This window comes from Micromys minutus (genome assembly GCF_963924665.1).
Source record: "Micromys minutus genome assembly, chromosome: 18".
Lineage (NCBI taxonomy): Eukaryota > Metazoa > Chordata > Mammalia > Rodentia > Muridae > Micromys > Micromys minutus.
The window spans coordinates 2207370-2277591 of NC_137953.1; the positions used below are offsets into that span (position 1 = coordinate 2207370).

A 70222-nucleotide genomic window follows, 5' to 3' on the forward strand; every position below is an offset into this window, starting at 1 on the left:
ATTACCACTAGAGATCACAGGGATGTCCCTGATCTGGGCAGACAAGGGCTCACATGGATGTCCAGGGACTGAACAGAATTGGCCCTACCCATCACTGCCATGTTGCTCTGGAGAACTGGCCCCATCTCTCACCAGCAGCAGCACTTGGCAGAATGAGCCCTTAGCCCCTGGACAGCCAAGCAGGCCTGAGGGTGATGCTGGCCCTGCCACACTTTGACTTATCAAGCATTATTGTCAGAATCCTCAGCTTACAATTATTGTAAATATCATGAAAAGTGAATATAAGCTACTTCTAGAAATTTCAAACTAAAAAATTAAACTTATTCTAAAATTTGCTATCATAAATTTCCATAGACTAATCTGGGACTTAGTCCACGATTCTGCAGACGCCTGTACTTGGTCTTCCACTTGGACAGTTCAGACTGTGTGGAAAATTTGGACTTGAGCTCCTCTTTTATCTCTGGGCTATTTTTGGTGCTAAAATATAAAGTCATGATGTCCACAGCGATTGTGACACCTGGCACATAACACCAGTAACACTGGCTGTGGATGGAAAGGTGAGCTGACACCATTTTTGGCAAATAGAGTATATTGTCCTTAGAAAGCCTTAGCATGTGCTTTGTTCTAGTAATCCTTGCCTAGGAATTCAGATGCAGTGTACACATACAGGGATGTTCACACCACGGTGTTTTCTGAAAGAGAAGATCAGAGAAACACAACCAAAACAAACAAAAACTCTAATCAGGTTAAGGTGGCCCATACCCTTAATTCAAGAGCTAAAAAAAGTAGATGCAGGCCGATCTCTGTGATCTCAAAGTTAGATTATTCTACAAAGCAAGTTCCAGATCACAGAGCATTGCATAATGAGACCTTATCTTAAAACAAGCAAACAAAAAAATCTCCAAACAGGTGGTAGTATTTCAATATTGGAATAGTTGGGGGAAAAATTGGTATTTTTAATCATGTTGATTATAATAAATGTTCTGTGTCATCCAAAATTAGAAAGAATATATATATATTCCCTGGCCTGTGTCACCACACAAACACACACATATGGATGGAGAAATATGTTGTATAAAACTTTTGGTATATTTCTTTTTGGAGGAAAAAAAAGATGCACGTGTGTGAACGCAAATTATCATGAATATAAAAAATGTAAACAATTGACTACGTTCGGGAAGAAGGCAGGGATGGGAGGGGTGGGGCTGGATTGTCTGTTCCTTGTCCTGAGCTGTTTTGCAGGCGCAAGTAATTATTCACACAGCAGCAACGCTGGCCTCCAGCTAAGACCAGCAGTGTTGGAGCCAATGGCAGGTTAACCAACCTTACTCTCAGCGCGGTGTGTGACGTCAGCGCGGCGGGACACGGCGCATGCGCACGAGCGAGGCCTCGACGCGGCGCCTTCCTTTGCCGGCGCTCTGGTTCCGGCGGCGTTTTCTGGCTACCCCTAGGTCGCCACTTTGGCCGCTCTGGCACGCCTGGCGTTGGGTGGGCGGCATCTCTGCGCCCCCATGAACCAGTGGCATTATGGTCGGGGTCGGGGTCGGGACTTTGCTGCCCGTCCCCCACCCAAGAAGAAGGGCAGAAACCACATCCCGGAAAGGTAAGGCACTTTGGTTCCGGCTGCCTTGGTGGCCTAGGGTCTTGGTGTCCTCTGGCCTCGCGCCCTTCCGCCCAAAGGCATCCGCGCCGAGCCCCACCACTCCTCCCACGCCGCATTCTGGGGTCTCGGGTCTGCCCGGATGGGACTCCGCGGAGCTCGGGCCAGGGCGGAAGGGCGCGGCGGGGTGCGGCTGCCAACGTCGAGGCGTTCCTGCATGACGAAGCCGGTCTTCAGCTTGTTTGGACTCAGTGGGAAGGATCCGGTCTGAGCTGTGTACAACCTGTGCTCGGGACCAGCTGGAGAGGTTCTTCTGCTTCCAGGACTGAAGGCGGAGGTGTCATTTGATGGCGTTAACCCTGCCTGTGCATGGCTAGTTTTACGATTTTGCTCACAGGTGCTTCCCTTGTCCGATTTCAAAAGTCGGTCGTTTTATCTCCACAAATAAAGCCAGACGTGACCAGATCGGCCTCTTCCTTTTCCCAGAATTTATCAAGTCCTTTGTTTTATCTCCACAAATAAGCAATACCTAAAACGCTGGTCTCCCTTAACAGACTTGGGCAAACACTTGGTTTTATCTCTTGGATATTTTTAGAGTCTGTCAGCGATCCGCCTCCATCATCCCAGTGCAGAACTTGCCTGACTTATTGCAGAAGACAGCTGTCTATCTCCTCGCCAGTCCATTTTTAACATACCATATATAGTTAATTACTTAACTATTAATTATTAACTAAAGTATAAGTAAGTTATAAATTTGTTTATTGATGTTTTTAATTTTTATCATCTTATTAATTATCCTTATAAGATATAAAATTGTTAACTAAAAATTAAAATTTTAGCTATTGCTCATTTATGCAGATAAAATAAATATCAAGTAGTAATTGTGAGACAGCTCACATATGTAAGGTAAAGCATTACTTTAAAAATGAAAAGCCAACTTCTTGCCATGGCCTGTTACAGTAGGTTCCACTGGTTCTCAGGCCCACTATGTCTCCAGTGTCTGCCACTCAGCCCTCTCTCTCTCTGTAATCCACTACGTATGTGCTTGTAATTCATGAGCATAGACCAACTCAGTCTGACTCCACACCGACACGCAGGCTGGGAGATGTCTAACTCTGAGTTAATGTCACCGGTGTGGAAACTGAAAACAATATGTAGTGAAATTATTGGATTTGAACTCTTTCTGACAGTGTGGAGGTGTTTGTTACTCCCTGCTGTTTTTAATATTCTTAGTTACCATACAAAATATGAGTTCCAGTATGACATTTTCTACATGTATGTCATATTTTGCTCATATTCACCCACACACATCCCCTTTCTCCTGCCCACATTTTGCTAACTTCTTTCCTCCCCCTAAATAATTCACCACTGTTTTCATGTCTCAAATATGTATCATATGTATATGCATGGTATATTTAAAACTAGATTCCACATAGGAGAGGAAATACACAGTTTGTCTTTCCCTCTTCTGCCTCTTGTTGCCCTCTCCCCTCCCTTAGCCCTCTCCCCCTCTGACACAGTCTCCCTTCTGTTTTCACGTCTGATAAACCTGAGAATCTGACTCCAGACTGGGTTTGTTAGGCAATTCTGTTCTGGCACTTGTAGGTTTCAGATATTGTTTGTGGAGACCTGTGTGCTGTTTTGTTGTCTTGTATCTGCTTTCTAGATGGGGAAACAGAGTACAGAATGAATAGGTTGAGGAACAAAGAGCAGGGCAGAGCAAAGGGACATTTGTGTGTGTTGGGTGCCCATTGTCTTGAAGACAAGGCTGACATTCAGTTTGACTAATGAGTGCCCTGTGTCACAGGTGGAAAGACTACCTCCCAGTTGGGCAGCGGATGCCTGGGACTCGTTTCATTGCTTTCAAAGTTCCTTTGCAAAAAGTAAGTGAAAATTAATTCAGGATCTTTTCAGAACTATAAACGCCTCACGGAGAATGCTGGCTCTCAATCAAGAATAATCATAATGTGTTATATTTTGTGTCAGCCTGACTAAACTAGATAACTCACTGTGTTGATATGGGAGTTGCCGTGCTGGAAATTCAGTAGAATGGGGGGAGGTGTTCATTTGTGAAATGCATTGAGATTTTAGGCTCAGACAAGTAGGAGCAAGTTTTTGTTTTTGTTTTTCCTTACATATTTAATGATGACTGGGACATTCTGAAGTCTTTAAGGCAGGAAGACACAAACACAAATGTGTATATGTCAAAGTGAGCTTTTGTTCTTCCGACCACTGGAGAGGGATCGGTGCAAGCTCCCAGAAGAGCAGAGGCAGGCTGTGGTCTCACTGTCCTCATCTCACGGGGCTGGGCTGAATGCATCCTGTGGTACAGGACTTAAAGTAGGTTTGCTCTCTCTTACTCCACTCTCTGACAGAAATTTGAAGCGAAGCTTATGCCAGAAGAATGCTTTTCTCCTTTGGATCTTTTTAATAAAATTCAAGAACAAAATGAAGAACTTGGATTGATAATTGATTTGACATATACTCAGCGCTATTATAAAGTAGAGGTAAGTGGGCCTCTGGAAGAAAATAATTTATAGTAATTTAATAGTTTTCATCCTGTGCTGTTGCAAAAACTACACTTCATTCATAGGTAGTAGTCATTTTTAAAGAAAAGCAAACGGTTCCCCTTTCGTGTTGAGCTGAGATTGGAGGCCAGGCATGGATGGTAGTTAATGGCTATAATCCCAGAGCTAAGGAGTCGAAGGCAGAAGGATCACACATTCAAGGCCACCTTGGACTACATAAGTCTTCAACAACACAAAACACACACACACTAGATTGGAGAGATGAATTAAACCATAATATGTAGTAATTATTATCAGTCTCTTTAATCAGCAAAAGTTCTGTGACCATTGAACATTCGTTCTCCCTTCTCCTATACCCGGACCCTGGTAACCTCTCACCTGCTTTATTACTATGAATTTCCCAGTTCTAGGTATCTCACACAAGGAGCATAATGTAACGTGCATTTAAACTTTAGATTAGCTGAAGTATAATTCCATCATCCCTTGAGCTCTCCTAACCCCACCTTCACAGTCATAGCCTTAGTCTTTATCACTGCTGCATGTGCACGCGTGCAGCCTGCTCAGTCCGCTTCCTTCTGCTTGTGTGTGTGGCTTCTCAGGCTGACCACCTTACGGTACTTATGTCTGAAGACCAATTCTCCCTTCTCAGACGTTTTTAATTGCCTGTAGTTCTTCATCCAGGAGTTGGGCCTCTGCAGTTCCTCCTGTCCATGTTGGCATGTCAACTGATGCTACTGTTCAGATCTTATTTAAGCACCCATATTGTTGCAGTTCCATGGATGTAGACTTCTCTGTCAGACATATGAGATGTAGTCTTGCAGCTGACCTCTGACCTCCTGGTCCTGAGCTCTTACAGTATGTCTACCTCCCTCTTCTGATTCTCAGAGCCTTAGAGGGAAGGGTCGCATCTAGATGTATCAGTTGGGGCTGAGTAGCTCTCAGTCAGCTGTTTTCTGCATTTTGACTAGTTGTGGCTTTTTGTAATAATCTGTTGCAGGAGAAAAAAGAATCTTTGAGGTAGGAGATTGTAGATTATCTGTAGAGTGATCTTAAGTTTATTTTTATTTATTAGTATGAGTGTTTGCCTGCTTGTATATATGTGCACCACAGACAGGCAAGGTGTCTGTGAGGACAGAAGTGGGCATTACATCCCATGTGACTGGGATTGTAGATGGCTGTGAACCTGTGTCTTCTGTAAGAGTAGCCAATGCTCTTAACACTGAGCCATCTCTCCAGCCCCAGTATCATGATATACTTGCCTTTCTGTGACTGGTTTTAGTAATTATGTCTCTGACATTTATTAAAGCACATATCAGAATCTTTCTGACTCAATATTCAGTTATGTATATATGCTGTATCTCATTATTAGTCCTGTCTGTTTCATCCCTTGCAGCCTTCTCCATCCCCTCCTTGTGTATGTTTGGGTTGCAGGAAAGCTTGGGGCTGGGGACCATTATTGTTTTGTTTCTTCATGAGAAAGAGTCTCATAGTGTAGCTGGCCTGAAATGTGTTCTGTACAGCAGCTGGTCTCCAGGCCACAAAGGCAGCCCACTCCTGCCTCCACGTGCGGAGGTTCATTGTGTGCACCACCACATCAGCATGTTTTGTCTTCTAATGAAACTCAGATACTTCAGAATCCCTCTGTCCATCTTTGGTGTGTGTGTAAGATGCGATACTGATTCTTGACACCAGTCCTTTATGTCTGCCATGCAGTGTGATAGCTCCTGACTGTCATAAGAGTTGTCAGTTTGCACTTGGCTGTCTGGCTGTCTGATTAAGTCTACACGTTGCTGTCCATGTCTCTTCCTTGAATTCTTGCTTTGAGAGATCCAGCCAGGCTGTGCCATCTCATGTTAGCAGTGTGCCTCCACGTGCAAGTACCGCCCGTTGGTTCTCCGCCAGTGGGGAGCACAGCCAGATGCAAGATTCTGTTTTCCTCTCTCCCTCCTCCCTTCTGATCCCCTAGCCCCTGGTTTCCCTTTCCTTTCCCTTTCCCACCCTCCTTCCCTCTCTTCCTCACTGTTTTGTTTAGTATATAAAACGGTCCTAGTATGTAGCCCTGGTTGACCTGACACTCATGAGCTTCCTCCTCTCTAATGCTGGAATTGTAATTATATAGCACTCCACCTACCTTTGTTTAAATTTGAGATCATATCTCATAGCCCAGGCTGTCCTCAGTCACCACCTTAAACTCCTGATCCTCCTGCCTCTACCTCCCAAGCGCTGTGATTACAGGCATGGACCACTACACCCAGCTTGGTTTCCTTTTCTAAAAAGTGTTTGTTTTAATGTGTGTGTGTGTGCTAGCATGAGTTTATGTGCAGCGCATTTATGCTGGAGCCTACAGAATTCAGTAAAGGGCGTCAGACCCACTGGAACTAGGTTAGAGACAGTGTGACTGGCTCTTGGGTTCTTAGCAACTAAACCCTCATTCTCTTCAAGAACAGTAAAGGCGCTTAACTGTGAGCCATTTTTTTGACTGCCTTGATTTTCCTTTTTTGCATGGCAATTTTGAGTATGTCTGTATATTTTGAGGTGGGTTCTTGTCATGCTGGCCTGACTGAACTGCTGTGCTCAGCCTACTGAGACACAGAGATTAAGGGTGTACAGCGTGCCTGACATGAGATGTTTTCATAAGTGGTCATATGTCCTTAGTTAGGGGGGCATATAATGAGTGGTTGTCTCTTATGGTGTTACTAGTTAATTAATGACTGATCTGTTAATTTCTTTGAGGCTTCAAAAAGTTGATCTTCTTTTTCTCTTTTCTTTTTTGAGACAGGCTCTTGCTGTGTAGCCCAGGCTGACTTCAAACCCAAGATTATCCTGCCTCAGCCTCCCAGGGTCTAGGATTACAGGTGTACGCCACTATACCAGGCTATACAAGGTGAATTTTATCATTCATGTTTTATTTAATATGTTTCTGCTTGTTTGTTTACTCAGTAATGTACATAGGATTCTTTTTTTTTAAGGTTTACTTATTTATTAAATATAAGTACACTGTCGCTGTCACCAGAAAGGAGCATCAGATCTCATTACAGATGGTTGTGAGCCACCATGTGGTTGCTGGGATTTGAACTCATGACCTCTAGAAGAGCAGTCAGTGCCCTTAACCACTGAGCCATCTCTCCATCCCTACAGGATTCTTTGCTTCATGTAACAGCTTTCAAATAATATCTTGGCTCCCTGATACCTGCCAATAAAGACTAGTCAGATCTTATTTAATTAGCTAAATTTTTCTGTCATTACAAATGCCCCTGTAGTTGCCTTTTTAAATTGGAGCACAGGTGGAGGTCCTCTATTTGGATAGTTGGGGCTTCTCAGTTTGGCTCCTAAAACCTTTTCTGGACAATATTAAGAACTTCATACATGTATAATACACTTTTCTGATCACAGTCACCCCAATACCACAGCTAATGCCTCCTGATTTATACTCCAGTGCCATGCCCTCTTCTTTTTTATGTGTTTGTTATAATAAGTAAGTTCACCACATGCTTGGTGGCGCTGTGGAGGGCAGGAGGAGGCAGGCCTTTAGATCTGGAGTTACAGGCAGTTGTGAGCTGCCCGGTGCAGGTGCTAAGACTCAGCCCAGGTCTTAAGCTCTGACGCTCTGAGACATTTCTCTCCCCCCACCCCCATTCTGCCTTTTAAAAATAATCCTCTGAGTCCAGACTTCGTGCTGCTCAAGTGCACGTGCGTGTAACACCGTCTACTGGAGCACAGCCAACCAACCACCCAGGGCCACACTCCTGAGGAAAACTGACCTGCCCCTCTTCAGATAGCTGTCAGCTGCCAATATCTCCAGCCAGATGAAACCATTTCTCAGTGCTAACCTCTTGAAATGTCCTGATCATTTGTGATCACTTTGTCTATGTGAAAGAAGTTCCCAGGCTCACCTTAGCTTTTCCTGTCCCAAAGCTGACTCGGCCATTGCAGAAAGCTTTGTTTCCTTTCGATGCTGATATTTCAGATATATGAGTGTTAGGTATATTTATTGCCAATAGACTGATGTTGTCATGAAGCTTTTTTTTGTAGACAGAGCCAGGAACTCTGTAAAATTCTTGATAGTGCTTTCCAATTAAACCCATAGTTACAGATTTTCATCTAACCTCTCTTTTTTCCCTGAGATTTATTGTGTGCGCGTGTGCGTGCATGTGTGTGTTTGTATCTGTGTCTGTCTGTGTTAGTGTCTGCAGCATGTGTGTAGGTGCCGGCTGAGGTCAGAAGAGGGCGCCGGATCCTCTGGAGCAGGAGTTACAGGCTGTTGTGAGCCATCAGACATGGGTGTTGAGAACTGAGCTGCGTCCGCTGGAAGAACAGCAAGCACTAAGCTCTGGGCCCGCCTCCGCCCTCCCCCGCTCTGTCTGTTACTCAGAGCTCTGCCCAGCTCAGCACTGCTTTGTGCAAGCACAAAAGAGTGAGATAATTACTAGGTAAAACTTCATATAATGTGAAGTCACACCATATATACACCGCGATTCACATTGGATTTGGTGTGTTCTGTATACCTAATGACTGTCCTATAGTCTTAATGAGAGCCAAGTTCTATTTCCTGGCTCTTTAGTCAGAAGTGCTGTCATAGTGAGTTTATCGTTATCAGTTTATATTCAGGCTCCTCGCACCTTTCATTGTCTATTTACAAATGAAATAATGTTTTTTTTTTTTTTTTTTTTTTTTTTTTTTGCTTTCTAGGATTTGCCAGAAACTATTTCTTATATAAAAATTCTTACAGTTGGTCATCAGGTACCTGATAACGACACTATCTTTCAGTTCAAGTGTGCTGTTAAAGAGTTTTTAAAGAAAAATAGAAACAATGGTGAGTTCTCAGTTTGTTTTCTTTTCTTTGTCTGAACTCTATTGTCCATTTGAGTAGGCTTTGGAGACTTTTTAATCTCTTGTTTTTAATTATGTGTGTGTGCTTATAGCTGTGTGCACATGCGTGCATGTATTCAGAGTCCTGAGGCACAGGCTCCCTCATGCTGGAGTTGCAGGCAGTTGGGAGCCATCCAACATGGGTGCTGGGAACTGAATTTGGACCCTTGTCAAAAGCAGACATGCTCTCACTACTGAGCTGTCTCTCCAGGGCAATTTGATACTGTTAATATCTTAATGAGGTCTGTTGTCTTTGAAAGTGTCAGCTGGTAGTAATAAAGTGTTTCTCCTCTTGGCCACACAGAAACAAAACTTGAGTGAGAACTGCATTTCCCTTTCCCTGTGGCTAAGGCGTGAGAGGTAGATTGAAAACGTAGGGTCTGAAAGTTCCATGAAGAGACAGCAGAAGGCAAAGGCTAGGAAACTGTCCATACCGACGGCAGCTCTGCCATCTTTCCATTTGGAGCATAGTTTCGATTGTTATTTACTGTCACGAGTGGAGGCTGGACTGAGCTCTGCAGCCTAAATGCAGAGCACCTGCCTGGCTCACAGGAGTTCCAGTTTCACGCCTCAGCATTGCCTGCACGTGCATGCGCGATGCATCATCTTAGCTAACCAGTACTTGGAAAATTCCCACAGCAGTGAGCCTTTGGTGGTTATTCTTGAGGACATGCGTTTAAAGCCACTGTACTTTTCAACACAGCAGCGATATTTCACTAACTTGTGAGTCTTACTCTTCGGAAAATTGTATAACTTATTTTTGGTGTATCTTGTTTCTTACCTCTGCATTTCCTATTTTATAGACAAACTTATTGGCGTCCACTGTACCCATGGCTTAAACAGGACTGGCTACCTCATTTGCAGGTGAGTTGCCAACCCACAAGTCAAATAGTGTTTAGTCTGTGTGGTTACAAAGATAATACAGACTTACATAGAAGTGGGTTAAGTATAGAGCGGTGTTGCCTCTGCCCAGTACCACTGTAGACTTCACAGATGCAGGTATAAGCACATCTGTGTGGCTTAAAGTACAGTAGACATTCAGTCTTGCAATTTAATATGTAGTAGGAATCTTCTTGGAAGTATTTGCAGGCCTTGTTTTTTAAAGGCTACCCTGTTTTTTTGTTTTGGTGTTTGTTTGTTGCTGATGAACATACAGGGCAGAAGTCTGGGGTTTGATAGAACATTAAAATGGTATGAACATCTTTGGATCCATTGATAACACTAAATTCAGAGCATTCCAGTGCTTCCTACGGAATTACTATGCTCTGTGACTTTATGTTCACCCACACAAAACATCTTCACTGAGATATAGTTTGAGTGAGCAGTGTCAATGCTGGCAAAGATATTTATTTAAGAAGCCTAGAATAATAAAGATAATAATAATATAGAACTATCACTGTCAAGTGATGAGGAGTACCAGGAACATGGTACCTTGAGAGCAAAGAGAGGGAGACTTTGACCTGTCTCATCAAGAAGACGGTACATTCCCACGGGGGCTTGAGTGAGTATCCGAAGGTTGAACTGGTACTGGCTAGCAAGGGCACAGCCAAGACCCTAGAGTAGGATCCCACATCCTGTGCCAGAGGAGGTGTGCAGTCCGTGAGTACAGCAATGAAAGGAGCTGCCGGTGATGCCATGCAAAGTGCTGTGTCAGTCTGTTTGGGTCTTTTGTTGTTGTTGCACCTTTTGGGGGTGTTTAACCCTGTCTATTCCTGCTGAGAAAAGAATATTCAAGAGTGGTTGAGGCAAGGAGTAATCAGGCTTTTGTACAAATTGAAGTGTTGGTGGTCACTTGGACTAGGATGTCAGCGTCATTTTGTTAGAAGGATGTGGTCATCACTGTCAAGACCCTGGTGGTGGATTGAAGGTGAAAATCAGGAAAAGTAGGTGATAGTGACGTGAGCTCCTGGTTTGGGCCCATATCTTTGGTCACGTTCCTATTTTTCCCACTTGCTTTGTTGGTTACTGATGACTGCACAGTGATATTAAGGAATCTCCGTTTTAGTTCACAAAGCAGTTTCCTGGAAGTGAATGCTTGCTGAATCTGCCTTTCAAACATTTGCCTGTTGGGTCATGCATTTCCTTTATTAATTGTTATATTCATATAAGTAGCTTTATTAATACATTTCTAAATTAGTCAATCTTGAGATAATCTTTTTATGGTCATGGCATGTTATTCTGTAACTGCTGGATTAAATGTACAGTATTTTTTTAGGCTTTGTATGTCTCCACTTGTAAGTGAAATTGGACCTGTTTTGATTTTTTTTCTTTTCTTATATTTAAGTGACCCAAATTATGTTGTTTTGTTAGATATTTGATTGATGTAGAAGGCATGAGTCCAGATGATGCAATTGAATGTAAGTATGAGGGGCGCCGCTGTTTTCCTTTCCTGGAAAAGCAAACGGTGGAAATGGTAGAGCCACTTTGCAATTTTTGGAAAAAATAATGTATATGATGCAATATAAGGTGGCAGAAAGAAAGTGAAGAGCGAGAAGGAAGGAATGTTGCTCGTGGGGCTGGGGGTGTGGCTCAGCAGCAGAGGGAAGGAAGAGCAAGGACAGGGGTCTAAGGCAGCCTTTGCCAAAGAGCTAATGAAGGACTGTGCCTGCAGTAGTGAGGCATCAGCCTTTCCTAGTCAGTGAGTATGAACCTGGTCTGTGTTGTTCTCTGGGCTAGATGCCTTCTGCACGTTTCTAACAGTTCATCTTCATCCGCTCCTCAGTATTCAACAGGTGCCGGGGACATTGCATAGAAAGGCAGAACTACATTGAAAACCTGCAGAGACGTCGTGTCAGAAAGTAAGTCTTCCATTTTCTTAGGTGAATTAGGGAAGCCTCTTTGATACAGTTCAAGCAGACATTTCCCTGCCCAGGGTGGCAGCTCACTTGCTGAGCAAAACCTAAACAACTGGGGGTGGGGGATGAGATCAGGTGTTGACGAATCAACACAACAGTCACTAAACACAGGCACTGAACTGGCCACTGGAGCTGGGGTCTGCTGACACTGTGGCACACTTCTCTTTAGGAACTGGAATGTTAGTGCATCTAGGTCAGGTGGTCTTGAAGACTCAGCACATCTTACAGAACAGATCCACACCACCACTAGCAAACCTGTGAACAAAGGGCCTGGGAAGAGCCGGCGTGGTGGTCATCAGGCTTCTTCCCAGCGTGTGCAGACCCAGAGCTCACCGAACTCCTTCAGGTACCTGTGCTTCTTCCATTGTGATAATGATCAGCAATTAATATTTCCTTTGTGATCAGGGTCATTTGTGCTACTTAGCAAACCAAACACTGGATGGGAAATGTGTAGCTCTTCAGACACAGCTGAGAAAAAGGAAATGTTATTTTATTCTTTTTGGTTTTTGTGTTAATTAGCTTAATCTAAGAGGAGTTGGATGGGCCTACTAGAAAATAAAATATTGCATTCTTGGGACGAAACCCAAGATTCTACCTCTGAGGTATATTCCTAGGCTTTAAGACTCTAGTTTTTGGAATAAGGAAGTCTGTCATTTAAAGAACAAATACAAAGCCAAGCAGGGTAGTATGCCCATAGTTCCAGCACTGGGAGGTAGAGACAGGAAGATCAGGAGTTCATCATTGGCTATGTAGTGAGTCCCATGTCAGCATAGACTACATGAGACTGTGTCTCAGAGAGAGAGGGAGAGAGAATTTTGAAAGAGTAAAGTCATAATAAAGATATTTATACATGATTTGAACAAATTAAATCATAAAAGAATTTCAATTGGGAAATGGGGAAATTCTCTGTTCAGTCAAAATTGTCTTTTAGAGTTCTCCAGAGCAGAAAGGAAAATAGAGAAGGGAGAGAGGGCAGGTAGATAAGATGGGCCTTTATTAGGGTGATTGACTTGTGTGACTCTGTAGGCTAACAAGCCCTCTGTGAGTTGGAGACCCAGGGTTGTCAGTAGTGTGGCTCAGACTAAAGGAGAATGGTGAATCTTTCTAGGAGGGAAGCCTTGCACTGGGGGAAGGGCAGGAGAGGGAATGTTGCCTTTGCTCTGCTCTGCTGGTGTTGCTCTCAGTCCTTGACCTGCCCACGCACAGGCAAGGCCTTCCTGCCTCAGTCTTTCGGGAACACTTGACAGGTGCAAGAACAGTGCCTCACAGGCTCTGTAGCTATTCCTTACTCTAGTCAAGATGCTACATAAAATTAATAACCATAGCTTGCAGAATGTTTGGGCTATTAATTTAGCTTACGTTTTTAAGAGCATTTGAGGCTTTTAACAGTCAGGCTGGGTTTGGATTTGTCTCCTTACTCTGCCAGTCACACTATGTGCAATCTTGGGTGAGACCACATCTCTCATTTACATTCTCTGAGGTGGAGATTTTCAAATGCATAACCGATAACAATGGTTGTTACCTTGCTACATCTGGTAAAGCAAGTTGGTACATTGTAACTCCAAAAAGATGCTGCTGGGAACACCAAGAGTGGGCCTAATAGCCCTTTTGAGTCATTTTTAATAGCCATAAATATGTTCACGCCTGACCAATTCCATTTTAAGACTATACTTTTCAAATTCTACTGTCTTAAGACAGAACTAGGTGCTCTGTGTACAGTAGTATATATTCCCAGATGCTAATCCCCAAAATATTGATGGTAGGAAAACTGGTGGTAGCCTGTGATTCTAAGAGTGGGAACACAGCTAAGTGATCATAACCATACTTTGACATTTTTATAAAGCCACTGAAACTGAAACTTACTTATAACAGTAAAAATAGTAGCAGGAGCTGGAGAGATGGCTCAGCCATCAAGAGCACTGACTGCTCTTGCAGAGGACTCAGGTTCAGTTCCCAGACCCACACAGCTGCTCACACCAACAGGAACAATAGTCGGAGTGAGGGAAAGTGATAGAGACCAAAGAAGTGACTCATAGTGTGACTAAGTGAGATTGGGGCGGGATCTACATGAGCTCAGCCATGTTGCTCTTCACACTTTGACCTTGTCTGAGGTGGAGCCTCTTGTGGTTCCACCGCCCTGGAGTTCCCAGGGATCCTCCTGTCCCTGCCTCCTGTATTATCGTAGGGATTACAGGTACATGCTACTCTTTCTCAGTGTTCTGTGGGTTCTGGGAATCCAGCCCAAGTCCACACACATAGGGCATGTGCTGTCCTCACTGCGCCGTCTCCCCAGTCCTAGCTTCACTCGTGAAAATGAAGAGAAAGTAAGTGAGATCTGCTTCAGCCCTCCAGGTAGGAAAGAGTGAGGTCAGAGTCTCTGCACTGCTTTATGAAGCTTGTTACTCTATTCATCTTGATAATGATTATTGCTTCTTGTTTAAGAAAATCGTCACAGAATCAGAGTGTTTACAGGAGAGGCCTTGTCCCTCCTCCTGGTCCAGCTGGAGAGGACTATTCACAAAGAAGATTCTTCTGGAATGTGAGGCCAGGTGGCAGTCAACCAACCCACAATAAGAAATGGACCGCTAGTGGGTACCAGAGACCTTTCTACTACCCAGCGTACTGGGACTGGAACCTGTGAGACACCCTGTGGCTGGACTGTAGCGGCCACCTGAGACCAGAACCAGGCAGAAGGAAGCTGGGTGACTTCTAATAAAATCAGGTCTAAAGAACTTGAAAATTTTTAACTTTTTAAACTGTTTTACTGTTTCTGTATGTTGAGTTGAAGGCGAATTTCCTTGCTTTTCCTCCCTGCTGGTGAACACAGTGGTCTGGCAGTCACTCCATTCCAAGCTCAGCCTTTCTCAATGAATTCTGAACAGATAAGCTATTATAGACTTGCAAATTTTTAATTTCCTTTTGTTTCCCTGTATATTTCCTTTGCTCATGCTTTGTAATGTGTAGGTATGGAGATTCACAGTGTTTCACCGTGTTTTCTACTGACAGTCTTTAAGGGTCTTTTCCATGACCGTTTAGATTTTCTACTAAAACTCTAGCCAGGAGACCGTTTCTGTCTTTGTACCTGTTCCCTGTCCTTTTGGGACTCCAATCAGCACTTTTTCCTTGGTAGCCAGTGTTAGGATTTCTTACTGACCTGCCAGTGAAGCATCTAACAGAGAAATATAAAATTTTTGGGACTGAGTGATTGCCAAGTTGGGCAAGAAGAAACTAATTGATAAACCAGAGTGCTGGTTAAATTGTAATTTACTTCGATTCAGGATCTCTGTCCATTGGCCTCCCACACTGGAAAGGTGCTCTTTCTCCAGAACACACTTCAGGCTACATGGAGGTGCTAATTACTTCACTTTATAACTCAGGAAGTTGCTCCTCATAACACATCATATCCACAGCAAGTGTTTGGTGAAGGACTAGGCAGTTTGGCTTCTGTCTTTTAAGCCTCTGATCTTAAGAATTGTAAAAATGACCAACTGATGCTGCACATAGTTATTTTCTCTCTCGTGTATGAACACGTTGAGGGAGCCTCTCCCTAATGAGATTCCAGTGGTCCATCTATTCTGGCCTGCAGCTAACTTTGCTAAGTCAGGTGCTCTGCACTTCACTGATGGTTCTTTAAGTTTTCTCTGCTCATCACATTAAGACATTCAAAGTGCTTCTTGCTGTGAGACTCCCACTGCAGAATTCTTCCCCAGAATATACTGGGGCAGTGTATTTTCCAGTGTAAGAAACTGGAGCAGACAGTTAGAAACCAAAAGAGGACAAAGCTGGAGCAGGCTCAGAACTGTGCCCAGTCTGGAAGAATGCATTGGCAAACCGCCTCCAGAGAACCCCTCAGGGGAGGCCATTTCATGAGCTCTACCACCTTCAGGAATTGTTCTACTTGCCCTGTTCCTCTGCCTTTGGATTGCCAGCACCTCATTAAAACCTTTGTCATCAGATAACTCATAACTAACGTTCATCCTTACACACACGTCTAGCTTCTGTCCCTGTCACACAGTCCAAAGGCTTAGTGGAAGAACGCTTCTTTTCTACAGTTTCTAGTGGTCTATTTAGTATTTTTAAACTATATTTTTACTTTAGAAACATGAATAATTATTTCTCAGGTAGCTTTCCTGAAATTGCCATGGAAAGGCATCCTCCATGTCACCTGATTGTCAGGTCTCAGAGGTAACCAGCCTGAGGATTTCAGCCTTTGTTCTGTGTATTGTCCTCTATTTTTTAAATACTCTTACAGATCACCATTGCTTGATTTTTCCAGTTCATGGTACTATGCGTTGATGGATGTAGCTCTCAGCCTCCCGCTCCCTCCATAGCTGTTCGCTGATTCTCTTTGAGGAAGTGACTAGATAAGTGTGAGTCATGAGCCGTCCTGTCATGGCTGTGGGTTCTTCACGCCTCCCCTTCCTTAGTTCCTGCCTCATTCGTGTGGCGTGTCCATCTATTATGTCACCCATCCATCCTCCATATCTGAGAGCATTATAAATGGTCTCAGAGAGTGATGTGCCCTTTTGATTTGCCTCCTTTTCTGGAGTCCCAGTGAGGTGCCAAGTCCCATTGGTAGGGCTACCATGCTGGAGTATCAGATTGAGGGATGTAATCTGTAGAAATTGTTTCTCATAGTTCAAGAACCTGGAAAGGATGGAGTAATGGAGTTTGTTTTTGCAGATGGCCGGTACTTCACTGTCTTGTGCTCTTCTGTGTCTACATCTCCCCTACTCAACCCTCCCTCTCCTTTTTCATGATGTGCTGAGATGCATCGTCAGCTTCCCAAAGATGCCAAGTCATTAGATTCAGACTTACTGTGGAGACCTCATGTTGACATACTTGACTCTTGAAAGACTGTCCCCAGTGCATGCTATTTTAGATATGGGGGCTTAGAACTTCAGCAGGAATTTAAGGAAACACAAATGTTCGTAGGAGCACACTGGCTCTTCCTTACACATGGGGCACAGCTCCCGACCTGAGCTCTCGTCTCTCTTATCATTTCTTAGAACCACTATGTGTTCTGGGTCCCAGGGTTCTACTTTCATGACTATAATTTCCCATTTGATCATTATGTCTGTCAGCAGCTTCTCGGGGCTGAGTGGGGTGTAATAGCTGAGCCACAGAAATAGATGTTTGGGGCTGGAGAGATGGCTCAGTGGTTAAGAGCACTGACTGCTCTTCCAGAGGACCTGAGTTCAATTCCCAGAAACCACATGGTGGCTCACGACCATCTGTAATGGGAGCTGATGTCCTCTTCTGGTGTGTCTGAAGACAGCTACAGTGTCCTCATATAAAATAAAATAAATAACTCTTAAAAAAAAAAAAAGAAATAGATGTTTGATTCTCTGCTCCTGTCCTTTGGTGAGGACAGTTTTGGGTAGACACTTTGGTGCCTTGGTTCCTGGTGCTCCGGCCATCGCTGCTGGCTGCGTCCCAACATCTCAGATCTTTTGTAAGTCTTAGGGTCTTTATCTCACATGTCACAGAGTGTTTTCTATCCATGATGACGTAGACCAGCTGAATCCTTTCAGTATGGTAAATTGCAAGACGTTTTTATTTAATGCTATTGTGTTAGCATTAATCCCTAACCCTGTCGCAGCTTCTAGTAAGATGTTAGACTTTACTGAAATTTACCTCTGATTTAATTACGTTTTTTTTATTTAACCTTTTCATGTTAATTTCTAGCATTTTTCTTCAGATACATTGGGTTGTAGATGCTGGGATTGACCGGGACCTTGAGCATGCTAGACACATACTCTTGTTACTGAACTGTACCTTCCGCCTTCTTCTGACCTGTGTATATGGTTTATATAAACATAATAAAATATAAAAGATAAAGCATTTTCTAATGTCTATATTACATACATTTTTTAAGAAGACACAGGGGTTTAGTATATTTCGCAGGCTAACCTTGAACTCCAGGCTCCAACAATCCATCTGCCCATGTCTCCTGAACAAGCGGGACTTCAGTTATGTGTCTCTAAATTTTAATTTCTGAGAGTTAACTCATTTTCTCCTCTAGAAAAAAGCCACTAACCACAGTATAAATCTCGACATGTTTGCTACACTCACACTATGGAGTCCCATGTAGGATCCGAATTAAACATCTTTCCAGTAAAACTTAGAGCAAGTCGACTTTTCAGGTTCTTCGCTGTCTATCCCCGTGTGAATGCTAGCCATTTTGTGGTCATACATGCTGTCTGTCTTGAAAGTTGTCTTTGGCTGTAATCTGTGCTGTGGTCTCTGAGCCAGGCATTCAGGGCATTCATGTATGAACCATTCCAGAAAGTCCCTCCCTCTACATTGGACTCTGCGTACACTGCACTAAAATACTACTTGAGGTTCTGTGCTCCATGTCAGAGTAGCACAGTATGGTAGTACCTTTTTGCAGGGAAGGATACACCCTGTCTGTCTTGTCTTTGCAAATGAGTCTAAGATTCCCAGGACAGCCAGGGCTACAGAGGGAGTTCCAGGACAGCCAGGGCTACACAGAGAAGCCCTGTCTTCAGGACACGTTGACTCTGGTCGCATGAGCTACTCTGTCACCACACCACATCCTTTCTTTTTTTATGACATAACCCCACTTTCAACTAAAGGGGATGGGGCACAGTAGGCCCTGGCGTCCAGCTCCCTGAACTGCTGCCCAAGGGTGGGGTGATGATGCAGAAGCATGGATAACCCACTCTCTCTGGAGAGGACAGGAAGCGCCCAGTAAGCAAACGCCCTTGTCTGCCTTCCAGAGAAAGTCCCAACTGAATATCGTGCCAGGGAGCCTAGTGTTTTGGCTTACTAAAGCCGGGCAGCACATCGTGTGACATGGCTTTGCTTAAGGCCTTTCTCTATGTCCATCAAAGAAAAGCCAGTGACTTAATTCTCACCTCCAGACTGCTTTCTAGAGGACCTCACCTGTATGGATCTGGCAGCCATGTGCTCCTAACCTTACACGTGACTGATAACTGGTCTCTCACTGACCTGACATACTACAAAACTTAGATCTTGAGAATACCAATATCAGTTACATGGAGGTAACAGTTTATCGATACTTAAGGTTTCATTTGGGGTTATATTTGCATGACATGGGGATAAACTTTAGAATATGGTTTAAGATTATGTTCAGTTTAACAATGAGGACAGTTGTGACTGTTCATGCGAGTCCTGTCTCTAACGCTCTGAGACAACATTTTATAAAGAAAACTAGAATTTTCTACCATAGGCTTCTGTGCAACCTGACCAAAAGTATACAGCAGCCCAAACTCTACCCTTTCAACCCCTCTCTGCTTCACAGCTCCTCACACCAACCCAGCCCCTGGCAGCTGCTGGTCCAGTTTTTTTTTAATTTTTCTAAAATGCTGTGCAGGGGAGATTAGGATGCAGACTTCTGAGTGGGGCTTCTCTTTGGTCACTGGCGTTAATGAATCAGTGGGTCTCGTCCCTCTGTTGCCAAGTTGCTCTAGTGTGTGGTAGTCTTTGCTTGGTCACTGGCCAGGTAAAGGACACTTTGGTTGTCTGTAGGGTTTTTTTAATTTAAATTTTTTATATAGGATTTTATGTAAATATCTTCCCTTCCTCCATTGGAGCTGCCATATGTGTTTAATAAATTTGTCAAACTTTACAAACAGTTGTACTATTTTGTATTTCACCAACAAGAAATGATTGTTCCAGTTACATCTCACTAGCAATTGTGTGTGTGTTGGAGGGGGAAGGGATAGCCTCAGAAAGCACTGTCCACCTTGGGACTTTTTTATTTGTTTGGTTGGTTGGTTGAGACAGGGTTTCTCTGTGTAGGTCTGCCTGCTGCCTGCCAGTCTCTGGAGTGCTGGGATTAAAGGCACGTACCACCATACCTAGCTTCACGTGGTTTTGTGTGGTGTGGGGGTTGTTTGTGTTGTGACAGGGTATTTCACTCGCATAAACTTACCTGAGTAAAGTACTGCTCTTCAAGATACAAGCAAGACTTACTTTTTCTTCCAGTCACTGATCCAAAATGGCCCTTTATGGTGCTCTTTCTTCACTATTCTAACAGGAGAATGACGCCGGCAGCCTAGCATTTCCACTTCTGTCTTTATTGTACACGTCACCAGACGCCTTTCATGTAAACTAAACAAAGTATTGATTAAAAAAACAAACGCCAACCAAAGAAAATAGAAAACAGGTTATGTCACGTTTAGTCCGGCTGGGAAGCTCAAGGACCTACCCTAGTCTAGATACAGACTTAATGTTAGATAAGTACCAGAAGCAAATCGCGGTAAGAACGTGATTACATCTCTCGAATAAACCTTCAGTAGACTTTACAACCTGCCCCCAACTTCCAGCTTCCATCCACAGGAAAAATCTGACAAGACTGTTTCCTAAACCTCACACAGGGAGGAGTCAGCTGAAGCACTCGGGGTGTTGACCTCCACTGGGGCGGAGACGCACCTCCGGAAGTGAAGGGATTTGCTTCCGGGGGACGATCATCAAAGCCGCGTGGCAAAACGGGAGTGGGTTGCGCCTAGCGGGCCGGAGGGCCGCTCGGCTTTGTTCGCCGTGGCGTCCCCTGCAGGCGATGGCTGAGGCGGGAGGAGCGGCGAGCACAACCACATCCTGGCCCATCGCTGGGACAGAGGCGGGTCAGAAAGTCGCCCCAGGAAGGAAAGAGGACAGGGACGCCCTGTTGGAAAGCCTGACCAACCTAAACTGAGGGCGGGCCATGCCATCCGGGCTGGAGAGGAGTCTGGCAGGGTCCAGACTGTGTGATGTCCCAGTCACATAACGTTAGCGCTGTAGCTTCAGCTCTGTCTTCCTCCTGAAAGACTCCGTGACCATCGGGATAGACTAGAATTGCATACTGGTGGCCTGATATTGTGTATCAGCAAACTATTCACGAATAACTCCTGCCCCTTTTGTATTAAGAAACTTAGACAATTCCATCAAATCATAAACGAACATTTAACTTTGGTATTTGTTCTTTTCAATATTGCTTTTCTTCGTGTATGGGTTTTTTAAAACACTATAGTTAGTGCTCTATGAATATAGTCCTTAGCACTTGGGAGGGAGAAGCAAGAGTCTTGTGAGTTCCAGTTCCATGTATTATGGAGTACATAATAAATACCCAAAGAATTGCTACAAGGATCCCCAGGTGTGCCCAGCTATAAAATAGTTGACACTTTGGGATCACATTTCAGTGACCAAAAGCTTTCTTTTTTGCTTAATAAATGCTCTCTATTTTGCTCAAAGAACAGAAATTTTCCACGGTTTAGCTGTACGTCTGCATTTCTTGCTTTGGCATCCATGTGCTTTAATGTGATGTCATTGCTGTTTCCATTGCTATCAGCACTGCAGGTCTGGTCTGGGAAGGCAGTGCCGGAGACTGAAGTACACATCGGCTGGGCCAACAGTGAGCCTCTATCAGTGGTTCTCAACCTGTGGGCTGTGACTCCTCTGGGGTGGAAAGATCCTTTTACAGGGGCCGCCTAAGACTATGAGAAAACATATCTCTTTACATTTTTATTCATAACAATAGGAGAATTGCAGGCATGGATAGTAACAAAAATAATTTTATGGCTGGGGGGGGGGGTCACCACAACATGAGGAACTGTATTAAAGGGTCACAGCATCAGGAAAGTTGAGAAACTGGATTAGATGCTCGGTTGCAGGCTGGTCCCTACCCATGAAGCTGTTCTGCTTATCCCTAGCTGAATAGTGCTGGCTCCTTGTCATTTCTGCCCTAAGTGCACCTCAAGGTGATGTAGATTTCACTGTCTGGCTGTGTCATAATGGATGTCACATGAATCTTAGGCACACTGCTAGGGCTCATGGTTGATACTGATGAGGGTTCCACTGGCAAACAACCAACTGGGCCCATAGTACTTTGGATGGAGTAGCCCTTGAGTAATTAAGAAACATGTTTGTCTAACTGAACTCTATGACAGGGTTCCTCTTGGGAGCCAGCACAGACTGAATGTTAATTTCCAGGACACCTCGTTGGCTATGGACTTTTCCAGCATGCAGCCTGCATACCTGGAGACCTTTAGTTTGCCACGGCCATCCACGTGCCTCCTCTAACACACCTGCCACTCAGCTTCCCAGCTAAATGCACTCATAGCCTCGAAAGTGTATCTGGAACGGGATATCTGCACTACTTGACTGTCTGCGGGTCCTGTATCCCCAAGTCCCTGCTGGTGTTAGTCACTCCTTTAAAAGACCCTTTCCCCAGTATGGTTCAGCCTCAGAAGCATCCCTGCTTCTCTCCTGACACTGCTCAGTAGACCAAACTTTTCTGAGGTGTTGCCTCTGGGTGTCCTTTCTGAGAAACCTCACTACTTCCATCCTGACATCTCAGCATCTTCTCTGATCCATGTCACAGCTGCAAGGGTTTCCCATTCTCGCCTGACTACAGGACTCCCTCAAAAAAAAAAAAAAAAAAAAAATCCCCTGTAGCTCCTCTACCTCTTGCAGAGAACCAGCTTGCCAGGCTACAGTAGGCCTGGGTAAAATGGGGATAGCACAGTTCTCATTAGCCTTCAGGTTGGGGTAGGGACTGTTGGTAGAGAAAGATGTCTTTCTATTTTGTCTTAGGGAAGCAACAGCTCAGCTAAGCCCCATGAGAAGCAGGATGTGCAAGCTCTGAGCAGCCCTTAGAGCACACGGAGCTGTCCCTGTCCAGGGCCGACCTTCTGGATAGCAGCATATGGGGGAGGGGAGGATGAAAAAGGACACTATGGCTGAGTGAGGGCTGATGGTGAGGGGGGGGCGGGGGGGGGAACAACATGGGAAATTTTAGGACCCATTTTATTAGGGACAGCATAGACAGGAAACCCCTGCAGTAGGAAAGGGACAGCTGACTTCAGGCACTCTGAGCAGTTATGTGCAGGGACCAAATATAAAAGGGCAGAGATGCTGCAGCCTGAGGGGAGGAGTAATGAGAATGGCAGGCCTCCCCTACGGTGAAGCTGTGGGGCAACCACACTCTACTTTTCACTACAATTATTAGCCTAGGGCTCAGAGGTGAATGGACATGACCCAACTGCCGTCACTGGTCAGCTGTATGACCCTGGCTTTCTGATTAATAAGTATCCAGGAACCAGCTAACAGAGTGCCAAGTCAGGTCTGCTCACACTTGTGAGGCAGTCCTAGACTATCTCTACTGAATGCCACAAGAAGCTGAAGCCATTCCGGACACTGCTGGTTGTATAGAAGCAGGTAAGAAGACACAAATACATTACTGTGGGAAGGGTCCCAGTGTAGGCCTGGACTCCTAGAACCTACCTGGGGCTTCAGGATGAGGGGTGGAGTGACTATAGAAAATGGTTTATTTTTAACAATCTGTAATCTAAACTTAAAAAACTTTATTAATTTTTATTTATATGAATACACTGTAACTGTCTTCAGACACACCAGAAGACGGCATCAGATCTCATTACAGATGGTTGTGAGCCACCATGTGGTGGCAGGGAATTGAATTCAGGACCTCTGGAAGAGCAGCCAGCGAGCCACCAAGCCACCTCTCCAGCCCCAATCTAAACTTTTATAATCCTTGGGAAGGAGATTTTGCAGAATTACACACTTGGAAACACAGAATGCCTGAAATGTATAGTCCACAGACAGTAAACAAACTGCTTGGCCCACAGACTGTCTGCAGCATGGTGCTGTGTTTGTGTGTCAAGAGTGCACACAGCTACTAGTAGGGTGAAGAGGGACAGAGTCAGGTGTCCTGCATCCCCTATGGTGACAGCAGAATGACACTACCTTGAGCAAGGCCTCCAGAGGCAGCGAGACTCATGGCTTCTCTCTTCTGTAGGACTCAGGGAAGAAGTACAGGCAAGTAAAGGCCAAGATTTGAGACTAAGAAGTCTCCCATGGCTCCTTATCACATTCGTCAGTACCAGGACAATGACCATAAAAGTGTGGTGGATGTGTTCACCAAGGGTGCAGAAGAGTATATCCCCTCCACCTTCCGCCGCATGCTGCTGCTGCCCCGCACCCTCCTACTCTTACTTGGGGTGCCCCTTGCCCTGGTCCTGGTGTCTGGCTCCTGGCCTCTAGCTGTTACATGCATCTTCTTTTTGCTCCTACTCCTGCGGCTCCTTGCTGGATGGCCCTGGAAGGAATATGTGGCCCACTGTTTGCAGACAGACATGGCTGACATCACCAAGTCCTACGTGAATGCTCATGGTTCCTGCTTCTGGGTGGCTGAGTCTGGGGGGCAGGTGGTGGGCACAGTGGGTGCTCTGCCAGTCAAAGATCCTCCATCAGGGAGGAAGCAGCTGCAGCTCTTTCACCTGTCTGTGTCCTCACAGCATCGAGGACAGGGGATAGCGAAAGCACTGGTCAGAACTGTCCTCCAGTTTGCGAGGGACCAGGGCTACACTGATGTTGTCCTTGAGACCAGCACCCTGCAGCAAGCTGCTGTAACTCTCTACCTAGGCATGGGCTTCCAGAAGACAGACCAATACTTCACCAGTATGTCCTGGAGGTTAGTGGATATTTGTTTTATTAAATTAAAATACTCCTTCCCTTCTGCCTAGGAAGGGGGCTGTAACTTTAGTCTCCCATGCAGCAAGAACACTTCTCAGCATCTGCTATGTGAACCAGTGAACCCTGTCATGTCAGTGTGATTAACAATAAAAGCTCCCAGCTGGAACACATTAAAGTATAATGCATGTGATGGCTGCCTGGGGGTTTCTGGTCCCAGCCACTCTCTGGGTTTCAGAGAGGCCTGTGTTTTGATGAGTCCTAACATACTGTTACATTAGGAAATAAATGTAAACTACCACAGCATGTTTTTCACTTATGGGTGTGTGAACCAGAAGTTTCTGCTAGGTACAGGAAACAGCTCACCTAGCTCACCTGTGCAAGCGTCTTAACTAGGCTGAAGTGCCAGATATCTAGACCCTTGCCAGACTCCTCTCCAGCCCGGATGGCATGGCCCACCCTCAGTTTAGGTTGGTCAGGCTTTCCAAAAGGGCGTCCCTGTCCTCCTTCCTGCCTCTCGCCGAACCCGGTGGCCCCAGTAAAGCCTTGGTGTGGGGGCGACTCTAAGACGCCCTCCCTCCCAGCTCTGGGCCTGGCTGTGGCTGTGCTCGCCGCACCTCCCGTCTCAGCCATCGCCTGCAGGGGGCGCCCCAGCGCGCAGCCGAGCAGCCTTCAGGCCCAGGACGCGCTCCTGAGACTTTTTGTCCCTGTCCCCGAGCGGTCTGGAGGGGCCCACGACAAATACTGGCGAAGACACGCACACGTCGCCCACAAAATCCGCGTTGGAAAGAGCTGCAGGGCGGAACTCACTCTCAGTCTCCGGTCCGTCTCAGAAGATCGTCCCTTTGGAAACGAAGCTACTTCCGGAAGTGCTTAATGTTTGATCAGGTGGACCAGCTCCAAGGCACCCTGTTTCCGGTGGGCGTGTTACAATCCAGGCTAGATGGGCGTGTTCCAGGTTAAGTTTATAAGAACTTCAGTGAACTATTAGCTCTAGGAACTGCTGGCAGAGGCTGAGAGCTACTTCTGCTTTGTTTCGACTCCTGAGGTGGAAAGGACCCCACAGGTCTGGCCAAGAACGTGAGGTATGGTATTGAGTATTATTCTTAGGCTGTGTTGAATGCCCTTTTCCTGTGAAAAGAAAAGTATTCAACAGGACTCGATTTATCAGAGGTTTAAATTTATTTATTTGATGTATATGTAAATTACACAATATATCAGAGACTTTTTTTTCATAAAAAGGTTTCTTTATTTAACGAATGTGAGCTTTCTTCAGATACACCTGAAGAAGGCATCATATCCCATTACAGATGTTTGTGAGCCACTATGGGATGCGGGAATTAAACTTCGGACCACTGGAAGAGAAATGACGCTTCTAACCGCTGAGCCATCTCTCCAGCCCATTGTCAGAGCCTTTGAGACTCAGTTTACCCGAGTATGCTCTCTGGTGGAACCAGAAATGTGGAGTGCTTGGGTCTTGCATTGAAGGAGCTCTTTTGGTGATCTAAAGACTCTCACAGCTGTGACAGGAAAGAGGCAAATTTCTTGAGCAGATGGAAGACATGAAGCTGAGATCAAGTCTCCAGAAGCCATCAGCCTCAGGGAAATGTACAAGAATAGGTAGGGTACTGCTTATGGGGAAGGATGGCAGCCCAGACAGTGAAACCCGGATCTGGGTTCTTGCTGCCTTTCAGAGAAACCCAATGAATTAAAGGGCTCAAATCTTAAAATCACAGTTTATCCAGAGAGAGCCACCAGTCTGAGAAAGTAGATCAATTACCCTAACGACATGTGTTTCATACAGGCTCCATCCAGCAAGTTATTTAAGGAGATAGCTCCACAGACAAAGACAACCAGTACTATAGGAACTTTGCTTTGCCTCTCTGGGCAGGTGATCAACATTACTTCTCTTCTGATATGATAATGTTTGTTCTGTTAACTGTCTGCCCTCTTTCTAATCATCAGGTGTTTGGACATAGGTATGGAGGAACTCAGAGACTATTTCATTTCTTTTGATTTCAATCGTATACTCCTCCTGAGACACCTGGGAAGTTAACTCAAAACAAATGAGAGGGTGTCGTTGCTAAGCTAATAACATGCCCATTTTTGGTTCCTCTACTCGGTGTGGTGAAGTATGTGTCTCCTCATAATACAGATTGTGAAAGTGTCCCTGCCTTTCCCCAATCATTCTTCACTGTCAGTAGCAACTCTGAGATCTATATCATATGAAGGACACATCCAGACACCATGCACCTGGTTGACTGTCAGCATGACTTCTTACTTGTAAGAGAATTCTGTGGTGAGAAAAGATGTATGCCAGGACATACCATGTGTAGCAGGAGCACCTATGATTGGAGTGAGAATCCCTGAAATATGCCTTTTTCTGAAACAAATATAATCAATAAAAGTCTGAGCCAAAAGTTGGGGAAAGTGTCAGGTAACCACGTATAAAAACCATAGTAACTGCAGCAGGAACCCGAAGGCTCTGAGGAGCAAAGTACTAATCTGGCTCTTCACAGAGCTTTACTGACCCTTGACCAAACACATCCTAATGAATAAATCAAAATACAGGATAAAGTAAGGGGGGAAAAGGAAACATCAAACATGGTTTTATACTACTAACATGACCTGGGCTAGTCAGTTAATACTGCTATACTCTTTTACTTGCCTGTGGTATAAAGTGTGCACAAAGACATGTCCACCTAATAAGTGGCTAAGAGTTAAGTGAACTGCTATCTATTATTGAGATTGGACTTGACGTAGTGCTTTAAGCTGATCTGGAATTTGTGGCACATCCTGAACTGACTTCAAACTTGTGGCTTTCTCCTGCCTCAGCCTCCTGAGTAGGGGACTGTAATGAGCCAACACACTTGGATTAGAGTGAAGGAAATTCTTATGTGTAAACTGTCAGGATACAGAGCTTAGAAGTACATGGTGAGTGACAGGATGACTAGGCCTGCACTTTTTATTCCACTTGTGTAAAACGACATGTCTTCAGATACAAGCAGAGGACTAGATGACAATGACAAAACCAGTGACGGAGGTCATCTTTATGTAGTAGAAAAGGGCTGGAGAGGTGGCTCACTAGCTAAGAGCACCACTGCCTTTCAGAGGTTCTGAGTTCAAATCCCAGAAACCACATGGTGGCTCACAACCATCTGTAATGGGATCTGATGTCCTCTTCTGGTGTGTCTGAAGACAGCTACAGTGTACTTACATATATAAATAAAATCTAAAAAAATACAAAAACTCAAAAATAATAATAAAAAAAAAGTTGGGCTGGTACTGGTACCTTCTTCCCTTTTTCTGTGATAAATATGTTAATTTTATAACCAGGAAAGAAAAGCTAGTGATTAACCCTGCAATTTTATAAAACATCCTTTGTTGACATTCTACAAATTATACCATCCAATAATGTCCCAATCCTCTCTTCTTGTGGTGACAGCTTATATATCTGTAAAAGAGAATGACAGTCTGTAAATGCTATGTCCGGGTTATGTTATTTCATGAACATTTATGTGTGCTTTTATCATTTTATTATGGAATTGAAGATTTGAAATCACAAATCTGTTTAAAGTATTCAAAGCTGTTGGCATTTTGTCACTAATGTCAAACATTCTTTTGAAGTGTAGTTATTAATATAAAAAACCAAGTTGCCTGAATATATGAACCACATTTGTATCAATTTTAAGAGTCTCCATGTAGTTATTAACTTCATAAAGTCATTTAATATTGAAAGGGATCCTTTTCTCACAGCTTTCATTCCACATCCAAGTTCTTTCATTTTTAAATACTGTCTCAGAATTTGTAAACTTATGTTACTCTTTCTAAAGCTTTGTAAATTTTACTTGTACGGGTATATGTGTCCTCCATGTGTGCGGTTCCCATGGAAGCCAGAAGAAGGCATCAGATTCCCCAGAAAATGGAGGTAGAGATGGCCAGGAGGAAGGCAGGAATTGGACCCGGGGACTGGGGAGAGCTGCAAGTGCTTAACTGCTGAGTCGCCACACCCAAACATGGTGCCGGCTTCCCACCGAGAACTCGGCAAACAGAGCTGTTGCATAGCCAAGAGACTTAGAGCGCATGCGCCATATATGTCACAGCCCGCTCTCGGGGCATGCTATTAAGTTACTAGAGGGCACACCAATCAGGTAGCAACACGAGTCTCCTGGGCATATATAAGCAATGCATTTCTCTCCCAAGTAGAGAAGTCCCCTGCTCAGGGAGATCCCCTGCTCAGAGTATTGTACAATAAAGGTTGTTCGCAGAAGAATCCTGTTGTTGCACGCCTATTCCTGCCGGCGGGACGTGGGGCGCTCGACAGCTTTCCAGTCCTGCACTGTTCTTAAAAGATCAGAAGGGATTGGGAAGAAGAGAGGAGGAGATACGAGAGAGAGCACCAGCAGGATATGTATAAATGTAATGAAACCCATTACCTTGTATGCTAAGACATTAATGGTTCAAAATTCATGAAACTGAGCTGAGCCTGCAGTGTCTGCATAATTCATCTGCTGAACTCTTCAGAACATAGACTACAAACCTTCCTGACTTCTGAGAGCCTTGTTATTTCTGGAAGACGTTCCAAGGGCACCTGCTGGCCTTCCACCTGAGATATTAGGTGTTCCTGATGTACTCCTTTGCTTCCATCTTCGATGTAAACGATTAGAACCGAGGTGTTACTTTCTGAAATGCCAAATTTCTTCAGAGCCTCTGAAATCTATGAGAAAGAAACGAAAGGCAATGAGCCAGTGTCTTGTCTGGACTACGTCCTGGCCTGCTCAGTCAGCTTCCCTGTTTTTCACTCACCTTCCCCTCCAATGACCCCTTTCCAGCACCCGCTGCTGCTGTCCCAGCTTACACATGCACTTTGCTCCTCTGGATCAAGTCCAGACATTGTGCCTTTGCACACAAAAGCCCCTGCCTCTGTCTCCAAGTGACTCTTCAACCACAGTTTGTATTCCTCCTGTCATTTATCTTACGGTACTAAGTTTTGTCTTGTTTGTTATTGAAACTGTATTTGATTTTTCTGTCCCCAGACCAGTGTCTCAAACAAGGATGATGTTTTCAATTTTTTCTAATGATTCTATTTATGAGAAGTTCTGAAGCCATGCTGACTGATTTTATAAACTTTGTAATCAAGTATGGTTTAATTCATGCCAAAGACTTCTTAGTTTTCCCTCTGATATCACTGGCTGGTTATTAGCAGCAATAACTTCAAGAAACAAAGAGACCTTATCTGGAACAAGGTAAGAGGCCCAATACTTGAAGTCATGCTTCACAAGCACATTATGGTATGTGTACCCCATGACCACGAATACACACACTGTATACATGTATGTGTGAGTGAATAGGTGTCAATGGCTCTAATAGGTCACAGAAATTTCCTAGGACTATGGAAAAAGAAATACAGATTCCACCTCAAGTAATCTATATGGAGAATGACTCAAAACATATCCTATACCTCACGTTTTATCACGTCAGGCAGTCTCTTAAACAAAAAAGCTCCAGGGGTCTGCATAAGACAACACTGAAAGGATACATGATACCATCCCCATATGGTTTAAACTTTGACTAATCAAGAAACCAACTCCACAGCTGCCTGCTTCTGACCACCTCTGCCAGACCTCTCTGCATAACTACCTGGGCTTAGTCCTAACAGATGACTTGGAGAAACCTGGCCCTCAGGATCACACTGAAGCAGGGGCCAGGGAGTTGGGGGCGGGGGACAGCTGACAAGGCGAACAGAAATAGAGCCAGTCACCACATTACATTATTATTTGGGGAGAGGTTGAAGATAATTTCAGTAGACAGAGTCCTTGTCTTCATTCTTCCCAGTTTGTGCAGATGAACGGCTTTGTTGGCTGCCACAAGTATCTGAAATGGATCGATAATCTACCAGAGAGAATACAAATATTAGCACAGAAAATATGGAATGTTCCCAACCTTGTGCCTGCCTGAGGAAACTTTAGTCCAGCTATTTATTTGATCATGATAATTAAAAACTATGACCTCAAGGGCTGTTTCAACACACACACACACACACACACACACACACACACATTAGCTAACTTTAAAGCTCCACGATTCTTGTAGGCTAATTCAGAATAGGCCACAACCTAAACTTCAACAGCATTGTTTTCTTTAATCCCCACACACTCAATGACATCGGTGTTGCTCACAGAACAGCAGAGGTAACAGATAATGTCGGGTTCAATCCCAGCCCTGTTGCTTACCTTGTGGGACAGGCAAGCTGCTGTCTTACCTATAGGAGGGAGACAGCGCACAGGGCTCCCGTTGCGGGACTATTGGGACAGACACAAGGCAAAGAACAACAGGGTGCTTCTTCCTGAACCAAGGTAAGTGGGAACCCGGTGCCTTAATGCATGGGCTTCACCTCTCTGCCATTTGTGTTGGCCTGAATGAGAATGGCTCCCATAGGTTCATAGACTTGAATGTTTGGTTCTCAGTTGGTGGATTGCTTAGAAAGGACTGGAAGGCCTGCTGGCTTGTTTTTATGTCAACTTGATACAAGCTAGAGTCACTGGAGAGGAAGAAGCCTTAATTGAGAAAATGCCTCAATAAGGTCAAGCGACATATAGGCAGGGGCATAGAGTGTTTTCTTATTTAGTGATTGATGTGGGAGGGGCCAGGCCAGTATGGGTGGGACTGGCCCTCGGCTGGTGCTCCTGGGTTGTATTGAAAGCAGGCTAAGCAGGCCATGGAAGCAATCGAGTAAGCAGCTCTCCTCCATGGCCTCTGCATCAGCTCCTACTGCAGGTTCCTGCCCTGATTCCTTTGACTGTCTGAGGACCGGTGACATGGAGATGGAAGCCAGATGAACAGTCTCCCTTCCCGGCTGCTCTGGTCATGCTGTGGCACAGTGACTGTAACTAAGAGAGAACGGCAGTGGGTAGTGCAAACCGCTGTGAAGGACCTTGCCATGCCATCTGGGGAGGAGTGTGGGATGTTGAGGGTTCGGTGAGCTGTTCCCTAAGAACTTGGAAATAAGGTTGTTGAGGGCAGGGCAGACAATTTCACAGGGTAGCCTGGTTGGGAAGTTTCAGAGCGGAGCAAAGACTCCGCTGGGCCTTTTCTATGAAGAATCTGTGGTAGCTGCTCAGCTGGGACTGAACAGAGACCAGCACCATTCAGAAGAAATCTTCCAGTTACTGGGAAAACCGCTGCTGGTTAGCTGGAACTGGGAAATTAGCAGTGTTTAAGAAGACACCAGTATCACTGAGGTGTAAACTTCTCAGAAGCAATTCCTGAAAGCATACAGAAGCTGTGTTCTAGAGGTAATCAAGGTTGTACTTTGTGCTGGCAGTTGAACTTAGCTAGTTAAAGAGTCACCCAGATGGTACTGGTTTTGGGGACATGGAGGAGTCATGGATAGCAGCTGAGGCTTGGCACTGAGACAGGTCAGGGAAGGCCATTGAAGAAGGTGTGGCCTAGTTTCAGGAGATTCCAGCACTTTGGAGAGGCCAGTATGATCCCCAAGAACAGCAGGAGCAGTGGAATAGAGGCTGCCTGAGCTGAGATGACAAGCTGTGTGCTACAGAACGCAGGGCTGGAATAGTGACCCAAGCCCTTTGAAGGAGCCCAGAAGATCATTTTGGGTCCCAGATACTGAACACTGTTGTTTACACATTTTGCTTTGATTATGACTGTGTCTTGCTTCTTCTTTCTTGAAGTAAGAAAGTAGGTTTTTTTCTTTTTTCTTTTTTTTTTTTAATAGGAGAGAGCTTCCCTTTCCCATGTCCTTTATACTGTTTCAGAAGGTGTGGCCCAGATCAGAAGTGGGTCTCATCATTTGCAACGATCTAAATTAAAGGTGTGTTGTCCCACCTTTAAGATCTGGATTAGAAGTGGATCTTCCCACACCTATTAATTCAGTCAAGCAAAGATCTGCTCACAGGTGTGCCCAGCCATTAGGGGAGTTTAGTTCATTCCAGATGTCGTCCAGTTGAGAACTAAGAAGAGCTGTTATAGGAGATGTGACCTTGTTTGAGGAAGGATGTCTCTGGAGATAGGCTTTGAGAATTCACCGATGCCACTCGGGTGTGAGGTGTCACTGAGGAAGGGCTTTGGAAACCTCAAAGAGCACAATAGGCCCAGTTGCTTTCTCTACCTCCATCTTGTGGACCAGATGTAAGCTCTTAGCTAGACCTGCCCTAGTGGACATGCTGCCTGCTTCCTGCCACACTCCCCACTATGATGGTCATGGTCTAGCCTCAGAAACTGTAATAAGCCCCCAATGACATGTTATTTTTTTTTTTAATAAACTGCCTTGGGTATGGCGTCTCTTTACAGCAACAGAACAATGACTAGACACCAAGCTTCTTCTGCAGACTCACACTTCACATTGGAGAAGCTAAACTCAGGCTTGTGCCAGAACACACTTGTGCTCACAGCTAGGCCATAGCCCTTCCTAAGACAGGATACAGCATTTTAGACTCTGTGTGATATTGTAAATGTAAAACACCCAAATGTGACTTGAGCAAACACGTTTTACCTGAATATAAAAGAACTATAGGGTAAAATGAGCATATTCTCAAATGTCTGCCTATATTAATTCATTCCCATATTTTGTACTTACCACATTGGGGTTTATCAATGAACCATCAATAGATCCTTCCATGGCCTTTCTTCTCAAGTCTCCAGCATTTTTTACATCTTTAAATAACAGAAGGGTCACCCTGCATTCGGGAAACAAGTCCAGCTGCTGTGAAAACTGCATTTCACAGACAACGAGGACTCTCCTGAACAAAAACAGAACATCAACGGGTTTTCTTTTGTCTTGTTAAATGTAAAAGATGGTGTCCATCTTTCCCACCCAGTTTCTCCTCCCTGTCTTTCTCATTGGACAGGCTTACTGCCCTATAACTTGCTCTGTCCTTCCACTCTCCTGCCTCTACCCCCCAAGCCCTAGAACTGCATTGGAAACACACTCAGATGTCACCATCTTAGCAGACTCCTTGCATTCTACTTTCCTGTGTCTGCTCTAGCTTTACATTGTGTGTGGAATCATTCTGACAGACCAACTGAGTGAGCAAGCAAAGAGTGTTCCTTTGTGGTTTTGAGGTCCTGTAATTAAGCCGAACAAGCCCTTTCCTCCCCTAAGTTGCTGGCTTCTGCCTAACTAATAATTTTCATACAGTTTAGGATCACTTGCCCAGGGAATGGTGCTGCCCATAGTGGGCTAGGCCCTACTCTATCACAACAAGGTCACTGGGTCCAGAGGATCTGCACAATCCTTCAATTGAGTCTTTTCTCAGGTGACTCTGAAGGCTTTATCAGGCTAACAGCTGGCAGTAACAAACTAATTTCATAAACTACAAAATCCCGAAAGTCCATTTCTGAAGCATCTTTAGCATCTTTATAAGGCATGTTTCTAAATGCACTGAGCTGTTTCTAGTTCTCCCATTTCCGGGGAAAGGCCAAACGGATTTGGTGCCTGCTTGGAAAGATGGGCAGCTTCTGTGCATAAAAGACTGAAGGATCACAGATGACCTAGAGCAACACTGAGACCTTAATTTATCATACTTTTCTTAGATTTCTCACCTGTTTTATTTATACTTTAACAAAGCCTGGACACAAATACAAAGAAAGATGATTGATAATACTCAAATATCATACATTACTCAGACATGTTTTGATATTGAATTGACGTATCTGGAATTGGGGTTACAATTACATTCACACCTACTTTTATCTTTGTGCAAATTAGTAAGCTTTTCAAAGACCTACTTCTAAGGCTCAGATGCCATCAAAGTGTAAAACTGCTGAATTCTGTATACATGAAACTCCTCTAGAGCCGGGGAACATAGCAGAAGGAAGCCTTTTCATCTTACACTATGGCTGGAGTCTTGTCATGGTATGTAACTGGCTATCTTATTCAGAATCCTAGATGTAGCCTGTTCCTGGTTTACATATGTAAAGCTATTGAAAGATTTTCTGACTTTTCTAAACAGTGTCCCTCCTGGAAACCTGATGCTTCTGTAAGATGCTGACCAGATGACTGACAGGCTATTTTTACTTCAAGTGAAATATATTGCTCTTTGTATTACTTTAGCATCCATTTTTAATATGTAATAGTAGACATTACCATAGTCTACTTAGGGTAGACTGCCTCTGATAGCTGTTTTCTTGGTTGGTGTGTGTAAAATGCCAATTAATCAATACTGGTTCATTTTGTATAGGCATTATTTCAAGAATTCCCATGATTATCATTAAAATTCAACTACTGTCACCTAATGTGTGTTAACTGTTGTCTTAACTATGGTGACCATCAGCTGGGCCCAGTGGCACATGCCTTTAATTCCAGCACTCAGAAGACAGAATTAGGTGGATCTCCTGGGTTCGAGGCTAGCCTGACCTACACTGTGAGCTTCAGAACTGCCAGAGCTATACAGTAAGACCCTGTCTCAAAAATAAACAAAAACAAAAAACCATAGTAACATATACAGTAAAAACCAAAGTGTAATAACATCTGCCATTTATGAACCCAAAATGTTGGCTGGAGAGGTGGCTTACAACCAAAACAACAAGACCTAAAACGCTGGCTCTGCGATGGTTCACTTGTCTCAATCAGCACAGCTGGTTATTTTTACTCGAGATTTTCTAGTACTTAGGTAATTGAAACCACTTCTAAAGGTTAACCGATCACTTTCTGAAAAACAATCTGTTACACATAATAAAAAACTTCTTATGCTAAGCAGAACTTTGGACTCTTTATCACACGTGTACAGTAAGTGGAAATGCTTAACTCTGAGGCCTAAATCCTGACTCTATGTTCCTTGGCTCCTTTGGACACAGCCTCAGAATGGTTTTCTTCAACAGCCCAGTTTGTTCCTGTTTCTTACGCCTTCCTCCCAACCGGCACAATGGCACTGACTCTTTATCCTGAGTTTCTTCTTTGTTTATGCCTATCCTAATTTATCCTATTCATTCTGAGAGAGATCCTGGTCAGCCTCAACTACACAACTCAAGTCCCAGGCTGGCCTGGGCTATATGAGATCCTGCCTCATGAAACAAAACAAAAAACACATGACTAGAGAGTTGGCTCAGCCATTAAGCATTTGCTGCTCTTGAAGATGACCAGGACCCAGCATCCACAAGCTGGCTCACAACCATCTGTAACTACAGTACCAGAGGATCCAATGCCCTCTTCTGGCGAAGGCACAACACACACACACATATACATATACAGGCAAACAGCCATACAAATAAAATAATAAATATTAATAATTTTAAAAATTCACAAAACTTAAATAAAACAGAATGTTACCTCTGATTTTCTAGAATTATGTCTGAGGAGTTCTGTTACAGAAAAAGAAGAGTTTTACAAAGAATGTCCTGACAGTCTTTTTCAGGATAGCTTCTAACGGACCAAGCATATGGTAGGCATGATCAGTAAGTTCTGTCAGGTAGAAACATGCATAGAAAAAAAACAGAAAACAGAACAAAATGCAGAAATCTTTGGTACTGAGATTATTAGGTGACTTTTACTCTTAAAAATAATCTACTGTGCATGTTCTGAACTTCTACAAACATCAAACAAAAGTCAAGTACTTAAATCAGGAAAGAAAATTACCTTCCTGAGTGTGTGTCCATCTGAGAGTGCACTAAGCATCTTTTGAAAAAGTATTTCTGCCTGTCTGCCCACATGTATGTCTGTGTACTACATTCCTGCCTGGTTCCTTTGGCGGCCAGAAGAGAGTGTGGATTCCATGGAGCTGGAGTTACAGACTTGATTGTGAAATGCACCGTTGGGTGCTGGGAATCAAAACTCTGGTCTGATTTTTAAAACTAAGGGGAGAGGGCTTTAGAAAGCCTCAGCACAGTTTGTTCTGGTTTAGTGAAACAGTGGCTTAGACCAGAAACTTTGGAATCCACAGTTGTGTTGACTTGTTTTAAGACCTGATAAGGACCATGATGAGACTTAGTTCCCAATATTAAATATTAAAAGGTGAGGCCAAGTAGGGAATTCAGAACATGATTAGGACTTTGTACTCAAAAAACCCACAGAGTTTCATACTTTCTCCAACAAGGCCACACCTTCTAATAGTGCCACACACTTTGCCAAGAGTATGCAAACCATCACGGGCCTTGAAATAAAACTTTTGTTGATCCAGTCTTATGATTATCAAAATAATGGCTTACATCTCTAGAGAGATTCTATTATGAAAGCAAGTTTGCCTAGCCTCCCGACCTGCTCCCTGGCTTGAGGCAGAGGCTGGCAGATCTCGGAGTTGGAGCCCAGCCTGGTCTACAGACTGAGTTCAGGACACCAGGGCTACAAAAATCCCTGTTCTAGGGAAACACAACCGAATACCTCACCACCAATCAAGTATTGTGGTATTAGCAACAGGAGGTAGTCTAAGGCAGATGCTTCTCACCTTCTGCCTCTACATTCACATCTAATTCTGACTCAGCCTTGTCACACACACTGACATCACCCCTTATCAATAACACCCTAACAGCGGCCTCATCCGGGGCCTGGCCACCAATATGCAATTCTAGTCTATCCCGATAGTCACGGAGTCTTTCAGGAGGAAGACAGAGCTGAAGCTACAGCGCTAACGTTATGTGACTGGGACATCACATACAGTCTGGACCCTGCCAGACTCCTCTCCAGCCCGGATGGCATGGCCCGCCCTCAGTTTAGGTTGGTCAGGCTTTCCAACAGGGCGTCCCTGTCCTTTTTCCTTCCTGCTCTCGCGGAGCCCGGTGGCCCCAGTGAAGTCGGTGTGGGGGGGCGACTTTCTGACCCGCCTCTGTCCCAGCGATGGGTCAGGCTGTGGCTGTGCTCGCCGCTCCTCCCGCCTCAGCCTCAGCCATCGCCTGCAGGGGGCGTTCCGGCGCGGGCAGCCGAGCGGCCTTCCGGCCCAGGCCGCGCTCCTGAGACTTTGTCCCTGTCCCCGAGCGGTCTGGAAGGGCCCACGACAAATACTGGCGAAGACACCCACACGTCGCCCACAAAATCCGCATTGGAACAAGATACAGGGCGGAACTCACTCTCAGTCTCCGGTCCGTCTCAGAAGATCGTCCCTTTGGAAACGAAGCTACTTCCGGAAGTGCTTAATGTTTGATCAGGTGGACCGGCTCCAAGGCACCCTGTTTCCGGTGGGCGTGTTCCAATCCAGGCTAGATGGGCGTGTTCCAGGCTAAGTTTATAAGAACTTCAGTGAACTCCTATTAGCTCTAGGAACTGCTGGCAGAGGCTGAGGAGAGCTACTTCTGCTTTGTTTCGACTCCTGAGGTGGAAAGGACCCCACAGGTCTGGCCAAGAACGTGAGGTATGGTATTGAGTATTATTGTTAGGCTGTGTTGAACACCCTTTTCCTGTGAAAAGAAAAGTATTCACCAGGACTCGATTTATCAGAGGTTTTTTATAAATTTATTTATTTGATGTAATGTATATTAGACAATATATCAGAGCCTTTTTTCATAAAAAGGTTTCTTTATTTAACGAATGTGAGCTTTCTTCAGATACACCTGAAGAAGGCATCATATCCCATTACAGATGTTTGTGAACCACATTGGGGAGGTGGGAATTGAACTCAGGACCTCTGAAAGAGAAATGACTTTCCTAAACGCTGAGCCATCTCTCCAACCCATTGTCAGAGCCTTTGAGACTCAGTTTACCCGAGTATGCTCTGTGGTGGAACCAGAAATGTGGAGTGCTTGGGTCTTACTTTGAAGGAGCTCTTTTGGTGATCTAAAGACTCTCACAGCTGTGACAGGAAAGAGGCAGGTTTCTAGAGCAGATGGAAGACATGAAGCTGAGATCAAGTCTCCAGAAGCCATCAGCCTCAGGGAATTGTACAAGACTAGGGTACTGCTTATGGGGAAGGATGGCAGCCCAGAACAGTGAAACCCGGATCTGGGTTCTTGCTGCCTGTCAGAGAAAGAAATGAATTAAAGGGCTTGAATCTTAAAATCACAGTTTATCCAGAGAGAGCCACCAGTCTGAGAAAGTAGATCAATTCCCCTCACAACATGTATTTCATACAGTCTCCATCCAGCAAGTTATTTAAGGTGATAGCGCCACAGACAAAGACAGCCACTACTCCAGGAGCTTTGCTTTGCCTCTCTGGGAAGGTGATCAACCTAACAAATATTCCTATATAATAATGATTGACCTGTTAACTTTTTGCGCTCTTTTTTATCTTCAGCTGTTTGAACTTAGGCACATAGGAACTCAGAGTTCATTTCCTTTGTTCTGATTTCAACCTTATACTCCTCCAGAGATACTGGGAGGTTAACTCAAAACAAATGAGAGGGTGTCCGTGGGTGTCCGTGCTAAGCTAATAACATGCTCATTTTGGTTCCTTTCCTCGGTGTAGTGGATTATTTGTGTCCTCATAATACAGAATGTGAAAGTGTCCCTGACTTTCCCCAATCATTCTTCACTGTCAGTAGCAACTCTGAGATCTATATCATATGAAGGACACATCCAGACACCATGCACCTGGTTGACTGTCAGCATGACTTCTTACTTGTAAGAGAATTCTGTGGTGAGAAAAGATATATGCCAGGACATACCATGTGTAGCTGGAGCACCTATGGTTGGAGTGAGAATCCCTGAAATATGCCTTGTTCTGAAACAAATATAATCAATAAAAGTCTGAGCCAAAGTGTACACTATTAGAACATGTTGAATTATCCTTGTTCAGAGTGTGCACTATTAGTTCCTGTTGAATTATCCTTGTTTAGAGTGTGCACTATTAGAGAGTGTTCAATTATCCTTGTTCAGAGTGTGCAGTATTAGAGCGTGTTGAATTATCCTTGCTCAGAGTGTGCACTATTAGAGCGTGTTGAATTATCCTTGCTTAAAAAGAACAGTAGAGAACACATGATCACATGCCTAGAAAAAGTTAGCAGCATTAACCATTCTGATTTGGAGATTAGCAGCCTTCCAAGTGCTTCCAGCTGCTTGCTTTAGAAAGTTTATACAATACAAGAGGCACACACACACACACACACATGGACACACACACACACAGCACCACCACTACCACCTCCACCATCAGAAACAACAACAGCAATTCGTGTCAAAACATGGAAGAATTATACAAAACCAAAGAACCTCCGCCCCCACCGATACTTACCAATCTGCCTAATTTTGGTTTTGAAGCAAAATTTTGGTTCTTTGGTTGGGTAGGGTAAAAAGTCTACAACATTAACTATTTAAAAATAAACCTTAGACCCAACATGGGGAACAGTTAGTGATCAATCACAGATGTAATAAGTCAGTTATGAATACAGCAACATAGTTTGTCTTTTGTCAAGGTGAAGACATGGACAGAATTTTAACTGACAGAACTGTGGTGATTTGGTTTTGTTTTTAATTCTGGATGATACTGGTTAAAATAGCAGAAATATCAAAATTATGATAAAGCCATAATGACTTCTGTGTAAAGAAAGCACATGTCCATCATTCTTTATGAAGTAATGTCTTGAACAACAAACACATTCAGACACAGATTGCTACACACAGATACATAGGGGATTGAATTTACCTGGGGAAAAAATACTATAGAAGAGGTTATTTAAAGACGTTAACATAAACAAATTAGACTTAATGAACATCTTTGAAAGACTGGGTTGTCTATGTAGTTAAAATTCTGACAAACTTAACGAAAAGCATAAGCAATTCATTAGATTTTTTTGTATTTTTGCAAATGCTGAGAGCAGATTAATATCTTACAGTCTTACAAGAACTCACTGCTTTAAACTACAGGCCTTTAGGTTGTGTGGGTGGGCATAAGTTTGACCTAAGGAACCCCAGTAACGGCACAGGGCTGTACCACCATAGGTTGTCCCTGAAGACATTGGGCACCCACATTTGCCACTCACTTCAGCTTGATGGCTATACCTGCATTATTTTGTTTTTTTTTTGTTTTTTTTTTTTTTTTTTTTTCATTTGAGGAAAAAATCTAGTCATTTTATCCAAGGCTAAATCCTATTTACCATACAGAAATCCTTCAGTATCTAAAATCTCCCCCTTGACAGGCATGGTGGCCATGCTTAAATGCAGTACCGGGAAAGCAGAGGCAGGGGACCAGAGTGTGAGGCCACAACACTCCTCCTGTGTATGTGGAAGAGAGAGTCAGGTACACCTCTTGCCCATGGCAGTAAAGTGACACTGGTGTCAGCTGATGTTCGAGGATCCCTGAATGTGAGCTGGCTCAGAGCTCCAGCAGCTCTCCTGCCTGGGGACTGTTCCTTGGAAAGCAGACCCACTGGGGCAGAAAGGGGCTCATGAGACACCACAGTTGTATCCTTCACACCGTGGCTAAGGGGTGGCGATATCAGTGTGGGCTGCAGATCCATTTCAGTAGGAGCAGCTACAACCAGGCAGGGGTGAACTCTGCTACAAAGGCCTGAAGCAGGACAGTGTGAGCACAGAACCAGTGACAGGGTCCTAACACAGTGCTTCTCAGACCCTAATACACTTCTTCCTGTCCCACTGACCCCAAACCTAACTAATTTGGCTACTTTTATTACTCATGATGTAAATACCTGATATGTCTGTGGGTCTTCGGTGGCCCCTGTAAAAGGGTTGTTTCTCACACACACACACACACACACACACACACACACACACACACACACACACCCCGGGTTAAGAAACACTCCCCTAGCAGGTACATTCAGATAACCAGGCTGGGAGCTGGAGAAAACCACTAAAGAAACATGAAGGAATGGTGGGCTTCATTGGGTGAAGTCCAACGTCCCATCCCAAGCTTGTTTGTCCAGGTCTATTCCGTGGAGTCACAAAGCAATTGGATATGTGCCACCTTCTACTCCAGATATTGGTCTTTGGTTTATAATTATACCGGGGCCATCTAAGGAATTTCCTTCCCAGGTCTACTGCCCAGAGGAAAGGCAGGTGCCAGTAGTTTCTACTTAATGCTACTTCTAAGTGGGAGCCATTCCAGACACTCCTGGCTCTGCAGTACCAGGTGAGAGGAAGAAAGAAAGTTGGGGTCTGTGTTACACAGTATTCAAGGAAGGGCGCTTGGGGTTAACCCCAAGCCTTACACTACCTCAAGTCTTCTTTCTAGTAATGAGAAAGGGGCTTTGCTGGAACTTGAGCTTAGAAACACAGCTCTGTGATGCAGAAAGTGACTAGGAAACACAGTTCATGGGACATCACATCTTCCTTCACAAAGATGCCATCTCAGTACCAAAGGCCAAAGAGCAAGTAACTGAGTGAGGAGAAAAGGAACATGCATGTTGCATACAAGTCAGAGCATTAAAACCAAATGTTCCTTTTTCCTGATCTACAGACAAAGACACACCTGCTCAGAGAGGATAAGGGGAGGATGCAGGGGAGTTATGTCCTGCTGACACATACTTCCTCTCAGTGTTAGTGTCCTGCTTCCTTTCTGGTGACAGCAGAGAATTACACCTTTGAAAAGGGTCTACATGAGTCCTGGGAGGTGGGAAAAGGGAAGTTCAGGAGACTCACATGGCTTCTCTCTTCTGCAGAGTTCAGGGAAGGTGTGCAGGAAGGTATAGCTGTTTCTTCTGGATGCCAGGATTTGAGACCCAGAAGTCTCCCATGTCTTATCACATCCGCCAATACCAAGACAGCGACCACAAAAGTGTTGTGGATGTGTTCACCAAGGGCATGGAAGAGCACATCCCTTATACCTTTCGCCACATGCTTAAGCTGCCCCGCACCCTCCTACTCTTACTTGGGGTGCCCCTTGCCCTGGTCCTGGTGTCTGGCTCCTGGCTGCTGGCTGTTATGTGCATCTTCTTTCTGCTCCTACTCCTGCGGCTCCTTGCTGGATGGCCCTGGAAGGAATATGTGGCCCACTGTTTGCAGACAGACATGGCTGACATCACCAAGTCCTACATGAATGCTCATGGTTCCTGCTTCTGGGTGGCTGAGTCTGGGGGGCAGGTGGTGGGCACAGTGGGTGCTCTGCCAGTCAAAGATCCTCCATCAGGGAGGAAGCAGCTGCAGCTCTTCCGCATGTCTGTGTCCTCACAGCATCGAGGACAGGGGATAGCGAAAGCACTGGTCAGAACTGTCCTCCAGTTTGCGCGGGACCAGGGCTACACTGATGTTGTCCTTGAGACCAGCACCTTGCAGCAAGCTGCCATGACTCTCTACCTAGGGATGGGCTTCCAGAAGACAGGTGATTCCTTGATGAGTGTGTTGTTGAGGTTAGTGTGTATTTATACAATTCAATTAACGTACTCCTTCCCTTCTGCCTAGGAAGGGGCTGTAACTTTATTCTCCCATGCAACCAACACACGAACCAGTGAACCCTGTCATGTCAGTGTGATTGAAAATAAAACCTTGCATCTGGGACAGGAACTGGTGAACCCTGTCATGTCAGTGTGATTGGAAATAAAAGCTTGTTGGTGTGCACCAGTTAATGCATGTGGTGGCTGAGTGGGGGCTTGGGGACTCTGCTTCATTCCTGGTGTGTGTTTTATATACCTATGGCCACATTACTGTTATATTAGAAACCATGCCAAATACTACAGAGTTGTTTTAGCTCGTGTTCACAACCTCAGAGTAGAGACTTTCATTAAAAAGACATGGAGAAGTTATATAAAATACTAAGATAGCTCATTTACCCCCAGGCTTCAGTTAAATTACATTTCTAACTACTGCCTGTGTTTGGGACCCAAGAGCCCTGTTATGCACATATAGAAGTGCTCTGACTCCTCAGAAGTAGAATATGGGTGTGCACCCATGTGGACACATAGTCACTATAGTCTCCTTATTTGGAAATTAGAAAAAAAAATGTGGGCTGGAGAGATGGCTCAGTGGCTATGAGCACTGACTGCTCTTCCAAAGGTCCTGATTTCAAATACCAGCAACCACGTGGTGACTCACAACCATCTGTAATGGGATCTGATGCCCTCTTCTGGTGTGTCTGAAGAGCAGCAACAGTGTACTCAAATAATATATGTGTATATATATATATAATAAATAAATATTTGAAAAATGTGCCTGTATTACTTTCTCTTCCTCTGCAGAAATCTTGCTATAGCTATTTTATAGGAAATGAAACACTTCTCCTGTCCTAGGAAATAGCTACTTGCTGAAAGCCCATGAGACTTGTATAGTAAGTGAAACAGGGCCAAGACGTGAGACAACAAGATCAGCCCTTGCTATGACCCAAGTTGGACCTAGTCTTGGGGCTCTGTTGAAAGAAATCCAAAGGCCAACTACCCAGGTCTCATCTCTTCCCAGCCATCGAAGCCCAAGGTCTTAGGCACAATCTCCTGGCCAGTGTCTGAGCTGTGAAGCCTTCAGGGGTCCCTCCTCAGGACAACTGGTCTACCCTGGGCTCAACCCTTCAAACTTCTGAGCCACAACAGCCCTTTTCACTTTGCTAGTGGATTACCTCAGGGACTGAGTGACGGTGAAATGGAGTTTTGAGCACCACAGGGTATTAGGGGAAGGATGAAGAGAGTGGGCGGGGCATATGGCCCATGGAGGTGTGGCAAGGCCTGGGGGCAAGGGAGATGCCTCTGGGGGGCCTATGTTGGGAACCCCTTCTCCCTGAGGGACCAGACACACAACGGTATAGTACAGAATAGAGTTTATTCAGGTCATGGGAGAGTTAAGAGAGTGGTAGAGGCAGACAGTGGGAGAGAGAGAGAGAGAAATAGAGGAGTAGAGGCTGGCCATGAGCACTTGGAGGGAGAGGGGGGAAGGGAAGGAGAAGAGGAGGGTAGGGGTGGGAGGGCAAGAGAGCCAGGAGGCAAGAGAGGCCAAGAGAGAGAGAGGAGGGGACAAGCAGCCCCTTTTATAGTGTCTGGTCACTGGGATGGAGCATACCTGACTACTGCCAGGTAATTGAGGGGTGGGGTTTACAGAATCCCAACACAGGGAAAGGCAGGACTCACACACAGGATGCTCCAAGGCCAGCACATTGTGAGGCTGCCTTCTGGACAGGAAGGGAGGAAAGGTTTGGGGAACCTGCACTGCTGGGAATAGACCCTGTCCTCATCCACGTCCCAGACAAAGCACCAGCTCCCTCTCTCTGCCTTTCAATCTCTTCCAAGCCTCACACACCTTCCCCAATGCCAAATACAAGTGAAGGCTGAAAAGTGGCCTCTTCTGCTCTGGCTGTGGTTGTACAGAGGGCCAGCCTCTAGGGCTGAGGGTGGGAGGGAGGGCAGTGCTGACCGGGGCAGGAAGGGCCGTGAAGGCATCTGGGACAGAGAGCTGTGATGCATCTAAATTCTGAAGGCCATGTCACTCTCTGTGGTGACTGAACAGAGTTGCAGCAAAGCCAGGAAAAAGAGCACAACAAAGGCAGAGTGGCCATGAGCCAGCACAGCTCCAGGCAGCTGAGCAGACAGCTTGGGGGTGGGGTAAGAAGGAGGTTGGCAGCAGGAGGCTATACCCAAAGCCTGTGAGCCACTGGGTTCTCCTAAAATGCAGCTGCAGGCTTAGGGCAGGCTGGGTTCTCAATGGTGGGTGGGGTGTGCCGAAGACACCTCCTGTATGAAGACACAAAGCCTTCCTTATCTTTCTGGATTCTGGGGAGCAGCAGGGACCACTGGCTTACACAGCTCCTCCTCCACCTTATCCCCTCGCTTCTTATCCATGGAGGCAGATACATATGTGACATATGAAAACATACCTGCCGTTGCTTTTCTCCATCCACAACCCTCTGTAGGCTGGTGCCCAGTAGAGGTTGGAGGAGACCACCTCCTTCTTCTTTAAACAGTCTCACACTGGAACCTGGGACTCATCTATTAGGGTACCCTGGCTGCAAAGAATCCTGGGGATTTTCTATTCGCTGCCTCTTCAAAGCCAGAATTACAAGGGGTGGCCAGCAAGCCTCGGGTTTTCAACATGGATGTTAGGGATCCAACTCAGGTCCTAATGTTTCTGTGGCAAGCGCTTTTCTGACTGAACCATATCCCTACCTCCTACATCGCAGCAAGACACTCTAGCTAGAAATGAGCAGCTTTCCCAAAGCATAGGAGGCCCTGGTCTTCACTGGTTACTGTAGAGAACATTGTTCTTGCTATCCTTTGAGAGACATGGGCATCGTTAACTCCTTCCTTGGGAAACAGCAATACTCTATACATTTTCTCGGTCAGAGGCTTACAGAGATCAAACACATCCCAAGGAGAGAAATGGAGTTTCCCAGAATAATCTTCATGACATACACATTAATAAAGTGTGCCAACAGTGGCAGTCCAAGGTGGGGACTGTGTTCAGTAACTGGCACTGCTTGCAGTTATCTGAATTAAAGTGACTTTGGTAGCTTATCCCTGAGCTGGCATTTGGAGTGTGGTGGGGCAGCCTCCGAGTACAGGCATTAGAGGTGCTATAGTGCAGACAGCAGACTCACACCAAAACCAACTCAGCTGTTCCTGCCGTCTCTCTTTCCCACTCTTTGCATTGTAGGGGAGCTAAATTCAATGCCCCACAGTGGAAGGAAAGAACCGGTTCTTAAAAACTCTTCTCTGATTTGAACAGGCTGATTATGGCTCCCTTGCCGCCCCTCCCCCAATTTTTACAAGTCGACTCCTCCTGGGTGTGGAGGTCCTCACCTTCACTGTGCTTCTGCTTGTTTTGATTTCTTAGATACTTGCTATTTCAGAAAGAATTTTCAGATGGCTCTGAAGACCTTCCATTTGAGATGTTAGGTAATGTTGCTGTCACCCTCTTAGGTTTTATCTGAATTAAAGTGACTTTGATAAGACATCTTTCAAAACCCCTGATATCAAAACAAGGACCCAGTGTTTTCTGTTTGAAACATCTCCTGGCCTGCCGCCTTCCTCAGTCATGTGCTTCCTTTCAGATACAAGTTTTCCTTTCAAGTTGTTGAACATGCTTTCGGGGGACTTTTTATCGTCAATTTCCAGTTTGTAGTGGGAGATTTGATGGTAGCCACCCGATCAGACGTGGGTCAATTATCAAAAGAACTACTCGGAGCCTGAAGTGTTTCCACACATCAATACGTGCTCTGTGCGCGAGTCTCTGCCCGTGGGTCACACTGGTCTAGTTATTTTACTTTTCTTTGATTCTTAATGGACTATAGTTTCATGACCTCGAGGGACGTTGTATACACAGAATTATAAACCCTTAAATTGTGAAGTGCTTGTTTGTCATCGTTGATGTTTTTTTTTTTAATTGGAAATAACGTGATTGGGGGAAAAGGCTGAGTTCCTACTGAGCATGAAACCCTACAGAGGCAGCAGACACACACTGTCTCTTGCACGCTCTTGCACGCACAAGCTCTTCAGCGGCCTCCGCTCTCCTTCATCCTCGGGTAGTGCTTCCAGAGGACGCCGCGGAGCGAGGAACGAGCCGAGCGGCGCGGAGGCGAGCGTCCCTTTCACCTCCACCTTGGAGGGCACACAGCCGACCTTGGCGCGCACTCTCACAAGAAAGGTGTCCGCCAGGCAGGAGAAGCGCTCACTGCCTCAGTCCCCGCGAACGCCGCTCCGTTTCAGGTGCCCAGGAAGATCTTCCCCACGGAAACAAGTCCGCCACTTCCGGAAGAGCCCATTCGAGCCCAGGTAGAGAGCTGCGGAGCTGCTGAGGGGTCTTTCGGATCCGGGTGGGCGCCCTCACTGTCCTTCCGATGAGTCTTCCTCACCGCAGAGTCTGGGTTGCAGAAGAAAGCAGGTGCTCTTAGGCGGCGGTGGGAATTGGAATGGTGTTTTGAGTCGTGCCTTAGTTCTTTGCCAGCATCTTAACTCTCGGTGGAGCCTCTCAGGTTCTCCTTGGGGTGGGGAGGGATAATCACCAAGGGAAGATTCACAGTTCAAGAACATTCTGGACTCTTATCAAGTGGGATCTCAGGAGGGATTAGGGAGGTATCCACGTGGGGAGGTGAGTGAGTGCTTTACCTTGAAGGAGATCCAGGAGTCCTTGGAAGCCAGATTAACACCCTCAAACATTTCTGAGGATAGTGAGTTTTCCAGGATGGGCTATTGGCCCGAGACCTCTTGTGTATTTGACACTGTGGAGGCAGTGAGTGGCAAAAGATCAAGGCACTGCCCTTGAGAAAGCCACCAAGGAAGAGAGTGGGCTGCAAGGGTCTGCCCCTGCAAGTTCTGCATCCTTATTAGGCAGCACGAACTCAATTCCAGGAGCACAAGAGACCACAAGTAGGTTTTTTATCTGGGGATTGACTTGGCCTGGTTGGGGGAAGCAGTGGGTAGATAGCAGGAGTAGCTTCTGGCTATGGATTGAATGCGCCCTTACACCCGAGTGCAGAGGGCACAGAACTCAGGGTCCAGCCTGAGTAGGCAGTAACCCTGTAGCCTGCCCCATGGTCCCACTTTAAGACCTCAGAGTCTACAACCTACCAGGACAATGACAGCACCTGGAAACCAAATGTTAAAACACACGGACCTATGAGGAACACTCAGCACAGTAACAGCAGCATCCACCAGGACCTGGGTTCCAGCTTCTGGTTTGCCATATGATAGAAAGCTGAAGGCAGCACTGACAGACAAGCCATGAGTTTTCCAACCATGGTCTCGCCCTGGCAGATTCTGAGTTGCTCTACCATGTGCATCCCCACCTGAGTCGTGTTATATCTACTGTCATTTTTGGCTCCAAAATGTTTGTCCACATACATGGTGGAGGCTCAGAGGTCTTGATGTCTTTACTCTGGTCTCAACTATCCTTGTGTCTCTTGGTTCTTTGCCAACCCAAATGTTTCCTTTGTCACCTCAAACAAGGCTGTTCTTCAGTCCGTACAAACCATGAGATGGTGATGGACCATGGAATGCAAGGTTGTGACAAACCACACCTCTGAGTGAATTTGCCATAGTAATGCCTCTTGTTCCAGCCAGACTCACCTCAGAGCCGGGATCAAGTGCTGTTTACAGGCAGGTAGCTCGATTTCTCTGAAGCAGCGTTGTCCCCTTACCCAGCTGCACTGTGAGCAGAGTACACCTGCACCTGGGGCCTTCTCTAGCTCAGGTTCTACATCTGCCTTTGAGGAAGTCTGTTGTTATCTTCGTCTTCTAATTGATTCTCACGTATAGATCAAGTCAAATAAACGTGCACACAGTACATGCATCCCACTAATTAAGAGGATATCTATTGTAAGGGTCCATGATACATACACTTAAAGTTGTTCTCTTGCTCTCCTCCCTCCTACATTTCTCCCTCGTCCTGTTACCCCTCGATGTAGGGTGTCTTTCCCCCAAAACTATGACCATATTATCTTCAGGCTGCTCCTCAGTTCTGCTGTTTCTCTCCCTTTGCCCTGAGCAGTCCCCTCACTGATGGTAAAAGGCTAACTAAGCTCTCCTACAGCCTTGATCCCAAATCCTCCCTGGAAAACCTTACCACCTCTCATCCTCTCCCCCACATCTTCTGGTCTTTATTATTAATTTTTTTTCAAGTGCTTCTCCCTGTCTCTCAAGCCCCAAAGCTCCCAAGAATCTCCTTCAATACAAGACCCCACCAGGGTTGCCTTCCCTCTTTCTCCTTAGAACTCACTTGCCCCCAGGTGACCATAGGCCCAGGCTAAATGCTACAAAACCTACCTGCATCTTGATATTGTGCTGCACCTGTCACCCCTGCCTTGTGGCCTTGCTTCTGCTACCGACACCGTGTCCAAAGACTCCCCAGCGTTGCCACATGATGACTCCTGAGGAGCTTCTGGGGTGTAAGGTTCTGACATTCAACCTGATTGTCTCCCAAGATCCCACTGGGCCTGCCTACGAGGCCCAAGCGAACACCAGCTGGCTTATACACATCATGACCCTGTGCAGGTCGCCATGAGCAGAGACACAAAGGCCCTCTCTGATCTGTAGGTCAGTCCTGGAGGCAAAGAGCATCCATCTAACAGGGGATCTTACAAGAACAGGTGCTCCTCTGTGTCACCATTGCCTGGTTTGTTGAAGTACTTCCTCGGATAATCTGTGTGAAACCTATGACGTCCTGGTTCTGTATGGCTGCCAAGCTCACTCTGCTGCTGACTGTAGGGCCTGTTACCTAGACCAGGAGGTATGTGCCAGTGCCAATGACTAGGCTGGAAACCAGAGGTGGCGAAGTACACTGGGTGTGAGAGGATATGATATGAAAGGGAGAGAAAGGAGGGAGAGACTTCCTGAAATGATGAACTCAGGGCCCTCCAGAGCCAGCTCCCCCTCCAGGTGAATCCTGTGGTGATCAAGAGATCAATAGATATGTCTCCCATCCCATGTCACATCTCAGCTCTTGACCTTTGACTTATGATTGTCCAGGAGTCAGCTAATGGAGTGCCAGGCCTGATCTGTGTCCCAGAAGTTCAGCAGTCCCTGGTAGGGTATCCTGGATGTCACTGGAGGCGGAGGCCATCTTGGAAGCGTGGATCTGTGGTACTAGGTGAGAGGACAGAGAGGTGAGACTTGGTTCTCTGTGATTCTGGAGCCCCACAGCCTTCTTGAAGACCCATGGGTGGAAAGTTTTTGCATCGATCTTTTCCTTTTCTGTAGACTGAATCCTTCCATGTGCTGGAAAGAGGATTTGTTGAAACTTGCACCTGGAGTGTCTGGACCCTGAAGAGGAAACAGAAAACCTCAGAACAGCACATCTTTCTACAGTGTGACACTTCAGGTCTCAGAGACCAGAGAACTTGTAAGCAGAGAAGGAAGGTCACAGGGAGGACTCTGCACACAGCTTCCTGTATTAAATCTTCAAAGCAATCCAGAATCCAGGTATTGTTTTACCACGATCTACAGGGGAAGACATACAGGCTCAGTGAGGTCATGGGACATGTCCCAGAGACACGGTGAGGAAAGGGAAGAGATGGGGTGCTTAGGTGACGATGACCCAACACTGGTCTCAGTAGTAGTGTCTTGTCCCAGACATTTGTACCAGTAGTAGCATCTTGCTTCTTCTTGATTGTCACCAGAAGTACATCTGTTAGTGGAGTCTCCCTGGCTTCTGGGAGTTTGGGAGGGAATTGGGGGCCTGACCTGGCTTCCTCTATTTCCTGCAGGGCTCAGGGAAGCTGTGAAAGAAAGTCTGGATGTCCCTTGTGATCACTGATATTTGAGAGCCAGAAGTCTCCCCATGGCTCCTTACCACATCCGCCAGTACCAGGAGAGGGACCACAAAAGGGTCCTAGAATTGTTCTCCAGAGGCATGAAGGAACATGTCCCTGCTGCCTTCCGCCATGCGCTGACACTGCCTCAGACTCTGCTGCTCTTACCTGGGGTGCCGGTGACCATAGTCCTGGCATCTGGCTCCTGGCTCCTGGCCACAGTAGGCAGCTTCCTCTTTCTCCTTTGCCTGAGGTTCCTTATCTGGCTTGCTTGGAGAAATTATGTGGCTACATGTTTGCAGGCAGACCTGGCTGACATCACCAAGTCTTACCTGAATGCACATGGCTCCTTCTGGGTGGCTGAGTCTGGGGGGCAGGTGGTGGGCACAGTGGGTGCTCTGCCAGTCAAAGATCCTCCGTCAGGGAGGAAGCAGCTGCAGCTCTTCCGCCTCTCTGTGTCCTCGCAGCATCGAGGACAGGGGATAGCCAAAGCGCTGGTCAGAACTGTCCTCCAGTTTGCTCGGGACCAGGGCTATGGTGATGTTGTCCTTGAGACCAGCAGTGTGCAGTACAGTGCTACGGCTCTCTACCAGGCCATGGGCTTCCAGAAGACAGGACAATATTTTATCAGCATAACCACGAGGTTAATGGGTCTTTCTATCCTCCATTTTACCTACTCTCTCCCTTTTGCTTGGGGATCAGGGATGTGATGTTTGTTCTTTGATTGTCTGGGAGGCTCCAGTTCACTCTGCTGTGGGAACCAGTCAACACTGGTAACCTTACTACTCCAGTCCCAATGGTTCTCTTTTCATTCCTTCTGGGCTGGTGGTGACCTGTGGGTGTTGGCTGCCTGCTTCATTCTGCCTTCTTACGTGTCTCTCTGTCATCTTCCTAGATCCAGGATAATGTAGCACAAAACCCAAATGAGTCGCTCCTGCACACATGTCACTTAGGAGTGTGTTAGCTGTCAGCTTCAGTTAGGTGGTCTCAAGACCACAAGGCAAGCAACCTTGGCGAGCTGAAGTTCCAGCGCTCGAACAGGATTTAGGCTCTTTGCAGAAAAGCTAAAGTGAGCTCTGAACAGAGGCTTTTCTGACACACACGGAACTTGTTGATTACTGGAAAATCTAAGACTTGTGTAGAAATGGATCCTCCAGTGGTAGAGGCACAGCACAGTCATAGGTCAGGGTGGCCCTGTGGGAGCTGCAGCAACCAAGTGTGTAACTTACTCCTTAACTGCCTTTGCGAAGAAGGAGGAAGGGGACCTCCGATGCAGTGAGCGTAATTCTCCTGGGTGGGTGACCCTCCCTGTCCTTATTTGGTCCCAGTCTTATGAGAAAGTAAACAAAATGGATGCTGAGCAAGAAATGTTCTTGGGGATCCAGGAAGACAATATGGGATCAGGGATTCTCCTGAATATGTCTCCCTAGAGAAAAACCCCAGGACCAGTTGGCACTTGCTTGAGTTGGACAGCAATGGGCTTCCAGTGTTCCTGGTATCCTCTGTAAAAAGTTAAAATGGCAGTTTAGAAGTTGGAAGTGCCCTGTAGAGTAGAAAAAGGCAGCCTCAGAATCAGTGTGGTTGTTGGGTGATGATTACCGTGCTAGGCATAGGCAGCCTCCCTGAATTGTTAAGAAAAGGCCCCTAGGGCCAACGGCTCACAAATGTGGCTGCCACTGCTTTTGGTTCTATGCTGGAACTGGAGAACTCCTTGCTGAAGACATAACATGCTTTGGTTTCTGAATATGGAAGAGTCAAGCAGAGACTAAAGTGCAAGAGGCTGGTGTGCTGGCTGGATTTCTAGTGCTGGGGGACAGTTGTTGCACACAGTCTTGCTCTGTGTGCTGTGGACTTGACAGAGACTCACAACTCGTCAAGTTGCTGAGTTTAAGTGCCTGATCCTGTGGTAAAGTCTGCTATTGGATCATAAATGGAAGAAAATATATGTATATATAGCCAGCTGCAAGACTTAGAAGAGATATAGAAGAGATTTTAAGGTCTGGAGTGGCTGGAGAACCCTGTCTCTGTTTGGTCTGAGTTGAAACATCCTCTTGTGGAGGCCTGCCAGAGAAGACTCAGGAGAGGACCCCTCTCTAAAATCACCAGGCACTAACCATTGATCAGCAGAGAGAAGCTTCTTAGGAACTCCAGTGTTGTAGATTTTGTGAGCAGTTACCAATGTAATGGTAATACTGCCTATGTGACCCACGCTCCTGTAAGTAATCCCTCCCCTGTGATCCTGTAGCTCCAATAAACTGTTTCATTAAACTTGATTTGTCTGGATTTGTGCTTGCTTGCTCGCTTAGGTCTGCCATACTGCCTGAATGGTCTGAGTAGATGTTTGTTCACAGGTGAAGTCAGACACAAAACACAGACACAGAAACAGATGGTTTTACTCATTTTGTACCCACCTGGGAAGGGAACCAACTAACAGGAACAAAGAGGTCAAGCAAGCCCAGGGCTAAAGGACTGCCATCGTGGTTAATCAGCATGTTCTTGGTACCTGGGAAAGCTAGGTGACTCTTTAACCTCTAGTGCTCATGGACTCTGCCCCCGACACAGCCTCAGATCTGCTCCTGGACCTCCTTGCCCAGCCCACGCCCCTGCCCTTCCTCTACAGGCATGGCAGCAGCTCAGGGGCAGCAGAATTTGCTGGCAGCATCCAAACATGCCAAGATAACAGCCACTCTGCCGTTATCATTACGAGCTCAACAACCGTGCTTTCAGCTAAGAGGAAAGGGTGACCCGTTGCCCTGTTGGTGTTCTGTCTGCCATGAGAGTTATTTCTATCTTCACCTTGCCTTGGCCTCCTGAATACCGGAAGCACAGGTGTCTTCCATCATGCCTAATTTAATTTAATTTTTTTTAAAAGAAACAGTAGGTTCCTCCCTCCCAGTATTTTTGGGCTAAAGACTAAACAGCACACATAAAGCGTGGGGCACAGGGAGCCTGCAAGAAAGCCAGCAAGGTGCTGAGGTCCAGGGCCTTGCCTCCACACTCCTTATCCCATTGCCACGCTTCTGGCTATTTTGGTAGTTGGTGCGAATGAAACAATGTGGGCTAATGTTCAGGTGAGGGCAGGCACAAGATAAGGCAAGGCCTGTGGTTGGGCAGTGAAAAAGAAAGGTGAGTACGAAGTTCTTGAGAGGCAGGGGAGATAGGAAGAGGAAGAAACCAAGATGGAGGAGAAGCATGAACCAGCCCCATATGGTTTTAAATAGCCACAGGTAGCCATGAATATCTTATAAGGGTTGAATTATTACAGGACAATCTGTCTTATTTAGGTGGGCAGATTATATCAATTGGCTCTGAGTTTATCGTGCAGACATTTTGTGGAGTGAGAATCTACTGACATAAATCTGACTGATACATTACAAGCTTCTAGAGTTGATTTTGTCGGGTTACGGGGATTGTGACTATACCCACAGGGGGTGGATGCTGGGAATGTGGGCAGAAGCTGCAGGAGAGCCCGCCAGAGGCTGCTGAACAGCATCTGTCCCCGACACTAGGCATCCCCAGAGCTTCCGCCCAGTGGTCCAGTTTTTCCCAGGAGCCCTAGCTGAGAGCCTCTACCGAGCTGACACCACTGTGGGTTTTCTTTTTTGCTGCAATGAGCTAGTGAGCCGTATAGACTGCTTGTAGCTGTGTGTCCAGTACTCACCAGAGAAGAACGCTCAGGTTCTTCTCTGTGCATTTAAGCCAATAGGAAGTCTTTATTCGCCGGACAATGACAACACTGAGTGTTTCACACACACACACACACACACACACACACACACACACACAAAAACATGTTCTGGGTTAACATTTAGTTTACAACAATAGTTAGCCAGAAGCAGGACTACACAAACTAAAAAGTGTATTTTGAGACTATCCCAGAACTATGTACTTTGATGGACTGGCTTTTATTTTAGTTTCAGCAGATGGTATTGTCTCTATGCTGAGTTTTGCAGCCTACTTTTTGTTTTTCTTTTAGATAGTTATTTATTTTATGTGAGTACCCCGTAGCTGTCTTCAGACACACCAGAAGAGGGCACCAGATCTCATTACAGGTGGTTGTGAACCACCATGTGGTTGCTGGGAATTGAACTCAGGACTTTTGGAAGAGCAGTCAGTGCTCTTAACTGCTGAGCCATCTGTCCAGCCCCAGCATGGGGCTTTCATTATGGAGTCAGGTCTTGGGGCTACTAAGATCTGGGGCCCTGTTACAGTCCCCACTGGTCTTAGTGAGACAAATTAATGAACTCATCCTGTTTTCAAGCATTGCAGCTGGTCCTAAGGACCATCCTGTCAGCCTTGGTAGTAGAGTGGTTATCCAGGGGGCCAAGAGAACAGAGGCTGGTATCAATTATCTGATTTATCGTTTTGTCTCTTGAGGGGAGACGGTTAGCCAAGGCAAGATCTGTTTTGTTTTGTTTTTTTTTTAATTACTTGTGATCATTTATCATAGTTGCCTGTTGTAACTTCCCACTGAGTCTAATCCATTTAAAAGCAACAATAGGTTAACCGACCTCTGCCAATTGGAAGCTGAAGAATGTGTCTTTCGGGTCCAAAACAGTGTCCTATCAAGTTTTCTAGGTCCCTAGCTCCCCAAGCTAAGAATCAGGCTCATGAGAATCTGAGTCCCAGTTTTCTTCACAGGCAAGAGATGTGACAGGCAGGGCACCAGGATGCCCGTCTCTGCAAGCCAGGCAGTTTGGACTACAGTTTTCCTGTGGCAAGGACTTTCCCCTAAAGAATAAAGATTTCCAGGAAGTAATCACTAGGCGAGGAGTAGGAGGGACTTCCAGGTCAGAGGGGGGAGAGAGAAGAAGGGAGACTCCCTTTTGGACAGGGAGAGAGAAGGAGTACAAGATGATGAACTGGAGGCCCCCGGCTAGATGGCGGATCCACCAAGATTTAATTTAATTTAGTACAGCTGACTAATTAGGATGTTAGTAGTAGTTGCACCCAGCGATTGAGTGGCCTGTTGATTCTAAACTAAGATTGGGTGGTGTTTTCCTTCATGAAGTGGCTCAGCTGGGTTCCAGGGAAAGGTACGGTGATGGGACGCACCAAGCCCGTCACAGAATTGGGATGTATGGGGCGGCATGGCAGAGCACGGAAACTTAGCAGGTCGGGTGGAGAGGCTTGGTGCCGTTTCCTTTCTTTAAAAATGTAATGCAACCTTTCCCTTTTTGTTTCCAGGGTCATTAATCTGGACTGAGGTAGATGAACTGATTAGCTAAGCAATTACAGGATCTTGGTGATGACCCGGGCATGGGGGCTTGGTTTCTTCTGATAGAGGGCGAGACACCAAAAATTTGCTGGGTGTCTGTAAGTCTGAGCATTAGCAGCACTCAGACTCAGTTTCTGAAGTCAATTCTGTTGTTAAACTCCCCTTACGCTCCCTTCCAGCAATTGGGCCTTACTTATACCTTTAAGGTTTTCTAACTTTTATCATCTGCCTTTAATATCTGGGGCCAACTGAGCAACAAGGAAAACCTTTTTAACTGCTGTCCTTTAAAAAGGACCTGGTGAGGTTTAAAGTTTCCTAGGTCAGCGTTGGACACAGGGGAAATTGACTGGGAAATTCTCCAGCCTAGCCCAAGGGAGTTTGTTTTGTTTTTGTCCTCCCCTCCCCAGAAAGGTTCTTTGGGCTCAGCACAAGGGAACTTTGCCCCTTCCCTGAGGCGCCTTAGAACAGGCACAGAGCCCAGCAGAAGGAACACTCACTTGGGGAGTGATTTCTCCCCCTCTGTGCATTCCTCTTAGATGGCAGGGAGCCATGGATGAGAGAGGCCTGGCCTCCTCCAACCCCATCTTCTTCCCCACACTCCACACCTCCACCCAAGGACCATGAGCAGGAGTCGAGCAACTAAACAAGCCAGTACTGCTCCCGGAGTGGGACAGATGGAAGCTCTTTTGGTTACTCTGGGTGACCTGGCAGAGCTGAAAGGATTTGTTCCCCCAGCAGAAAGGGGGTACGGATCTTAAGCCAGGTGGGGGGAGTTGCACATCAAAGAGAACCACTGGTCACTACAGGGAAACAAAGCTGACAGAAACACACACACACACACACACACACACACACACACACACACTTTGTTTTTTAGAGTTCATAAAACTGATCCTGCTTTATGTGGTGGTTTGTCTAAAAATGAGCCCTATAGCGTCATAAGGAAGTAGCACTATTAAGAGGCATGGCCTTGTTGGAGAAAGTGTGACTGGGGTCAGGCTCTGATGTTTCAACAGCTCAAGCCAGGCCTAATGTCTCACTGTGTCCCCCTGCTGCCTGTGGATCCAGATGCAGAACTCTCAGCTACTTCTCCATCACCGTGTCTGCCTGCACACTGCCATGCTTCCCACCATGGTGACAATGGAGTAAACCTCTGATCTGTATGCCAGCCCCAAATAAATAAACTTCCTTTATAGGAGTCGCCGTGGTCATAAGGGTCTCTTCACAGCAATCAAACTCTAAGATACTCCGATAACTGGAATAGTGAGGCATATGCTGTCACCTTTCAGCTGGTGGTGAAGAAGTCACAGTGGGAAATTCTCTACCCCTGACATCCCTGCCCTCCACATTCTGTAGATTCCTTCTCCTCCCTGCCCTTGCCCTACAAATAGAGATAAAGGGAACAATGGCCCACCCCGCCTCGCCCTAAGGGACATCCTTGAGTAAATAATTCTCAGGAGAGAATGTACTGACCATAGCCATCTGACCTTCTGGAAAGCCCCAGATGGGGTCCTGACGCATATATGCTCACTAGCCAATAGATTTAAAGGTCAATGATTAAAGGTCACTTAGCCAATGAATTTGAATTATAACCTTGCTGGTGTGACCTGTACCTCTAAAAAGTATAAAAACTGCTTGTAACAGCCTTTCAGGGTTGCCTCTCCTCTAGATGTAGACCACCCCAGTGCACTGGACTAATAAACCTCTTGCTTTTGCATTGATCCCTGACCTCTCGTCTCATTCATGGGAGCCTCAAATCGATAAGACTCAATTTGGGTCTGTCAGTGGGAACAGAAGTATGTGCAGCTCCAGTTACCGCTGGAGAGCAGCCTACAGCCCATGAAGTCAGCGGTAGGGTGGGAGGTGGGAGGAGGGTGATACTGAGCACAGAGCAGCAAAAAACTCACAAAGCCCAACATGCTTTCAAGATGCACTAGAACTGAGGCCAGTCGGTTTCTAGGAAGTCACGAAGGAGATGAGGGCACAGAGGGCCAGTAAAACCCACAACCCTTTCAGCTGGACTTCTGTTTTCACAGGAGGGAATATGACCCAGAATCTTCCCAGCAGCCCTCACTCCCTCTGCTCCTCACATCAGACCCCGTAGCATTCATATGCTAGAGACAATACCAAAATGTCCTGAGACAGGGTCACCCTGTGTTGCATGACAGTATTGCTGGGAAGACAACACATACAGACACAAACACACACATGCACAGACAAACATGCACACAAACACACACATATGCATGCACACACACATGCACATACAGATTCATGCAGACACACAATTGCGCGCGCGCGCACACACACACACACACACACACACACACACACACCTACTTACTGCAGATAAGGCTGATGGCAGACCAAGGCACAGATACCATCAAAGTACAGCTTAGTGAACCAATGACTTTCACTGGGTCAAGTACAAAGATATTGGTGAATGGTTACTTAGAGGTATAGGAATGATTCACAAACAGCTGCATCATCAGAGCCAACTCAATCATGGGTGACAGTTTACACAAAAACAGGAAAAATTGAGAAACAGTATATTGGTACCTCAACAGGTCAGAGAGTGTCCTTTCCAGGTGGCTCAGTAGGTCGAAGTCTCTCCTAGGTTGATCTAATCTCTACTTGGCTGAGCTCCATTCTTCCATGCAGCTCAGCTTGTCTTAGAGTCTCTGGGCAATCCTTACTGCTCACATATGCTTGAGGAGGGAAGGGTAGTGAGTCTGGTCGGTTTCAAGGACTTCCTGAAGTTCTTAAGATGTTTATTCCTGAGGTTAGGAAGCTTCGTGGCAGGTTGAGCATTTCACCTCCCCTTGCAACATTTCATTGCCTTACCTCTCTACAGACAGGTGTCTTAACCAGCTTCCTTTTGGGATGGAAGATTGCAATCATAGGACACTGGTACCCAGTACCCATTTTCTCTTGAGCATCATGAGAATTGTTAGCCTGAAACCCTAGCTTGAAGATAAACACCCGGTCACCACAGCCTCTACCAGGACCTGGATTCCAGCCTCTGGTTTGCCATGACGAATCTGCAGGCAGCATCCCTGAGCTTTCCAAAAACTGGCCTCTCCCTACATGAGTTTGAATATTCTTCAGCAGCCCTCTGTGCACCCTGAGCCCTGTCCTCCTGTGCATTACTGTCTGAGAGCTGCTGGTTCTTGTCATTTCTGGCCTAAATGCACCTCAGGGTGAATGCTGACTTCCCTCTCTGGCCTGTGTCAAATGGACAGACCATAAGGCACACTGTTCCCGCCAAAGTCTCCTTAGTCAACACTGACTAAGGCTCTTCTTGCAAACGATAAACCCACTAAGTCTACAACATTGCGTGCAAATGAGACCTTTTAGCAATTTGTGTGTGTGTGTGTGTGTGTGTGTGTGTGTGTATCCTTTGAATTTGTCTCCAACGCAGCTATATGCCAGGGTTCCTCTTGGGAGCCAACACTGACTGAATTCCAGGACACCTTGTTGGCCATGGGCTCCTGCAGCATGCAGCCTACACAGCCAAGGAGCCTTGTTTTTCAGGACCAGCCACACATCTCTATTCACAGCTCCCCTTCCTGCCTCGACTAACCCGTGTTCCGAGTGGATAAAGACAGATACTTATGGTTTCACCACCACACTTACCATTGAGCTTCCCAGCTAAAAGCATCCTCACAGCCTCATGTGCATCTGGAATCTGTGCTGCTTGGCTAGGATCTGGGTCCTGTACAGCCAGGTCTCTACAAGTAGCAGCCACTCCATCTGAGGACCATCCTTTCCCAAGAGCTGTGCCTTCATCCTACCTCAGGAGCATCTCTCCCTTTAGCTGGAGACCCTGCCCTCAGGAGACTAACTTCCTCTGTGCTGTTTCTCTGGGCACCCCTCTTCTAGCCTGACTTGTCAGCATCACCCCCTCTTCACCGTGCTCTGGTCCTTGTCACAGCTGTGAGGGTACCCCACCTTCCTTGGCCCCAAAGCTCCTATGAAACCCATTCTAGTGAGAGCTCAGTGTAGGTTCCTCTCACCCATTCAGGGAGTCACTGGACAGCAAGGCCTTCACAGACCTGTCGGTCAGGGCTGGGGTGGAAGAGAAGCATTGCTTCTGCAGAGACAGCTCCTTGGAGAATCATGTTACTCTGAGTTGCTCTCTCCCAAAAGACAAACCCGGTGAGATGGATGAACTATCTTCCGCACTCTCAGCGCCCCCCCCCCCCGTGCTCACAATGCTGTCCCTGGTCCAGGACCTGTCATCTGGAAAGCAGCACAGCAGGTAGAGTCACATGACAGTTGGAGGCACAAGGGGTGTTACAGATTAAGAACATTCATTGTCCCTGGGGAAGCTTAGACAGAGAGAAACCCTACCACAGAGGGTTTGACTGCTGTGCCAATAAACCTCAACTCTTTTTAATTATTTATATGACTACACTGAACCTATTTTCAGACACACCAGAAGAGGGCGTCAGATTCCATTTCAGATGGTTGTGAGTGTGCACATGGGACCCAGGATGTCATCAGAAGGGCCAAAGGTGCTGTGTGTGAGACAGTGTGGTGTGAATGGGTGGGGCCTTCTCACACGGTTAAGGACCCAGGGACCACTCCAGCCTACTTTTCTTCCCCCATCAGCTCCATGGGGATCAGAAAGTGAACGGACAGGTTCTAGTTCCTGACCCTTGGGTTATAATTACCCAGGAACCAGCCAATGAGATGATAGACCAAGTTTTCTCCCTCAGAGGAGTGGCAGGTACAGGCAGGCTCTTCTGAATGTCCAGTCTGTGGGACTCTCTGCTTCCTGCTACCAAGTGAGAGAACAGAGAGGCAAGGCTGGAGGATCTCTGTGGGCCTGAAGTTCTTCAACCTCCTGGGACTCCCTGGGTGTTTTGGCTTCAGCCGGTTTTGTTTGTTAGTTTTCACTAAATTAAACTTTCTAATTAGAGGGAAGAGGCTTTTTTGAAACTCATACTTGGCAACATGCTGTTCTGCAGTGTATGGGCACTAAAGAAACATCTGCATATCAGATTTCCTGCCACAGGACCCCTTCTCAAGGCACCAAAAGTTCAGAGACCCTGTAGCTGAGTGATGGTGGTGGCGTGGAAATGGCGGGGGCACCATGTGAAATCCTCACAATTACCCAGGAAGCCACGAGTTCTTTTACTGTGTGCTGCAGCTGAAGACATAGAGGCTCACATGACCAAGGTCACAAAGATGGAAAGGGGAGGAAGCCAGGGGTGTAGTGGGTGTTAGCGACGTCTCACTTTCTTCCAGTGAAGTCCCGTTGTTTCCTGGGTAATAGAAAAAAACACACTTTTACGTGGCTCCTAGGAGCCTGGAGCAGGGTTGGAGGGTCTCAGTGGACTCACATGGTTTTCTTTCTCTTCTCCAGGGCTCAGGAAAGGTGTGCAGACAGGTCTGGATGTCCCTGTGGATGCAGATTTGAGACACAGTGGTCTCCCCATGGCTCTTCATTACATCCGCCAATACCAGGAGAGGAAGGACAAACAGGTCCTGATTTGTTCTGTAAGGACGTGGAGGAGCACATGTCCACTACAGTCTAACACACTGCCCTGAATCCTTCTGCTTTAACTTGGGGTACCCATTGCCCTCGTCCTGGTGTCTGGCTCCTGCTGTTGGTCATCACATATAGCTTCTTTCTGCACTTATTTCCGTGTGGCTCCTTGCTAGACAGCCCTTGAAGCCTGTGACCATGTGCTTACACACACACCTGACCGACATCACCAAGTCCTACCTGTGTGAGCCTGGCTCCCACTTTTTGGTGGTTGACTCTGAGGACCAGGCGGTGGGTACGGCCGCGGTTCTGCCAGTAAGGATCCCTCGCTGATGAGGAAGCAGCTGCCGCTCTTTCATTTTTCTGTCCTCACAAGATGGAGGACAGGGGATAGAGAAAGCACAGGTCAGAACTGCCCTCCGGTTTGCGCAGAAGCAGGGCTACAGTGATGTCCACCATTGCCACCGTGCTGATGCTTGGCACTGCGGCTCCCTACAAAGACACGGGCTTCCAGAAGAGAGACAAGTCCGTCTTCAGCACGACAGCAAAGGCTGTTTCTTTGATCATTTCACGTAGCCATTCCCTTCTGCTAAGGACATGAGCTATGAGTTTGACTGGGAGGTAGCCAGATTAGCATAGAGGATGAAAATGGAGTAATTCCGCCCAGCTGTTGTGCCCTTAAAGCATGTTAAATTAATATAATGGTCCGGTCTCAATTATTTGGGAATGATGCAATATGTCAGCTTCCAGCTCACTGTGTGACTTAGTCACAGTTTTATGCTATGTAGAGACACCATGGCCATGGAAACTCTTATAAAGGACATTTAATTGTGGCTGGCTTACAGTTTCAGGGGTTCAGTCCATTATTGTCATGGCAGGGAAACTTAACAGCCCCATGGTGTGGAAGGAGTCGAGAATTCCACATCTCGATCCAAAGGCAGCCAGGAAGAGATTCTCATTCATACTGGGCAGAGCCTGACCATAGGAGGAGACCCCAAAGCCCACCCCCACAGTGACACACTTCCTCCAACAAACCACACCTACTCTAACAAAGGCCACACCTCCTGAGAGTGATAACTCTCCATGGGCCAAGCATTCACTCACAGGAGTCTAAGGAGGCCAAGCCTAGTTCAAATCACTACATTGTGCTATCACGGCAAACCCTAATGTTATAATGAATGATAAACACTTATTTGTCACACTCCTTGGAATATCGTCGGCTTGAGGTAAGTAAACAACAGAGGCAATGAAGTTCTCTACTTTCTACAAAATCAACTTCCTGTAGAGAGGCATGGGGTGGTTTCCTGGTCTGACCGGCGTGCGTGGCCCCTGCTGACACTGAGTAGACCCAGTCTCATGGGCCAGCATGACAGAGTGGGGGGTGTGTATGGTGTGTTTCTGTGAGTCCAGGACGAGGGTCAGATTATAGAGAGTCCTCAGTTTACTGCTCCTGGGTGGCCTCAGTCCCAAGACAGGGACTCCGGGAACTTAGGCCTGACCATGCCATCCGGCAAGCTTTATGGATGACTTAAGACATAGGTGTGTGCTCATATTTAAAATAAAACATCTTAAAACAAAACAAAACAATTTCCTTTGTAAAGAGGTACCAAGAACAAGGACTCCAGAATTTGATCACAGGTACGTACAACGCAATCAGATGCACTGAGGCAGACTCCAGGAAGAGGCGTTTCTTTCGAAGTCTGATTCAAGACAGTGAGCTCCAATTCTGGATAGGAGGCATTTTATAACAAAAATAATTACCAAAAGGGGAACAAAATGGTGACTGGAGGAAAACAGTCAGGCAACATATTCTTATTGGTGTGAGAGTTGCTATGGGTACAGCCAACTACTTTCTGAATGAAATTAGGGCTCACTCCATCGGGAGAGCCCAGGTCTGGCACAGTAAGACAAACCCTGTGGTTAAGGAGGTATAGTCTAATGTCTTGTGTACCCATAGTGCTCTCTTCAGACTGACCTTCCTCCTTTAGGCCTGTCTCTGTGCCCCTCTAAAACACAATGTTCTACCCCCTTTCTCCTGATCACCCACAAAGCTACTGTTACAAGGATATCTGTGGCTGTTGATGTCTAGGTCAGTTTCTTAGTCAAATGGAGGCCCTTCCTACAGCTTTGTAAGTCAGGGAAGGACAAGAATTGCCCTTCCCAAGCCTCTACTTCTCTTCTTGGACATGCTCTCCTTACACAAAAATTCCAGGAGCACTTCCAGAGGACTCTGGGAATGACAGAAGGGTGTCTTCAGGTAGTTGCGGTCCTTATAAATGTATACACAATAGCAGAGGAATGATTTTTTTTACTCACCCAGAACACACATAGACTCTGAATGAACCAGTGTGCTTTTCCATTGCTGTGGTAACTCTGGCCAAAAACAACTTAGGGGAAGAAAGGGCTTATTTCATGTGACAATCAGTCATTGTGGAAGTCGGGCCAGGAACTCAAGGCAGAACTTCTTGCTAGTCCATGCAGCACCCCCTTTGACTAGTACAGAACTTCTTGCTAGTCCATGCAGCACCCCCTTCGACTAGTACAGCAGGAGCCAGAGGATGCTGCTTGCTGATGCTTTGCTCCCCCCTCACTCTTAGGCTGAAGCTCAGCTAGTTTCTTTATACAGCCCAGACCCGGCACCCAGGGTTGGTGCTGTCCACAGTAGGCTAGGACCTCCCTCATCGATCATAGTTAAGACCGTTCCTCACAGATGTGCTCACAGATCAACCTGACTTGGGCAATTTCTCAAATTGAGATTTCTTCAGAAGATGACTGAAGCTGTGTCAAGTTCACTGACACTAACTAGGGCAGAACCTGGTAACACTGGTAGGTAATTAGGGCAATGAAGACCCTCTATTCTGAGGTGATGGGTATCCTGGGCTCACAGTAACAGAACTCTAGCTTCTCACTGGTGAGCTCCATTAGAGCCAGGGTCTCTGCTTCAAGGGGGACATAAAACAACAGCATCTTTATTTCTAGATATCACCCCAATGAAAGAATAAACAAATGACTCCCCCCAGTCTATCTTGATCAGCCAACGGGCTCATCAGACTTGCTTATAGCAGTACAGGGGACAGGTTACTTACATCACTGTGTGTGACCCAGAGAGTTGCATCACCCAAAAGCCCACTTTGACACTGCTAATGACTATGAAGTCTGCACCGCTGGAGTTCTTTGAACAACCTGTAAGAAGGTACACCATCCAAGAGTTTCGTAACCATGAGCAATTGTTAACTGCTTATATGACCCCAGGAAGGGGACTCTTGGAACTTTTTTCAGTGTCTCTTTCACTCCTGCAAAGGAATGTTTCAATCTGGAGTAAATAATTGTCCAAGGTTCCCCCTCTTCCTCCAGGTCTTACGTCCACACAACACTTTGCAATGCTCCCTGAGCCATATACTAAGAAAACGTAGATGGTATGGACCAAGAGGAATGCACACCTTTCTTAGCAATTTGTCTAGCTGTGGGTCTCCGCCGGAACACTGAGGGGGGAAGAGATCCCTCTTCACAGAGGCGACTTACAGAATTGGCATTGTTTGGCTATAAATGCACAAGCTTAGAAGACGATTTGATAAGTATGTGCATCCATGTAACAAAACAGTGGGGCAGACTCCCCTCCATAGCCCATGACTTCTGCCACAAGAATTTATCAGCTTTCAGTCCCAAACCTGGGTAGCTGTACCTGCGGCTGTACTGCTGCCATACCAGCAGCACCAGTCTGGCCTGGGATGTGCTGACATGGCTGAATCCACAGTTGTTTTTTTTCCATTGACCACGCCTTGCTACTGAAAGGACCTTGGGCTCCACTGAGGGTTCTTATCCTCATTGTACTTTCACCCAAGGGAGATATAGACACCACATCTCAACTAATTATCCACCTCTAGGACAAGATGAATCATTTTGTTCTTTTTAACCTTTGTATTTCTATCTACCCACGCAGTCTATTGCCTTGAGTGCTATTAGGAGTTTCCATGAACCAAAGCACATCTGGCCCAGCATCCACCAATGCCCACACATTCTGCACATAAGCAAAGAAACAAACCTGAAGATCTACTCGGGGCCCCTCCAGTTGCCCTGCAGGATCTTTAATTGCAGGTGACCTCGACCACTCCTTCAGGGAAGCCACTGATGTCTTCTTCCCTAGCAGCAGGTGCAGTGCCATAGGGATCACCATCTGTTGCCGCTCCTGTTGGTGAGGTGCCCTTGGGCTTGAAAGCCTTCCAGACTCTCACAGGCATAAGCTCTGTTCTTTCTTTTGTCCTCTCTTGGTTGTGTTAGCACTCTATGAACTCCCTTTGAAAGCCAGTTCAGGTCATTTGGATTTACCAGCACCTCTTTCTTCTATTATCAGAGAGTATGCCCTACTATGAGGCTCAGCAAGGTCACTGAAGCCCACAGCAGACCAGAGCACCCTGACAAATGCATCTATTTCCTAAGTCTCTGGTAAACACAGACTTATCTGCTCAGGGAACTGCATCCAGCACCACCACAGCCACCACTGCCTCCTACAGTCACTTCCAACATAGTCTTTGCCAGCAAGTGGCAGACACCTGTCCCTTTAGTGCTCCCTCCCTGGGGACTACAATACATTCCCGGCACTATCAGCCATTTGGGTGATCCCTGTACTTCTTTGGTGACCACATTCATCAAGGAGTTGCTCCTCTCATAGGATGAACAGAAACAGCCCACTGGGACTCTCCCGCTAAGAGACAGTCAGGCCATAGATACATATCTTATTGTCCAATGGTCATGAAACTGCCTTTCCAACCAGGAGACAGGACATCTCACACCACATAAAGACGAACGGCCCTATCAAGATTATTCATGCAGATGCTCTATCCTGAGGCAGATCAGCCTCCTATAATCATCTATAGTAAGATTAGGTACCATCTTTTCGCCAAGATGGCGCCGAAAGCGAAGAAGGAAGCTCCTGCCCCTCCCAAAGCCGAAGCCAAAGCAAAGGCCTTGAAAGCTAAGAAGGCAGTGCTGAAAGGCGTCCACAGTCACAAAAAGAAGAAGATCCGAACGTCACCCACATTTCGGCGGCCCAAGACTCTGCGGCTCCGAAGGCAGCCAAAATATCCTCGAAAGAGTGCACCCAGGAGAAACAAGCTTGACCACTATGCTATCATCAAATTTCCACTGACCACTGAGTCAGCCATGAAGAAAATAGAGGACAATACTCTTGTGTTCATTGTGGATGTTAAGGCCAACAAGCACCAGATCAAACAGGCCGTGAAGAAACTCTATGACATTAATGTGGCCAAAGTCAATACCCTGATAAGGCCTGATGGAGAGAAGAAGGCGTATGTTCGCTTGGCTCCTGATTATGATGCTCTAGATGTTGCCAACAAGATTGGGATCATCTAAACTGAGTCCAGATGGCTAATTCTAAATATACACCTTTTTTTCACCACAAAAAAAAAAAAAAAAAAAAAAAAAAAAAAAGATTAGGTACCATCTCTCCTACCTCATCTTTGATTCTGTGTGTCCCTGTTTGGTCTGTGCCTGGTAACATTGAATACATCACCAAAAGATCCGGGAACCAGCGTCTGCCTACCCACTTTGTCTCTACCACTACCAAAAGACCAAATAAGCCATTCCACTCATGTCTAGGTAAACCCGTGAGTTTATTGGATTTATCTGTGGTAGCATAGGGAAGGTGTTGATTACAGGAGCATGACTGACTTGGCTTAGCTGTGTCACCCCAAAACCCCACCTTAGCATGGTGACGATGTGTGACAATGTGTAACAGGAGTTTACAGAGAAGTGTGTCATGAAAGAGTTTCTTCACACTCTGTGGTTGTGTCCTACAACAAGTCTAGTATCTGTTTTTTTCATTCGTGTGGTTTTTTTTTTCTTCTGTGACTTCTGTGAGCTTCCCTATTCCCCCCTAAGGAGGGATGGTTTGAATAGAGCAGTGGTTCTCAACCTGTGGATCACAACCCCTTTAGGGGTTGAATGTCCTTTGAACAGGGTTGGATATACAACCTTGGCTATCTCTGAAACACAGCTTCTTTGTGCTTTCAGGAAACACTTCCCAGAAGATTTCACCTCAGTGATGCTGGTCTCTTCTTAATCACCACTAATTTCTTAGCTCCAGCTGACCAGCATCAATAGTCCCAGTAATGCAAAGGTTTTGCTTTAGTAGTTCTGGTATCTTGTTAATCACAGCTGATTCTTCAGCTCCAGCTGAATCTTCACAATCAAAACAGCAACAGCCCTAATAAGTCTTTAATCTTCCCTCTGAAATTTCACAAGCCAGGCCTCCATCTTCTGCACTGTTCTCAACATCATCTTCCAAGCTCCTACAGAACATCCCACAGAGCTCTTAATATTCCAATAGCTCTTCTAGCTCAAAGTTCCAAAGTCCTTCCACAGTCCTCCCCAAAACATGGTCAGGTTGTCACAGGAATACCCCACTCCTGGTACCAATTTGTCTTAGTCAGGGTTTCTATTTCTGCACAAACACCATGACCAAGAAGCAAGTTGGGAGGGGGGCGGTCTTCAGCTTACACTTCCACATTGCTGTTCGTCACCAAAGGAAGTCAGGACTGGAACCCAAGCAGGTCAGGAAGCAGGAGCTGATGCAGAGGCCATGGAGGGATGTCACTCACTGGCTTGCTTCCCCTGGCTTGCTCAGCCTGCTTTCTTATAGAACCCAGGTCTACCAGCCCAGGGATGGCACCCTCCCCCCTTGATCACTAATTGAAAAAATGTCTTACAGCTGGATCTCATGGAGGCATTTCCTCAGCTGAGGCTCCTTTCTCTGTGATAACTCCAGTTTGTGTCAAATGGACACAAAACCAGTACAGAGAAACTTCACTGTATTAAAGCTAATCTAATGATAGAGGCTTACCCTGAAATGTTCCAAAAACCCTAACAGCATTTCTTTTTTTCTTAAGCTGGAAAAATAAGGATTATTTGGCAATGCTACTTTTGACTAGTAAACAATGAGAAAATCCATGAGAAGAAAAAATAAACCAAGAACTACCAGTGAGGCTTACAGAATTGTCTTTAGGATACTATTTGAAAAACTCCCAGGTTTCCTAGCAGAGGTGTCCAAGCTGTTGTGATTGTGAACCAAGAGGTCATTAAGATGTGCACCACACCACAGAGTCCTTTTCAGTGGAAGCTGATGTTCCAAACTTGGCCTCTGCTTAGAATGAATTACGCTGTTCACAATTGTTTCAGCAAAGGTTTCCTTTTGGCATGCCAGCAGCCTAGCAAAATAACTTACCCCATCTTAAAGGAAGCAGTGCAGCTGAGCCAGAAAGACAGGGAGAGAGAGTCAGAGCCTCAGTTTTGTGAGAGAAGCCTTCTATGGACATTTTTTTAAGCCCATGGTATTAGTTTTCCAGGAGAATATGAAGATAGAACTTTATATAAAGTGATTCTAAATATTTTTGTTTTGTTTTGTTTTGCTTTTGTTTTTCAAGACAGGGTTTCTCTTTGTAGCCCCAGATGTCTTAGAATTCACTCTGTAGACCAGGCTGGTCTTGAACTCAGAGATTCACTTGCCTCTGCCTCCCAATTACTGGGACTAAAGGCATTCAGCACCACACCTGGCCAAGTAGCCAGTATTTCTAAATCTTAAGGTAAAGGCAACATTGAAAGTGTTCTTCAGAGGCCAAATCTCAATATACCTGAAAACATGTTAATAAAATCCACTCTTCCTTCCTGCACACACACACACACACACACACACACACACACACACACACACACCACAGGTAGGCCTAGTGTATATGGAGGTTAAAGAGGGCTTTGGATCCCTGTAACTGGAGTTACATATGATTGTAAGCAGCCATTTGGATGCTAGGAACCAATCCTGGGTCCTCTGCAAAAGCAACAAGAGCTTTTAACTGCTGAGCACTCTCTCCAGCCTCCCGGTAAGTATTTTTATGTTGTGATTTTTAAAAAATGTATTAGACTTACTCTTTGAGAACTTCTAGCACATATATATTGCATTCTGAATATTCTTTTCTCTCACCCTTTTATTTCCCTCCAATCCCTACCAACCCTTCCTTCTCCCCACAAGTCCCTTCCCCATCATATCTCTTTTAGCCTGTTTTGGGACCTACTGAGTTTCACCAGAGCCATTTGTGTTGTGTTGTATTGCATTGTGTTGTTGTTACATTGCATTTTTGCATGTGTAGCACATTAATGTGCACATGCATATTCATGTATGTATTGGCGTGGCCAGACGTTGACATCACTAGGTGTCTTCCTCAGTCACTCTGTCTCATGTGTCGAGGCAGACTCTCATCTGAACACAGACTTTGCTGACTTGGGGGATTCTAACTAGCTAGTTCTATCTGGAGAGCCCATCCCTACCTCTCACATACCAGAATTACAGGTGAATCTTCCTGCTCACTTGCCATTTATGTGGGTGCTTGGGTCTCTGAACTCTGGTCCTCATGCTTGTAAGACAAAAACTGTACCCTCTGAGCCATCTCCCCAACTCCCTACTGAAGTAGAAATTTCTGGTTTCTTTGGAGACTCATTTGTGTCATATGATGTTTTTCTGGAAACTGTCTTATGAGAGGATGATTTTGCTGAAGCAGACACCTGCAAGGATGTTTTGCTAATAACAGACATGGGGTGTTTTTCTGGAAACAGCCTAGGGAAAAGGGCACGTAATGTTTTGGTAGAGTGGGCACTCGAGAGGACACGTGATGTTTGGGAAAAGTATGAATATAACCCAACAGTGGATGACATTACTCGATATTGGTTCGCCTTGCCACACTTTGCTGATCATCATTTGTAGTAACTTTGTAGAGAGAAACGCCATCAGAGAATTTCTGGATGTCTTCCAGTGGCTTCTTGCCAGTTTCAAGGACTTGGGCTGGTTAATAGAGCCTCACGCTTTCTTCTGTATCAAACTGCCTTTGCTGATTTGTGAACTGTTGGGAGCGATGCCCCCTCCCCCCAAGCGGTTGGCAGAACTGCCCACTTGTATGCCTAGACATTGGGAAAACAAACACACCCTCCTTTAAAGTTCCTATCTGTCTAGTCACAAGCCACAAGTCACTCACACCTGTGTTCCTGTTTACATTGCTGGAGGTCACAGGTTCGATCACCGGGCTGCTAGGGAATTTGCATATAGCCTTTGTAGCCAACAACTTGAGCTGGATTGAGAGGAAAATGGCATTCTTGTAAAATGGATGACCCGAATCATGTCCTTCTTTTCAGACCCTCAGGC

General features: G+C 45.9%; 5 protein-coding genes across 9 annotated transcripts; 4 read left to right on the forward strand and 1 right to left on the reverse strand.

The window, feature by feature from the left end:
- Positions 1 to 1396: 1396 nt before the first annotated feature.
- On the forward strand, positions 1397 to 17647 carry DUSP11 (dual specificity phosphatase 11). Of its 4 annotated transcripts, XR_013975415.1 has the most exons (11): positions 1397 to 1603; positions 3408 to 3483; positions 3976 to 4107; positions 8818 to 8941; positions 9801 to 9861; positions 11308 to 11354; positions 11720 to 11795; positions 12022 to 12198; positions 14295 to 14574; positions 16129 to 16222; positions 16536 to 17647. XR_013975415.1 is itself a non-coding variant. In XM_080932256.1 (9 exons), exons 1-9 carry the CDS (start codon positions 1512 to 1514, stop codon positions 14491 to 14493), a joined length of 984 nt encoding a protein of 327 aa, XP_080788382.1. In that variant the 5' UTR covers positions 1397 to 1511; the 3' UTR covers positions 14494 to 17647. The 4 variants fall into 4 exon arrangements, 1 of the variants encoding a protein (XP_080788382.1); XR_013975413.1 differs by having other exon boundaries at positions 14295 to 16222; XR_013975414.1 differs by having other exon boundaries at positions 16129 to 17647.
- A 6045-nt stretch (positions 17648 to 23692) lies between these two features.
- LOC308432108 (putative N-acetyltransferase CML1) lies at positions 23693 to 24361 on the forward strand (the record flags this gene model as incomplete). Its single annotated transcript, XM_080931830.1, has 1 exon — positions 23693 to 24361. The coding sequence occupies one exon, from the start codon at positions 23693 to 23695 to the stop codon at positions 24359 to 24361; it is 669 nt and encodes a 222-aa protein (XP_080787956.1).
- A 1258-nt stretch (positions 24362 to 25619) lies between these two features.
- On the reverse strand, positions 25620 to 37376 carry TPRKB (TP53RK binding protein). 2 transcript variants are annotated; one of them, XM_080932456.1, is made up of 5 exons: positions 37326 to 37376; positions 32905 to 33067; positions 30078 to 30200; positions 28849 to 29025; positions 25620 to 27762 (listed from the first exon to the last, which is right to left on the reverse strand). In XM_080932456.1, the coding sequence occupies exons 2-5, from the start codon at positions 33043 to 33045 to the stop codon at positions 27676 to 27678; spliced, it is 528 nt and encodes a 175-aa protein (XP_080788582.1). In that variant the 5' UTR covers positions 33046 to 33067; positions 37326 to 37376; the 3' UTR covers positions 25620 to 27675. The 2 variants fall into 2 exon arrangements, with proteins under 2 accessions (XP_080788582.1, XP_080788583.1); XM_080932457.1 differs by lacking the exon at positions 37326 to 37376 and adding an exon at positions 37079 to 37196 and having other exon boundaries at positions 32905 to 33004.
- A 155-nt stretch (positions 37377 to 37531) lies between these two features.
- LOC308432347 (uncharacterized protein) lies at positions 37532 to 52513 on the forward strand. The gene is made up of 6 exons (XM_080932120.1): positions 37532 to 37606; positions 41808 to 42494; positions 46112 to 46214; positions 46587 to 46873; positions 48980 to 49087; positions 50325 to 52513. Exons 2-6 carry the CDS (start codon positions 41851 to 41853, stop codon positions 51013 to 51015), a joined length of 1833 nt encoding a protein of 610 aa, XP_080788246.1. The 5' UTR covers positions 37532 to 37606; positions 41808 to 41850; the 3' UTR covers positions 51016 to 52513.
- Positions 52514 to 65919: 13406 nt separating this feature from the next.
- Positions 65920 to 66422, forward strand: LOC308432501 (large ribosomal subunit protein uL23-like; the record flags this gene model as incomplete). Its single annotated transcript, XM_080932271.1, has 1 exon — positions 65920 to 66422. One exon carries the CDS (start codon positions 65920 to 65922, stop codon positions 66385 to 66387), a length of 468 nt encoding a protein of 155 aa, XP_080788397.1. The 3' UTR covers positions 66388 to 66422.
- Positions 66423 to 70222: the final 3800 nt, after the last annotated feature.

Coding starts and splice junctions, on each gene's coding strand:
- LOC308432347 (XM_080932120.1), top strand. CDS start 41,851: ATGCCAGGATTTGAGACCCAGAAGTCTCCCATGTCTTATCACATCCGC. Junction 46,215..46,586: donor TGGTAGCCACCCGATCAGAC/GTGGGTCAATTA, acceptor ATCCTCGGGTAG/TGCTTCCAGAGGACGCCGCG. Junction 49,088..50,324: donor ACAAAGGCCCTCTCTGATCT/GTAGGTCAGTCC, acceptor TTTGAGAGCCAG/AAGTCTCCCCATGGCTCCTT.
- TPRKB (XM_080932456.1), bottom strand. CDS start 33,045: ATGCAGTTTTCACAGCAGCTGGACTTGTTTCCCGAATGCAGGGTGACC. Junction 30,201..32,904: donor CATTGATAAACCCCAATGTG/GTAAGTACAAAA, acceptor TCTCTCTGGTAG/ATTATCGATCCATTTCAGAT. Junction 29,026..30,077: donor ACCTCTCCCCAAATAATAAT/GTAATGTGGTGA, acceptor TCTTTCTCATAG/ATTTCAGAGGCTCTGAAGAA.
- DUSP11 (XM_080932256.1), top strand. CDS start 1,512: ATGAACCAGTGGCATTATGGTCGGGGTCGGGGTCGGGACTTTGCTGCC. Junction 4,108..8,817: donor AGCGCTATTATAAAGTAGAG/GTAAGTGGGCCT, acceptor TTTGCTTTCTAG/GATTTGCCAGAAACTATTTC. Junction 11,355..11,719: donor TCCAGATGATGCAATTGAAT/GTAAGTATGAGG, acceptor TCCGCTCCTCAG/TATTCAACAGGTGCCGGGGA.